The 72,089-nt window shown below is 40.8% G+C and overlaps 1 protein-coding gene and 1 pseudogene across 4 annotated transcripts; one reads left to right on the top strand and one right to left on the bottom strand.

Moving 5' to 3' along the window:
• The first annotated feature begins 14,168 nt into the window (after positions 1 to 14,168).
• On the top strand, positions 14,169 to 69,664 carry TAF1B (TATA-box binding protein associated factor, RNA polymerase I subunit B). Of its 4 annotated transcripts, none has more exons than XM_006073784.3 (15): positions 14,169 to 14,326; positions 16,022 to 16,120; positions 19,384 to 19,471; positions 21,554 to 21,651; positions 23,359 to 23,454; positions 25,575 to 25,728; positions 31,820 to 31,976; positions 36,856 to 36,955; positions 55,273 to 55,420; positions 58,977 to 59,154; positions 59,692 to 59,738; positions 60,505 to 60,595; positions 64,842 to 64,912; positions 65,434 to 65,656; positions 68,892 to 69,664. In XM_006073784.3, exons 1-15 carry the CDS (start codon positions 14,309 to 14,311, stop codon positions 69,094 to 69,096), a joined length of 1,773 nt encoding a protein of 590 aa, XP_006073846.3. In that variant the 5' UTR covers positions 14,169 to 14,308; the 3' UTR covers positions 69,097 to 69,664. The 4 variants fall into 4 exon arrangements, with proteins under 4 accessions (XP_006073846.3, XP_044782195.1, XP_044782194.1 ...); XM_044926260.1 differs by lacking the exon at positions 14,169 to 14,326 and adding an exon at positions 14,421 to 14,441; XM_044926259.1 differs by lacking the exon at positions 14,169 to 14,326 and adding an exon at positions 15,503 to 15,534.
• On the bottom strand, positions 50,304 to 50,644 carry LOC123328625 (annotated as a pseudogene).
• Positions 69,665 to 72,089: the final 2,425 nt, after the last annotated feature.

Raw genomic sequence — 72,089 nt, 5'->3', positions numbered from 1 at the left:
CTGATGCAAAGAGTCGACTCATTGGAAAAGATGCTGGGAAAGATTGAGGGCGGGAGAAGAAGAGGGAGACAGAGGATGAGATGGCATCACTGACTCAATGGACATGAGTTTGAGCAAACTCTGGGAGATAGTGAAGGACAGGGCAGCCTTGTTTGCTGCAGTCCATGAGGTCTCAAAGAGTTGGACGTGACTTAGCGACTCAACAACCTTTCCCCATGGTAACCATAAGTTTGTTTCCTATCATGACTCTATGTTTGGTAAATAAGTTTATTTGTACTTTTTTTTAGATTCCACGTTTATAACTGATATCATATGATGTTTGTCTTTACTAGATGAAATTTTAAAACTCTTTGTATTCTAAGATTGTTTGTTTCAGGAAACCAGATCTCCATGGCTACCTTATTGATTTGTCTTATTTTTGGTGCTCCTAAGATGTCCCACCAATCTGTTTTTAAGACCTTTAAAAAAAAAAAAATCTTTTCTTCCCTACTCTGGAATCAGCGGCCACAGGCAGGGCTGGCTTCGTGGGTGGGCAGTCTGTGCAGTCACAGGGGACCCCATACACAGAAGGGACCCAGGCTCAGTTTAGCACTCTGATGTCACCATCTTGAAATTCTTATTAGTTTTCAATCCACATTTCCAGTTTGTGCTGTGACCCATGAACTATGTAGCAATGCTGGCCACGGGAGGGTCACAAGCCAGGACTCATCCTTCAAGGACTTTAGGGCCCGTGGCCGGAGCTACGAACACCAGTGCTCTGTTAACTCTGCTTCCTGGAAGGGAGGGAGGAGCAAGACATATTTGCCTGAAGATTAGAAATAGAGAAACAAGCCCCCAGCAGGTTCTGCAACTTGGCTGAGATCTTATCACTCGAGAGCTTGAAAACTCCTGACTTATTTAAGCCACACTCTGAGCGCCTCACATAAATCTTACAAAGCTGTTTTGCTTCTGTTTAATTGCGGCCGTGCCTTCTGGCTGTTGATGTCCTCTGACAAGGCAGCTGTGAATCCAGAGGACTTTATTCAATCATCCACTTACTCATTCACTACGAAAACCTTTATGAAGCACCTACTCTGTCAGCAGAAAGAGTGGGCCCTTTGAAGAAGGGAGAAATGAATGACAAGGTACCCCCTCTGATTCTTGTTGGCCATGTGACCTGGTTTGACCTCCTGGGCCTCAATTTCCCTTCCCCTCTGATGAGAAGAGCTGATGACCTCCCAACCCAGTGATGCGATAACCTGAGTAATGGGCCTTTTACAGCACCAAACCCCCTGGGTCCTTCGAGTATTCATTTCTTTACCCTTCTCCCCAGCACTGTGAAAAACAAGGCGGTTTTAGCCTCAGTGATGGACAGACCAGGGTGAAGCGGGCCTTGGAGCCCTCGGTGGTCCACATTTGATTTCCTCTTCCTCCAGCAGAAATATCAATGGAGCCCAAGGGAGAGGGGAGGCTCATGCATATGATAGGTGTCAAGGATGGCGTTTGCTCTTTAGACTAGCCCGGTGCTTTGTTATTAGCCTTTAATAGGTCCCCAGAAAGCTTTGAAGATAATAATAGGTCTCCCCTCCCTTTCAACTGATGATCTTGACGTGATATACTTATGCCTGCAATAAAATTCAGAGGTTCTCACAAGGAGCCAAGACTTGCTCTTATCTTTAAAAAAAAAAAAAAAAACTTAAAAGTCTAGTTATGAAAATTAAACTACAGAGAGGAATGGCCCAGGAATGTGTGCAACAAAATGCCTCCTCTGTGAGTTGTGCCTGTTTTGTGAGATGAATGGGGGAATGACGCAGTGAATGAAGCCTCAGGACAGCTTATGGCATTTGTATCTCATGAACCAGTTTACAGAACATTTTTTAAAAATTATTTGTTTCATGTGTTTATTTGGCTGTGCTGGGTCTTAGTTGTGGCATACAGGATTTTTCAGTTGTGGCACGTGGGATCTAGTTCCCCGACCTGAGATGGAACCCTGGGCCCCCTGAATTGGGAGTCTTAACCGTTAAGCGAGACCACCAGGAAAGTCCCCAGCATCCTGTTTTCACCTTACAGTCTCAGTAGGTGTCTTGGTAAAGTCATCGTCTCCACATGCAGACGAGAGACCTGAGACTCAGAGAAGTGACTCGTGTAGGTCACACGGCTGGCAGGTAAGTTTCAGGGCCAAGATTCAGATCTGCACTCCTGATTGCAGAGTCTCTCTGCTCTGTTGCCTCCTAGAAACAGTACTTAGCTATTCCCACACTCAGCAGATCCTCTTAACTAAAATCTAGCTGAGCTGTCCTGGGCTCTAAGCCCTGGGACATTGAGAGCATCCGGGGGGGTCAGGAGGAGGTGGTGGAACCAGCTCAGATGCTCAGCTGTGGCCACACCCAGCAGATTGGGGGCCCCAGCCTGGCCAAGTGGTGGTCACATTCCAGAGATTTCCATGGCCTGGTCAGGTGGGAATAATGCAGCCCCTCAGGGTGGCCTCATGGGGGACCAGTCTGCCCCTCTCATCCACTCTTGGAATTCTCTGCAGCCCAGTCTCCTCCTAGTCAATACTTCATTTCCATTCACATGAAAACATGCTGCCATAGTTTACATTTTCACCCCTCTGCACCTTCCTACTCTTCCTTATGGGTCTTTACTGACTGTTAATCCTGTTCCTCCGGCTCAGCCTTGACCCCACTCCAACTCCACTGTCATCCTTAATGCATTACTGAAGTCTTGTCAACGCCGTTTTCATCTGGTGAAGTCCTATGCTAAGCTCAACTCTACACTGAACTCAATGTTGTTCAGTCACTCTTTTGTCCAACTCTTTGACTCCATGGACTGGAGCATGCCAGGCCTCCCTGTCCCTCACCAGCTCCTGGAGCTTTGCTCAAACTCATGTCCATCCAGTCGGTGATGCCATCCAACCATCTCCTTCTCTGTCATCCCTTTCTCCTCCCGCCTTCAATCTTTCCCAGCATTAGGGTCTTTTCAAATGAGTCAGCTCTTCACATCAGGTGGCCAAAATATTGGAGTTTCAGCTTCAGCATCAGTCCTTCCAGTGAATATTCAGGACTGATTTCCTTTAGGATGGACTGGTTGGATCTCTTTGCAGTCCAAGGACTCTCAAGAGTCTTCTCCAACACCACAGTTCAAAAGCATCAATTCTTCAGCGCTCATTACCTTCAGATTCTGGTTTTTCTTTAGTGGAAGTGTTGGTTGCTCAATCGTGTCCAATTCTGTGTGACTCCATGGATCACAGCACGCCAGCCTCCTCTGTCCATGGGATTCTCCAGGCAAGAATACTGGAGTGGGGAGCCAGCTTTGATGTCCTGACTACCTAGGATTTTTGTTTGTTTGTTTGTTTTTGCAAAAACTCCTGCATATCCTAGCTCCTCCCTTACCTCTTTGGAGAAGTCCCTCAGAGCTATGAGAGGCCATCTCCCAAGCTTATGTCTTCAGTATGTCTGCTGAATCAAGCATAGTTCTCAACTTGTAGGTTGTGCATTTTTTCAATTGACACTCCCCAGTAGCCATCTTCATAACACGCTTATGCTCTGTGGCAGTTCCCTATACAGAGACTTGAATAACAGCTGACAGCACAAATTAGACCATGTCACTCTTCTGTTCAAAATCCTTCAATGACTTCTCAGCACATTTAGAATTAAATTGAAATACCTTCCATGGCCTCAGAAGAAATATTCAAAATACCCATATTTAACAACTGGTAGGGAAATAAATATTCATATATATGTTTCTATGTAAATCACAATTTTAAAATACATTCTCTTTTATTTTCTAAATAAACCAAACCATATTTGTTTATATAATCAAACTGCCTACAGATGAGGTAAGTTGAAACACAGAGCATTTGTCAAATCAGTCTGACAATTTCCAAGTCATTTCTGGTTTTCATGTGATCTTTGGTTTAACACGTTCTCACTAATTAGATAATGCCCCTGTTGGAGCTATGATTTGACAGAGTGAGATGCCTCAAACTCTTCCAATAACTTCTCCATTAAATCAGTAGACAAGACACTATGTAACTTGTGGTCTCAAAATAGAGAATTTCTCTTAATAAGACGATATTGTTTGTGCTACTGAATTGTCCCTCAGCTTCTGTCAAACGCAGAGTAATTATATTCAGACATCTTCTGAGCCTTACAATACCATCTGAGGTTCTTACATAGTCAACATCTTATTCTTGGCTAAACCACTGGAATCTACACTACAATATTTTATTGTATTTCATGAGGCTGACCTTTCAGAGAGGGTATGTCATGGCGGCCAAAACTGGGTTCTCCACCAGGCTGATGGTTTTTGACTCCTGGCTTGGCTGCTTACAAAAATTTTTATTTTTTAAAATATTTATTTATCTGAACAGAACATTTTACACTTCATTGCATTTTAATTTACAAAGCCACTTGTGGCTGCTACCACACTGGCAACCCAGCATCAGACTCTGAGCCTCTGCTTGCCAATCTATAAAATGAGACCTTCAATCCTTACCTCTCAGGGGGTTTGAGGGCTGAAATGAGGTAGATGGAGAGGAAGGAACCGAATGAACTAAAAAACTGGTGAAGAGAAGCAAACGATCCCATTCAGCAGCTTTGGTTCATTTCTTTCTCGCTCACTGGTAAGTCCTGGCGATGAACTTACTGGGCTGAACCTTCAGTGTAGCACTGTGTACAGAAATTTCACATCTCTTTGTTTTCGTTTTCTTGTCTGTAAAATGGGGCTGATGGTGATGATAATGTTCAAACGAGTTAAAGTGTTTGGATTGGTTCCTGGCCAAGAAAATGCTAGCTATGCCCTGGCTGTCACTCTCTAAGGAAACCAGGGCTGTCGGTGCCCTTGACCAGAAGGCTCCTGTAAGGTTTTTAACAAATGCTTGCCCCCAAATGAAAGTCAAGTTCAGTAAGGATGGTGAGAAGAGGGTCTGCACCCTGGTGTCCTCAAGCCCCTCCTTCCTCCACAGCCCACCCACTCTCCTGTGCAGCCCCAATGTCCGGTTGGTGCCTGTGTGGGGCCCCATTTTTCTGCTCCCCCCCAGCTCTCCCTGCTCTCTTTAAGCCGAAGTCTCATGAAGACTGTATACCCTCCAGACAGGCCCAGGTTCAGTGGGCACTTGGGACCAGGGGTCACAGCTGGCCAGCCAGCCTGCAGCTGATCCACCCAGAGTCCCAATCCCCCTCCCTGGTGGGAGCCAAAGATGGTGGCCAAGATGTTGGAACCACCAGGGATGCCTGGTGTAACACATGGAAGGGGCTGCATGGGTGCCCTGGCTGTATGTTAGCCCTGTGAGTCCACGAGAGCTTTAGCAATTGGCAGTCTAGCCTTGCCCAGCTCCTGACCTCTGCCCAGCTCCTGACCCCGATGCAAATAACTCGACCTCTCACCTATTAACCTCCAGCCACACAGGCTTCCTTTTGTTCCTCAAATACACCAAGTTCAGTGGCTTCAGGCCTTGTCAGTCTCCCTAGGACACAAATTCCTGCAGGGGTGCTCGCTGTGTTCCCATCTTGGCTCGCCTGGCCCTTCTTCTGAGAGGTTTCCCTGGTGACCCCCAGCCGGGTCACCACAGACACCTACCTGGCTATATTTTCTAAAGCAGCCATCCTCTCCCTAAAGTTATATTTTGTATTTGTCAGCTTTCTATCACTCTGCTGTAATAAATATGGCTGAAACAATAGGCAACAAATAATCTTGTAAGATAGAGAGAATGCTGAAAATTTAGAAGAAACAAGAATGAGAACAAATCATACAGGCTTGCAATTTAGGCAGTTGAATAAAATATAGATGTTTCTAATAAGTCCCTGATTATGGCAGTCCCTAGACTGTTTCAAAAATGAAATGTGGGGGCTTCGCTGGTGGCTCAGTGGTAAAGAATTCACCTGCCAGAGCAGGAGACATGGGTTCAATCCCTGACCTGGGAAGATCTCACATGGGGTAGAGCACCTGAGCTCACACTTAACTATTGAGTCTGTAACTCACGAGCCTCAACTACTGAAGCCTGAGCACCTAGAGCCATGCTCTGCAATAATAGAAGCCACCACAATGAGAAGCCCTCGCACGGCACCTAGAGAGCAGCTCCTGCTCAAGGCAGATAAAGAAAAGCCCGTGCGACAATGAAGATTCAGCACAGTCAAAAATAAACAAATACATAAAATTATTTAAAAAAATAAAAGTCCCTTGGGCAGCAGGGAGAACAAACCAGTCCATCCTCAAGGAAATCAACCCTGAATATTCACTGGAAGGACTCATGCTGAAGCTGAAGCTCCAATACTTTGGCCACTTGAGGCAAAGAGATGACTCAATGAAAAAGACCCTGATGCTGGGAAAGATTGTGGGCAGGAGAAGAAGAGGGTGGTGAGGGATGAGATGGCTAGATAGCATCACTGACTCAATGCACGTAAATTTGAACAAAGGAGATAGTGAAGAACAGGGAAGCCTGGTGTGCTCCAGTCCATGGGATCACAAAGAGTTGGACATGAGTTAGTGACTGAACAACAAAATTTTTTAAAAATGAAGCGTGAAAAGAATTATTGAACTTCTGAGGAGCTGCAAATAGGAAAAGGAGTACGTCAAGGCTGTATATTGTCACCCTGCTTATTTAACTTTTATGCAGAGTACATAATGAGAAACACTGGGCTGGAAGAAGCACAAGCTGGAATCAAGATTGCCAGGAGAAATATCAATAACCTCAGATATCCAGATGACACCACCCTTATGGCAGAAAGTGAAGAGGAACTCAAAAGCCTCTTGATGAAAGTGAAAGTGGAGAGGGAAAAAGTTGGGTTAAAGCTCAACATTCAGAAAATGAAGTTCATGGCATCTGGTCCCATCACTTCATGGGAAATAGATGGGGAAACAGTGGGAACAGTGTCAGGCTTTATTTTTGGGGGCTCCAAAATCACTGCAGATGGTGACTGCAGCCATGAAATTAAAAGACGCTTGCTCCTTGGAAGGAAAGTTATGACCAACCTAGATAGCATATTCAAAAGCAGAGACATTACTTTGCCAACAAAGGTCTGTCTAGTCAAGGCTGTGATTCTTCCAGTAGTCATGTAGGGATGTCAGAGTTGGACTGTGAAGAAAGCTGAGTGCCAAAGAATTGATGCTTTTGAGCTGTGGTGTTGGAGAAGACTCTTGAGAGTCCCTCAGACTGCAAGGAGATCCAACCAGTCCATTCTAAAGGAGATCAGCCCTGAGATTTCTTTGGAAGGAATGATGCTAAAGCTGAAACTCCAGTACTTTGGCCACCTCATGCAAAGAGTTGACTCATTGGAAAAGACTCTGATGCTGGGAGGGATTGGGGGCAGGAGGAGAAGGGGGATGACAGAGGATGAGATGGCTGGATGGCATCACTGACTCAATGGATGTGAGTCTGAGTGAACTCTGGGAGTTGGTGATGGACAGGGAGGCCTGGCATGCTGTGATTCATGGGGTCCCAAAGAGTCAGACACGACTGAGTGACTGAACTGAACTGAGGAGCTGCTAACAAGAAGATGCACCAGGGAGCATATATTCTCAACAGTAAATAATTTTTGTTATGAAAGCAATATTTTTGGTAAAATTGTATCCATACAACCAGTGAAGGAGTGGCTGCTTTGACTAGAATGATAAAAAGACTGAGATTAGGTTGCCTTCAGTGCTGTGGGCATAACCCATCTGTGGCCTCATCCACCAGCAGGAAGTGGCAGCAAAGGCTGAAGGCAGGAGTGTGCCCATCACTGCAGGATGCCATGTGTGTGTTAAGTCACTCAGACATGTGCGACTCTTTGTGACCCCCATGGACTATAGCCCACCAGGCTCCTCTATCCATGGGATTCTCCAGGCAAGAATACTGGAGTGGGTTTTCATTTCCTTCTCCAGAGGGGATCTTCCTGACCCATGGATTGAACCCACTTCTCTTTTTTGTTCTGCATTGGGAGGTGGGTTCTTTACCGCTAGTGCCACCTGGGAAGCCCAAGGTAGGTTAATGGATCTGGTTAATTTTTTAAACACAAAACTGTTCAGCCGTCACAGGATCACTACTGTAACCTGTAATTGGCTGAATCTCCGTGGAAGGCCTTCATTCCACAGTGATGGTTGTGGATATCTTATGGCAAAATGCTTAAAAAACCTATCAGACTTACAGATAAGTTATCTTTTTTCCTTTTCACACCAAAATACAAGTGTCAGATTTGGACACGGGATGACAAATGGCTGTCAGTGGTATATTGCCCAGGAGACATTTTTGAAATTGTCAATACACCTAATGGAGTAAATGGGATGTTTTAACCAAATAAGTAGCTGAGTGACTGGGTGTGTTAAGTGGCCTTATCTTTATATTTAAGATCACAGACATCCAGGGGCCCCCTAATGCTGCCTGATAATTTATTAGATTTCTGGTTTAACTCTCCCATTTCCAAGAGATAGTACCTCTGATTCCTCCTCAGACCTTCCATACCTCCGCCCCCTAACCCCACACTCAGTTGATGATGTCCCCTCTTACCAGAAATGATCAGAAAAGCCTTTCTGGGTATTCCCATAGTGAGTGTCTGAGTTGGCTCACACACTCTCAGTTCACAGAAGAATTGTCAACGAGGCCAATCCTTTTGCTTGGCCATCTCTCAGCTCAGGGAGAGCCCCCTGAAATTGTGCCCTCTTTCTTCTGCATCAGCACTTTTCTCTCCCTGAGAGTTCATTTCCATGAGCTTATAAATGTCTTAAAAAAGTGGGCTTTTTGCAATCCCATGGACTGTAGCACACCAGGCTCCTCTGTCTTTCATTGTCTCCTGGAGTTCAAACTCATGTCCATTAAGTTGGTGATGCTATCTAACCATCTCATCCTCTACCACCCCCTTCTCCTTTTGCTTTCCATCTTTTCCAGCATCAGGGTCTTTTCCAGTGAGTTGGCTCTTCCCATCAGGTGGTATCGGAGTTTCAGCTTCAGCATCAGTCCTGGTTTGATCTCCTTGCAGTCCAAGGGGCTCTCAAGAGTCTTCTCCAGCACAGTTCAAAAACATCAATTCTTCCACACTCAGCTTTCTTATGGTCCAACTCTCACATCCATACATGACTACTGGGAAAACCATAGCTTTGACTATTCAGACCTTCGTTGGCAAAGTGGTGTCCCTGCTTTTTGATATGCTGTCTAGGTTTGTCATGGGGCTTCCCAGGTGGTGCTAGTGGTACAGAACCCATCTACCTAATGCAGGAGACACAGATTCAATCCCTGGGTCAGAAAGACCCTCTAGAGGAGGGCACTACAACCTACTCTAGTATTCTTGCCTGGAGAATCCCATGGACAGAGGATCTGGGCAGGCTTCAATTTATAGGGTCACAAAGAGTCAGATACAACTGAAGCAATTTAGCAGGCACACACTAACTTTGTCCTAGCTTTCCTTCCAAGGAACAAGTGTCTTTTAATTTCATGGCTACAGTCACCATCTGCAGTGATTTTGGAGCCCAAGAAAATAAAATCTGTCACTGTTTTCACTTTTTCCACTTCTATTGTCATAAAGTGATGAGACCGGATGCCACGATCTTAGTTTTTTTAAATGTTGAGTTTCAAGCCAGGCTGGGTCTTTAGCCATAAACAAAAAGACAAAAATCCCCAATGCCATGGTGCTCATAGTCTAGTTCAATTACTTAAGAGTTGCTCAGTCATGTCTGACTCTATGTGGACCCCATGAACTGTAGCCTACCAGGCTCCTCCATTCATGGGATTTTCCAGGCAAGAGTACTGGAGGGGGTTGCCATTTCCTCCTCCAGGGGATCTTCCTTACCCAGGGATTGAACCTGGGTCTCCCGCATTGCAGGCAGACGCTTTACCATCTGAGCCACCAGGGAAACCCCTGGTGAACTTTTAGTTCAATACACAACTGCTGTTTAGTTGGATATTCAATTCTGTCCCCTCCCCATTATAATATTTCAACATTTGAAATCAGGGCCAGTCTTGAAAATTAGAGGCTTATAATCAAGCTGTTCATATGACATGTCTTGGTGCTTTGAACATAGATAAGAGTCTGAAGTTTCAGAGCCAAGCCTGGGAAATGACAGCTGGAGAAGAGCATTTAACTAGCACCATGATAAAATAATAAGACTGAATACTCCACTGCACTGGGTGCCTCTTGAAGGCAGGAACTTGGTCCTGTTTATCTGTCCTTTCCCAATTCCTGGCACAGTGCCCTGACACACAGTGGTGTTTAATGATTTTGGGAAAGAAATGAATTGACAAGTGAAGAAGGAGTGAGCGAATACAGAACTACTCCCTTGGTGATCTTAACTACTCTCATGACTTTAAATACCATCTAGGCAGAGAGCACACCCAAGAATATATCTTCAGACCAGAACTTGCCTCTGAATGCTAGACTCCTACATCCAATTGCCTTCTCATCCGACCTGCACGTCTTATAAGCATCTCTAACTTCATATGCCAAAGATCAAATTCCTGATTCCTCCTCTACCTCCTCCCAAACTCTTCCAACCACAGCCTGCCCCTACCCTGTCAAATATATCTTCACTCTTCCAGGTGCTCAGGACAAAAATCTTGAAGTCATACTTGACTCCCTTCTTCCTCTATAGCTGCTTGATGGACTTTTTGTCCATCAAGTTATCCTTATGGTTCCACCTTCAAAATACACATTTCCATGTCTACTTCTCACTGTCTCCCCTGTTTTCACCTGGTTCAAGCGACCAGGATTATTTTAATAGTCTCCTGACTTGCCTCCCAGCTTCTGCCTTTACCCCTGGAAGTCCATTCTCCTCACAATAGCCAGTGTCGGTTACTTAGTTGTGTCTGACTCTTTGTGACCCCGTGGACTGGAGCCTGCCAGGCTCCTCTGTCCATGGAATTTTCCAGGCAAGAATACTGGAGTGGGTTTCCACTTCCTCCTCCAGGGGATCTTCCTGACCCAGGGATTGAATCCGTGTCTCCTGCATTGTAGGAAGATTCTTTACTGTCTGAGCCACTAGGGAAGCCCCACAATAGCCAGACTGATCTTTTAAACACGTCAGATTGTGTAAATCCTCCACCTGCTTATACAGTTTCTCTAAGCCCTTATAACTCGATTTTGCCCCCACCTCATTTTCTACTCTCCCTTTAGTTCACCATTCCAGCCACTGGCTGACCTCCTTGCTGATCCTGAAATGATACTCGGGACTAGGGCCCTGGTCCTCACTGTTCCCTCTGCTGGGAATGATATTCCCAGCATGGTTCTTACTCCCTTGCCTCATAGGTCACCTTCTCAGTGAGACCTTTCTTGACCACTTATTTTTTTTAATTAACTTTTACTGGTATGGTTGCTTTACAGTGTTGTGTTACTTTCTATTGCACAGTGAAGTGAATAAGCTATAGGTATACCACATACGTGTATCCCATCCCTCTTTTTTTGGATTTCCTTCCCATTCAGGTCACCACAGAGCACTGAGTAAGGTTCCCTGATCTATACAGTAGGTTCTCATTAGTTATCTATTTACACTTAGACTTAGTATAAATAGTGTATCAATACATCAACCCCAATCTCCCAATTTGTCCCATCCCTCTTTGTCCCACCCCTTGGTGTTCATACTGTTGACTACTCCATTCATACTGTTGACCACTCCATTTAAAATTGAAACCACATTATGGCCCCCATTCTCCTTTATTTGTTTTATTTTTCCCTCCTTGGCAATCATGCCCATTTAATATACCATATATTTTCCTTATTTATTTTTTCTCTACCCACTAGATTATAATCTCCATAAAAGAAGGAATTTTTCTTTACTGGGCTCACTACTGAATCCCCAAGACTTAAAACAGCACCTGTTTAATGAAATGAATGTGTTCAATGAAGGGAAAACAATGAAATTAAATTTAATAATTATTTACCATGCGAGGATCCCTTGAAAGGGACTCATGGGTAGTAGCTAATTTTTACAGAGGAGGCACAGAAAAGCTGTGATAAGAAACCCAGGTCTAATTCAACAATGTGTTCTTTCCTCCAGAACCTGGCACCTCTCCTGTGCTGTGAAAAGCCAGAAGTAGGTGGAGAGTCCAGAGGGGTCGGGGTCCAAACCATGGCACCCCTCCCAGCCCACATACTTAAGAGTGGCCAGGAGAGATCAGCTGTCAGTTCAGTTCAGTTCACTCAATCAGTCGTGTCCGACTCCTTGCTAACCCATGGACTGCAGCACACCAGGCTTCCCTGTCCATCACCAGTTCCCGGAGCTTACTCAAACTCATGTCCATCGAGTCGGTGATGCCATCCAACCATCTCATCCTCTGTCGTTCCCTTCTCCTCCTGCCTTCTATCTTTCCCAGCATCAGGGTCTTTTCCAATGAGTCAGCTCTTCACATCAGGTGGCCAAAGTATTGGAGTTTCAGCTTCAACATCAGTCTTTCCAATGAATATTCGGACTGATTTCCTTTAGGATTGATTGGTTGGATCTCCTTGCAGTCCAGGGGACTCTCACCACAGGGGGCTCTCACCAGGGAACTAACACCACAGTTCAAAAGCATCAATTCTTTAGTGCTTAGCTTTCTTTATAGTCCAACTCTCACATCCATACATGACTACTGGAAAAACCATAACTTTGACTAGATGGACCTTTGTTGGCAAAGTAATGTCTCTGCTTTTTAATATGCTGTCTAGAGTGGTCAAAACTTTTCTTCCAAGGAGCAAGTATCTTTTAATTTTAAGGTTGTAGTCACCATTTGCAGTGATTTTAGAGACCCCCCCAAAATAAAGTCTCTCACTGTTTCCATTGTTTCCCCATCTATTTGCCATGAAGTGATTGAATTGGATGCCATGATCCTAGTTTTCTGAATGCTAAGTTTTAAGTCAACTTTTTCACTCTCCTCTTCCACTTTCATCAAGAGGCACTTTAGTTCTTCTTCACTTTCTGCCATAAGGATGGTGTCATCTGCATATCTGAGTTTATTGATATTTCTCCCAGCAATCTTGATTCCAGCTTGTGCTTCTTCCAGCCCGGTATTTTGCATGATGTACTCTGAACATCGGTTAAATAAACAGGGTGACAATATACAGCCTTGATGTACTCCTTTCCCAATTTGGAACCAGTTTGTTGTTCCATGTCCAGTTCTAACTGTTGCTTCTTGACCTGTATACAAATTTCTTAAGAGGCAGGTCAGGTGGTCTGGTATTCCCATCTCTTTCAGAATTTTCCAGTTTGTTGTGATCCACACAGTCAAAGGCCTTAGCATAGTAAATAAAGCAGAAGCAGATGTTTTTCTGGAACTCTCTTGCTTTTTCGATGATCCAGATGATGTTGGCAATTTGATCTCTGGTTCCTTTACCTTCTCTAAAATCAGTTTGAACATCTGGAAATTGACGGTTCACGTATTGCTGAAGCTTGGCCTGGAGAATTTTGAGCATTACTTTGCTAGCGTGTGAGATGAGTGCAATTGTGCGGTAGTTTGAACATTCTTTGGCATTGCCTTTCTTTGGGATTGGAATGAAAACTGACCTTTTCCAGTCCTGTGGCCACTGCTTAGTTTTCCAAACTTGCTGGCATATTGAGTGCAGCACTTTCACAGTGTCATCATTTAGGATTTGAAATAGCTCAACTGGAATTCCATCACATCCACTAGCTTTGTTTGTAGTTATGCTTCCTAGGGCCCACTTGACTTCACATTCCAGGATGTCTGGCTCTAGGTGAGTGATCATACCATCGTGATTATCTGGGTCATGAAGATCTTTTTTGTATAGTTCTTCTGTGTATTATTGTCACCTCTTCTTAATATCTTCTGCTTCTGTTAGCTCCATACTATTTCTGTCCTTTATTGTGTCCATCTTTGCATGAAATTTTCCCTTGGTATCTCTAATTTTCTTGAAGAGATCGCTCTTTCCCATTCTATTGTTTTCCTGTATTTGCACTGACCACTGAGGAAGGCTTTCTTACGTCTCCTCGCTGTTCTTTGGAACTCTGCATTCAGATGGGTACAGCTTTCCTTTTCTCCTTTGCCTTTAATTTCTCTTCTTTTCTCAGCTATTTGTAAGGAAGGCCTCCTCAGACAACTGTTTCGCCTTTTTGCATTTCTTTTCATTTTTTGCATTTCCCACCGGCTGTCGGAAGAGATTGAATCCGCTCAGCAGTAGGCGCCGCCCACCTTTTATTTTTTTAACTGATTACCTTCGGTTCCTAGAGTAGGAACGGGATGCTTTCTGGGAGGGATGCCGGATTAGCGGAGCTTCCTTCCACCGCTCGCAGAGGCTTCCCTGCGGCTGTAGGAGACGGAAATCCAGAGTCAAGAGTTTGGGTTTCCGCCCGGAGGGCTCTTCCCGCCGCTCCCGGAAGCTGCGCTCGCTGCCCGGGTAACGGGTCCCGGGGCTGAAGCGGCTGAGGCGCCGTTATGGACCTGGAGGAGGCGGTAAGAAGTCCGGCTGCTGCGCGACCAGGCGACGGGGCGGGAGGGCCGTGAGGCTGAGGAGAAGGCGCCGGGACGCCAGCTGGCTTGGAGGCGCTCTGGTCTCGAAGTGGGGCGGGTCAGAAAGGGATGGAGCTGGCGGGCCGCGGGTACCGGCGTGGTGGGGGAGACAGGCTGGAGCTGCTGGCTGGCTGAGGTTGTGAGTGGAGACGGGGCGAAGTGTTGATCGAGGGGGGTGTGTTTTAGGGGTAGGATGAACTTGTGGGTTTTGTGAGGTGGCCGCCCTCGTGGCTCACCTCCTCTAGACTGGACAACCCTCAAGTTCCCTTTGATGCTGGAGGTAGGGCGAGGGAGGCCGGGGGCTGGAACCCGAATGCCCCCCAAGTAACCCCTGTAACCCCAAGTAAGGTCACATCTTCCAGCACCTAGTCTTTGGGAATCCTCGTCTCGGCCTTGCGTAGGGAGGGCCAAATTCGGGTGTGAGGGCACGGCCAAGATTTCACTAGTTACTAGTATAGGGTCCCTGAAAACTTGACCTGCTTTTGAAATCAATTGGCCGTGCGTTTTGCCAGTCTTTGATGAGAGTCCCTTGGACTGCACGGAGATCCAACCAGTCTATCCTAAACGAAATCAGTCCTGAATATTCATTCAAAGGACTGATGCTGAAGCTGAAACTCCAATACTTTGGCCACCTGATGCAAAGAACTGACTCATTGGTAAAGACCCTGATGCTGGGAAAGATCCAAGACGGGAGGAGAAGTGGAGGACAGAGGATGAGATGGTTGGATGGCATCACGGACTCAAGGGACATGAGTTTGAGTAAACTACAAGAGTTGGTGATGGACAGGGAGGCCTGGCTGCTGCAGTCCATGGGGTTGCAAAGTCAGACGCGACCGAGCAACTGAATTGAACTGAACTGAACTGAACTGATGGTGTTAGAGGAATATTGGGTAATTAGATCAATAATAATAAGATTTCACACACCAAAGAGCTGAGAATTGATTATTCAGTGCCAGTCTATGTATGTACAGAAGCATCATGGTGATAGAAGGCTTTTCTCATTGTAGGTGCTGATAAATGCCTCTTGAATGATGGTTAACGGTGTGTAGATGCTGGGTTAATGAAATGAACAACTAGAACTCACCGTGAGCGTGTAGAGTTATGAGTAGGGATCTTGTCTGTTTTGCTCAACGTCACATCTCCAGCACCTAGTTAAGTGTCTAGAGCATACATAGTAGGTACTCCTTGGATTGCTGAATGAACAAATGGAAACTTGAAATAACCCTAATAAAACTCTGGTTCCTTTGTGGTGGGTTATGTGTTCTTAGTGTCCTGGAGGAAGTTCCAAACGGTATGCTGTTTAAGCCTTCTCTGTACTTAAATCTCATCATCTTTTTTCCTCACAGCATTTTCAAGTTTTATTTACTCATCTTCCCCCACCCCCAACTTTACCCCTACCACCTTTTTTCTTCCCCTTCCCACACACTGCGTGTTTTAGAAACATTTAATAGTTTAATTCCATTTCAAACTGCTCAGATGGAACTGCTATTCTCCTTGTTTGTAGATAATAGTCTCTTTGGTATGTTTTCTATTTTCAGTGATTCTTTACCGATAGAGTAAAATTGCAGGGAAGCCTGTAGGTAGAACGGCAGAGTTTAGGTGCAGTGTGTTAAATGTGATGTTCCTTTTCTCCCACAGAGAGAGTTCAGAGAGCGCTGTTCTCAGTGTGCCGCTGTTTCTTGGGGTCTTACTGATGAAGGCAAATATTATTGCACTTCTTGCCACAATGTTACAGAAGTAAGTAACAGGTCTCATTTATGAATTTGCTTGTGCTTTAAAAATTGCAATTTCAGCCTAATATATGGCATAGTACCCCCTCACCCCGCACCGCCAAATTGATCTATTTTTATTACTAAGCAGTGCCCAAATACCAAGAATATAAGTCATCTTCAAATGCTGACACAAGGGTTAAAGACTTTGTGAATTAGATTTAGTATGAGCTTCTGAAACTATCTTGGGCCATAAATATAAGTGTTTTCCTGATTTAGACTGTATGGTATATTTATAAGGGGAAGTAATTAAACTTGCACTTGGAAGATGATAAATTTCTTTTCATTAGTTAGTACTTATTTAAGAGTTTTTAATGTGCCATGGTAGCATGGATGTTTGGAATATACAATGTTAGAGGACTATCCTGAGTACTGGAAATATACATTGTTATCATTATGTCTTTGCACAATGCCTTACACATCATGAGTGTTTTCTTATCCATTCATTCATTTTCTCCTCTTAACAATGTGTGAGATACACTATTATGCCTGTCTACAGGTGGGGCAAGTGGGCCTCATCAGGTGAGTGAGTTTGCCAAAGTCTCATGGCTAGAAAGTGTTAAGGCAGAATTTGAACCTGAGGCTTCTGACTCAAGCCAGTGTTCATTTTATTCCACCACACCTGCCTCATTGGTAAATGAGAATGCAGTCTCATTTACCCACAGGACAGGATGTCAGCCTCTGACAGGAATGAATGTCCTGTGGGTCCTTGGTAAATGAGACTGCATTCACACAGGGAGTGCTAGGTCCTCTTCTCGTCACCACAACCCTCAGGACAGAACAACATAACCAAAATAATCCAGAGTGTGGACAGCCTGCTGTTGGGTGGGCTAAACACACCAGGACTTTTCTCTCCGGAAGAGGATTTGCTCAAAGTCTACAGAGCCAGGAAGAGCAGATATATTTATTACCTTTGCCCTGTAGTCCTCTGGGATTTTTGAGAAAAGTGGTTAATGTAGCTTGCAACTATCATTGAGACAGTTATTGTTCTTCATTCTGCTTCCCATTTGGTCACCCACAGTATTCATAAAATATGAACTCACTCGATGAAATTGTTGGGGTGATAATATGTTCATCACTTCGTTTGTGGTGATGGTTTCATGGATACACATACACACACATCAGATCATACCCTTTGAACATGTGCAGTTCGGTCCTTTGCGTCGATGTTTGTTGAGGCATTTATCACAGGTTTTGGTTTTGTACCAGCAGTGCAAATGTAAACACGGTGAAGCAAGATGTGTATAATGGACTGTCATTAGCAGACGAAGACAGCATATACTTTTTTTGGAGAAATTAAACTATTAATGCATTAACTAATTGCTTTCTTTTATTTGTCTTTGATAGTATTTCTATTTATTTCTGTCTGATAAAATCTGCTGCAGTCAGTTTTTAACTTGAAAGATCCTAATACCAGTATTTCCACACTTGAAAGGTACCAGCTTTGTATGGAATAATCTGTCTAGAGTGGAGCATTCTGGATGGTGGGCCCCATCTTCCTATAGGCCCAGAACCTATCTCAGTGCCTCCCGTGTGATAGACAGAGCTGTGTGTTGGACAACCTCAGTGGTTCTCTTGGCTTTATGTCACGTTCTTCAGACAGAAAAGGACGTGACTGGTGTGGGCTTGGTGTGCCAATGTTTAAATCCACCTGGTGGGAAATGGCTGGTGAGCTGTGGTTAGACCTACGGAGAGTGGAGGTTGTGGTACAGCTTTCTGTGTTTTTCTGCTCCTTTCATTGCCCCTCAACTTACTCTTGTATGTAATTTTCATTTTCTAGATACCCATCATCTGAAGGAAGGCCTTCTGAATTCATAAAGGAATTAGAATGTTATCGTGATTGATTTTATACAGGAAAAATATTTTCAGATCTTAAATCCGGTCTATGTATAGACATTCTTGCAAGTATTTTATGGGTATTTAATAAAGGTATAAGCTAAGATCGTGTGAGTTTAACAGATTTATATGATCATAAGAGCAGATTTACTGTAGAAAATGTAGAAATGATGAAGATGAAAGCTGCAATCACCAGTGAGCTCAACATACATTTCAGTAGCTTCCATTTAGTCTTTTATATGAGAGACTGTCTGTATATGAGAGGGGCAAGGGGATATGGGTGAGTACACCCAATCTTGTGTGAATGTATTAATTAACTGTATAAATAGTCCACAGTATAACCATTCTGTAATTAGTTACAGCTTCAGTCTGGGTATTTAACTTTTTTTAGCTTTTAGTTATTTTACGTTTTGTCTAATTCTTATTTTAAGCCTTCCCCCGCCATCCTCCCCACGCCCCCACACCCCACCCCCACTCTTTATAGGTTTTACCTTTTTTTGTTGAGTAATTGCTCTGGTGTGTGTTGTGAAATGTCTTACGTTCTCAGTGTGGCCAACCCCATCCACCAGAACGGCTTTGAATGTGGTTTCTGTAGAATACAGAGAGAGAGAATGTATTCCAAAAATCCTGTTGTTAGAGGCATTTCTTTTATTCTTAATGAAAGTTGAAGATAAATTTCATTCCAAATCTCTAGATTTAGACAAATACATAGGTAGTGTTCGCTGCTGGTTAAAAATCTTCACCTTTCCCCCATCACGTAGGGCTGATGCTTTTATTAATATATTTTGGTTGTGAGAGAACCGGAATCTTAGGTCCCAGCCCTTGAGAGCACTTAGAATTGAAGACTTTGGGGTGAACTGTACTCAGCAATATGTCATTCTAAAATCCTATAGGTCTGATTAAGAATGAAAGTAGTACTTTTATAATTTTATAAAGCTGTTTTAGAGTATGATTCCAACACATAGAAAAGTAGGATGAAAGTAATCTGTGTGTAGCTTAGGCATTGCTGACTACAATAAATACAGAAATTATTTTAGTTTCAAAGTGGTTTGGGGTGGAGAAAAGGGTGAATAAATTTGACTTTAGGATTGGTGTCAAACAATTAAAAACTGATTGAAAATAAAAGGTTATTCATTTGACAGTAATTTATTTAGTATGTTTAAAACTGTTCTCCACACAGTTTTAGGTACTAAGAAGTTCTGAATCAGAAAATAACATAAAGGCTAACCAGAGTGTTCCACTTTATCTAATTTTCCCAAAATGCTATGGTCATTGGTCCCGGCATCCACAGTCTGGTTCATTACACACCCCAGAGCATGCTTGGAAACACAGTCAAGGAGAAGTGAAATTACCTGTGTATGGTCTGTTTTAACAGTCTGCTTCTGTTTCCTGCAGAGATCTAGGGAAGTTATAGACACTGGGGCTATTCCTAATACTAAAATACAAGCCATCAACCGGGGACTTAAAAGAAAACGAAAACTTGGTAAGTTCTTTCTTCATATGTGCTTGTATTTTTCAATCGTGTTTTCATTTTCATAATTTGGGTGTGTGCAATTGGAATTTTAAATAGATTCTAATGAAGTTGCCTCAATTTTAAGCCAAAATAGAATTAAAGTCAATAATTATTTTTGGTAGAATTGGAAGCAACTTCTTAAAGCATACCCATTTTTTATTCTGTTTATTATAGATGATTTGATTTTTCAGTGGTGCAACTACTATGCAAAAAATAATATTAGTCAAGGGAGCGTATTTCTTTGTATCTGTTGGCATATGTTTCTCTATTCTGTATCTGTAATCTCTCATGATTTTCTGTGCTTTTAAAAAAAATTGCTTCTTTTCTGACATGTTTCAGCTATGGAGTTGTCAGGTTAGGCAAGTTAAATATGATACTCAGCTTTCAGAAATCCGTTTCTCACAGTGATTTTGAACACACCCTTTTATAATAGGGAAAATTAATTTCCTTTAAAATAACCTCAGCATGGGTGTACTTTGAAAGGCAATCTGTTTCATTAATCCAGGGAGTACATATAATTAACCATTATTGAGAAGAATCTGAGGTGAAGTTCAGTTGATGTTTTTTATTTCTGTGACTGATTGCCTAGAGCCAGATGCTCAGGTTTGAAATTAGGCTAAGGATAATGGCGGACTCTTCTACCTGAGGTAGCTTTAAGGATACACACGTGAAATATATAATATATATAAATGTTGGTGAAATAACTGCATGAAATACATTGCTGTTCTTAGATGAATAACAGAGAATGCCTAGATGCCAGCTCACGTTCCTGTTTAAACTTTAGTAGTGACTGTTTTTATTAGGCTAAAACCTGATTAATCTTAGTTAAATTTAATTAGAATAAAACCTGATTAATTTGGACTTGGCATCTAGGTAGTAAAAATTGTATAGTTTAAGCTTAAATTGCTGAAAGAACATCAGGTGTTTCAAATTAAATGTTGAGAGTCTTATATTCAACCTCTTTGTCCTTACTTTCTTCATGTGTAAAGTAAGAGGGTAATACCATTTATTATAGAGAGTAGGAACCCAGACTCTGAATTTAAGATACAAATGTATTAGTTTGTCAGAACAGGGTGCAGGAAGGAGAGAGCACACGTGGCTGGCTATTGCTTAGGGAGTTTAAACTCCCTCACCTTTGCAGGCTTCTTATTTTACTCCTATGCAAACTGAGACCCTTTCCAGAAAGTGAGTTAGTCAGCAGAGGTGGGGAGGCCTTGTGACACTGAGGTTAGGGAGGGGCACAGGAGCCCTGTGACTTTCTGCAGGGGGGAGGGCATCTTGGAGTCATAGCAGCAGACTTCAGAAGCATATTTTTTCAAAGAGTTGCAGTATTTGTCGACCTGGGAGGGGTAAAACGTAAGAGTCTTAACAGATTTGAGCATTTTCTTTTAACTGGTAGTTTTATTTAAGCATGTAGCTTTGTCCATTCCTTCAGAATCTCTTAAGACTGTTTTGAGGTTGCAAGAAAATAACCTATTAATACTTAAAATACATGGTGACTGGACTGAGTTCAATAAATCTTAGTTTCCTTGCTTTCAGTTTCACACTCGTACCTAGAACCATCTTGATGAAAGGAGAAAGCTGTTGAGCAGTTCATTTGCTTTATGTGTTCTTGTTGTACGCCCTTTCCTGCGATCTTGGAGCTTCCCCTCTTCGCTTTAGTTCATTCATTCTCTAAATACTCATTGTTCCCTTTCTATGTGAGGTGAAACAGAGGAGTCGGAGGAGAAACAGTGGCTGAGTGTTGAGTATCCTTTCATTTAGGCTTCTGCTGGGCATTGTTCGGTACATTTATAAAACTTGTTTTCTTTTTTTAATGTGGTGACTAACCATTTTTCTGCCCTTATATTGATATTTCAGAAAAATTAAATTTACTTTGGCATTTGTGTATAGATGTGCCAGATTGGAAGTGAGAGTATAAGAATGGAACTCTACTCAGGGATATGAAAAAATTCCAGCTGAAGTGTGTGAAACACAATTGTAACTGTGCAGTAGCATTACATTTAGTAAGTAAGAAACTCAGATGTCTGAAGTCTGTCATTTGTCATTTAGAGAAAGGCTGGGATTGGTATGTGTGTGAAGGTTTTCAGCACATACTTTATCAACAAGCAGAAGCCTTACAGAGCCTTGGAGTAGGCCCAGAGTTAAAGGTAAGTCCATTTGAGTTCAGATGTTAACCTTTCATTTTGTTGTTTGAAGAACAGTAGGCTTATAGTGGAATTAATAGTAGGGTTATCAGTAATAGCACTTGGCCTATTAGAAACAATCATTTTTCTGATAATTTTTCTTTAATCTTTTTGCAAGACCAGCAATCCCCAAAATGTGTTCTCTAGGGTGTAAATAAGCAGTACATCCAAAAGAAAGTAAGAAAGGTTTTAGTCTTCAGATAATTAGGAAACATTAGGTTAAAATAAAACAAATAACTTTGTCCACTTTTTGGTGCCTTTTATGTGTTAATGTGCTGTTTCATTTCCTAGGGGATGCAATGTGCAGTATTCACAATTTGAGAGTAACATCCTCTGGTGTGTGTGAGGGGGTGGGATGGGGGGAGTAGCATCCATCAGGACTTCCAGAAAATGCACTTTGTGCAGTGATACATTAAATCAATGGTTTTCAAACTTGAGTGTGTATCAGAATCAACTTGGAAGACTTGTTAAAACACAGATTGCTTAACCCCATTCCAGAGTTTCTGATAAGCAGGTCTGGAGTAGGGCCCAAGAATCTGCATTCCTGACACGTTTCCAGGCGACACTGATGCCGCTGGAGTCAGCTTAGTTGGAGAGAAGTTTCCATGTGTATGTGGAATGAGTGAAAGGACATTATCTAGCACTATGCTCATAAATGAAAACAAGAGCAAAAAGCGAAGGAAGAAAGATCAACTACTGAAGTCACCAAGAAAAGATTGGTAAAGCAGCCTTTGCTATTCAAAGCAATGAATGTCTGCAGCAGGCAGGCAGAATGACCCATAGGCCAGTGCATAGCCGAAGCGTGAGCCTTAACCTTGACAGCCATTGCTTAGGTAAGATTCTTGGTAGCCTGCAGGTTTGTGAATCTGGTTTCTCCTGGCATAGGTATCCGATGTATGAGTGTTTTTTAATAAATGGTTTCAGGTAGTTCCACCAAATAGCTTCAGTAGGGTTTACACCTGTATAGCTTTCTATTGATACCTACTTCATCGAGATTAATCCTAAAAACAGTTTCTCTGAAATTAACCAATAAGTATGAGTGTTTAGACCTGACCAGCTAAATGGTGCAGGAATGGTGTCATGATAACCCAGGCTCCAGAGTCAGAACTGACTCTAGATCCTATTCATGGGTCATTTTGGCCATGTTACTCAGTGTCTTCAGTGGCAAAATATGAGCTAATAACTGTTTTGCAGGATTGTGTTAAAGCTTATGGATGCCTTGTGCCTAGTAGGTGATGAGTAAATGGAAAAGCTGCTTTGTTTTGTTTTCCTTTCACTTGGACAGAGGGTAGGAGGAGGAAGGGGTGTCAGTAGGTCACTGAATGTAATAGCAGCTTTGCTCCTAACTAGAAGTGTAGTCACACGTAAGTGACTTTCTTTCTCTGGATCTTAATTTACTTAACTTGTAAAAAGAAGGGATTCAACTAGGTGATTTTAAGGAACTAGTTCCTTCCTTTCCTAAAATCTAAGATTAGGAAGACTATATTCAGTGCTTCTCATATACCTGATACTAAAATGATAATTCTTTCAAGGAAATTTAAGTAAGAAAGGTAAGAATACATTTAGATGGAAGCAGTATGTAAAGTACAAGAGAATAGAGGTTCTGTGGTCTGGATGGGCCAGTATATTTTCATCAGAACCTGAAGCATTCTTGTTTCTCTTCCACATTAGAATGAAGTTTTGCATAATTTTTGGAAGCGCTACCTTCAGAAGAGCAAGCAGGCATATTGTAAAAACCCAGTTTATACCAGCAGAAGGAAAACTACGGTGAGTCACATGTCTGACAAGTGGGACCAAAAGACATATCTGGTGAGAGATAGAAATGAAGATGAGGTTCAGCCTTACCTGAATTATGGTTTTCAGAGGAGTTTCAGTGAAGAGGTTTCATTTATAGTCCAGAAGGACAGGGTCAGTGATGTAGGCACTGAAATTAATTTTGACTTCTTATTTGACCAGTTGAAACATAAAGAAATTTGTGGTTACATTTCTCAATAGAAGTTTAAAGGAGTTTCTACCACTGTACTATTAAAAACTGTTTTGCAAATGTTATTCTTTTTGCTTGGAACACCTGCTTGCTTTACCTGGCATTTCAAGATTCAGCTCAGTTGTCATCTGGATCCTTCACCACCCCACCCCCGTCCATCAAAGCAGTTATATTTTTAGCAGTTTGCTTTTCACTGCTTATTAAATGTGCCATGGATCATTTTGTTTGGAATAGGGAAGGATTCCACTGCTGGGAAATGCAGGTTTGATAAGCTTTGATGTGTTTTGTGTGGTTCTTACTCTCTAGGACTGTCAAGGGATTCTGACTCTGTTTGACACACATTTGTTAAGAGCTTGGAAACTTGGCCCAATGTTTCCTTGTTTGGTTAGGGTCTCATAGGTTCCACACGCAGAGTTTAGTGAAAGAAATGAGACGTTTAGAAATTGCAGGAATAAAAAGTTTAGAAATAGCAGATGGAGCAGGAATAACTATAGTTGAGTTTTAAGCAGTAAGTTTGAGACAGCTATTGGACATCCAGGAGGAAATGTGGAGTCCTCAGATACGCTTCAGTTCCGGGGGAGAGATCTGGACTGGAGATACAGATTTGGAAGTTGTCAGCTCACACTATAATCAAATCTAAAATACCACTGTTTGTAAGATGCACCATTATTTTTAAGTACCCCCAAGAAAAAAGAAAATGCTGCAAATTAAATTGTGCCATGACGCTGACTATAAGATATTCCTGATTTCAGGGATGTTAAAATATGGAGATGGGGGAGTGCACATTAGAATTGAAAACAGTATACGTAGTAGATGGTATTTAAAACTACAAGACCAGATAACATCCCTGAGGAGTAAAGACAGAGAAGAGGACCAAGACTGAGCTCTGAATATTCATTGGAAGGATCCTGATGCTGGGAAAGATTGAGGGCAAAAGGAGATGAGGTGGTTGGATGGCATCAGTGACTCAATGGACATGAGTCTGAGCAAACTCCAGGAAGGACCAGGAAGCTTGGCATGCTGCAGTCCATGGGGTTGCAAAGAGTTGGACACAACTTAGCAACTGAACAACAGTGAGAGGTGGAATCAAGTACACAGAGGGAGACGTTGCTGTAGATGGGAGCAGGGAAGGGCGCAGAGGCTGACAGAGGGCCAAGTGTGTGGTGTGGGAGTTTCCTTAGGATTGCTTCAGTTTTCTCAGTGATCTCCATGTATCAGCCAACTTTATGGTTGCCTGGCACCTCGTGGGCTCACCTACCAGAGGGGATGTGCTTGACAGAAGAAACAAGCATTATCCTGTCCCTGGGTTCTTTTTTCTGTCTCATTCTCTGTGAGTTCCTTTAATACGAGCTTTATCTCCTCACAGTGAGATCAAGTTTCTGGCCTACAGGACTGAGAGCATGGCTTTTTGACTGTGATCAGCTCCCCAAGGTCATGTCAGTTAATGAGGCCTTTAGGTAGCTGGCCAGCTAACCTTTCTAAGGGACACTCTGACTGCTATTTCAGTGATACACTTGTGAAAAATTAAATCATGGTAAGAGATAATGTATGATTGTCAAGCCTTAGTGTGTCTGGAGTCATTATTGACACTTGACGTTTTTATTGGTGTTGATGCTAGAGCTATAGGAGAGGTGTTTACAGAGAGAACTAGGCCTGTTGTGTCTGCCTGTTTCTGTGCTCATGCTTGTTTGGCGTCCTTATCTGAGAAACATGGCTGGGAGCTGCTGAGGAGCACGTGCAGAAGTCTGGCTCTCTTGGTCTCAGGGACCAGGCAGATGGCTGCAGGTCTCTAGAGTGGTTCCTTCTCTGGTGTTTGTGATGCTCAAGCATTGTTTACAGTTTGTGGAAATGAATTATGTTGTAATTCCAATATAATCATAATTTATATTCTTTTACAAAACAGGTATTAGAAGATAATTTGAGCCAATCAGATTGGGAGAGTGAGCCTGAGCTGCTGAGTGACGTGAGCTGTCTGTCTTTTGCTGAGAGTGGAGCAGAGTCTCAGCCTGATGTCCGCACCCCAAAGCCTTTCCCCATCATCAAAGCATCACACTCAGGTAAAGATGACAAACTAACGCTCTGGCCATGCATCTTAGAAATAATGAAGTCCTGTCCTTTCATATTCCAAGGAGGGGAACTTGGCCTAGCAAGGAAGAATGATTTGTTGAATCATATGGCAAGGAGAAAGGTGAACTGAGTGAAATGTTAGGGCAGTTTTTAAAAAGGTACATTGTTTCCGCATGAGCTTTTAGGTGTGATTTTTAAAGGGAGCTAAACAGTAAGGCTTCCCAGGTGGCTTAGATGGGAAAGAATCTACCTGCAGAAGACCAGGGTTCGATCTCTGCTGGGTCGGAAAGATCCCTTGGAGAAGGGAATTTCTCCCCACTCCAGGAGCTGTTCTTGAGAATCCCATGGGCGCAGGAGCCTGGCGGGCTACAGTCCATGAGGTGGAAAGAGTCAGACATGACTGAATGACTAACACTTTCACTTTTCAAGCAACAAGTAGATCCAAAAAGGAGGCTAGCTCAAGTAAGATAGCTGTGGGCTCAGAGAAAAGTTGTAGCAGAGAACTAATAGAACTTAGCCATGTGGTAAGATAGACAGGAGTCAAAGATAAGCTGCCCAGTTTCTCTGCGTAGACTAACGCAGGCTGAATCAGATCACCATATTGTGTGTGTGTGTGTGCGTGCATGTGCATGTATGTCTTACTTTCTGGTTTAATTCCATAATTTAAAATACATAAGGAGTGTCTTTAAGGTTACAGATACAGACCTTCTCCTCAGAGCATTTATTCATGATTTTAGTTGTTTCTACATTACTTTTAGAAACAAAAACAAAGAAATGTGGTGGAAAACAAAGATTTTATTATAGATTGTGAAGGTCTTGATGTGTGCTACTAGGGTTGTCTGGGAGATAGCCTGCAGACTTCATGGTGTTAGGAATTGTTGAAGTCTGCATTACGTGTGGTTATGTAAAATTTTCAACAAAACATTTCTAGTATGGACTGCTTCTTTGCAAGCCCCTCACCCTCCAGAGATTAAAAATTCCTTTTATCAGCATATCCACGTTTCTTTTTATTTTTTGTCATTTCCTTTTTTTTCCTTCAGCATATCTGCATTTCTTGATGGACTGCACAATGACACAGTTATCAAATAAGTTACATTTTGTGTCCAAAGAAGTTAGGTCATAGGATAATTGGGCAGCATGGCATGTGGGGTTTCCTTTTCCATGCCTCAGGCCACCTGACTCAAAAAATCTCAGAGAACTAGGACTCTGAAACCATCCAAGCCTTTTTAGTAAGACATCGTGATTGTTTAACCTATGTTAGGGATTTTTGTTTGCATGTTTGTTTCTTAGTAAATGATGATCCTTAGAGCTTTATTTTCATTTTTCTATTAAATGTAACTATTAAAACAACTCATTATTAATACAAAACTATAAAATTCAGATATTCATGGGAATTCCCTGGCAGTCCAGTGGTTAGAACTTGGCCCTTCCACTGCTGGGGCCCAGGTTTAATCCCTCTTTAGGGAATTAAGATCCTGTAAGCTGTGTGGCCTGGCAAAAAAAAAACACACAAAAAACAGATGTTCATAAAGAAAATAAACTCACGAGTTATTGTACCACCCCAAAATAACCACTATTACTGTATTCTTCTACATTCTAGAAGGTTTTTTATTCATATATATATAGAGAGAGAAAGCACGAGTTTTGTTTTCCAAAAATGTGAACTATTTCTTGATTCTTTGAATTTTTTTGATCAAAATTCTACATGCATGTTGATTCAAATAGATTTATAGGACTTGTTACACAAATAAAAATAAATTGCAGTCCACTATCTCCCTCAAATGTCCCGTTTCCCAGAGGCATTCATTTTCAACTTTTTTTTAAATGCTGTATCGCTGTATCACATGCTTCTGTTACTACATCTTGATTTCTCGTTTTGCACATGAGTGATTAAATTCCCACTGTGGATGACGAAGCCTTAGCTCTTTCACTCATCCCTCACTGTCCCTCCCCACCCCCTGCTACATAATTACCAGTACACAATTATGAATTTCTCCTTCTCTAGCTTTCCAATATAATTTTTTGCTTGGTCAATTTTTTGGTGCTTAAATTGTAAATGTATATAAATATTCATCAGAGCTGAGTCATATAGCTTACTATGATTACTTTTTCTGTATATGCTTTGGTTTTTCCAGAGTTGATAATTTGTTTGCTGCTGCTGCTGCTGCTAAGTCACTTCAGTTGTATCCGACTCTGTGTGACCCCATAGACGGCAGCCCACCAGGCTGCCCCATCACTGGGATTCTCCAGGCAAGAACACTGGAGTTGGTTGCCATTTCCTTTCCCAATGCATGAAAGTAAAAAGTGAAAGTGAAGTCGCTCAGTTATGTCCGACTCTTAGCGACTCCATGGACTGCATCCTACCAGGCTCCTCCGTCCATGGATTCTCCAGGCAAGCTTTCTATTTATTTATTACTAATCTGTAATCTGGGCTTCCCAGGTGGCTCAGTGGTAAGAATCTGCCCGCCAGTGCAGAAGACATGGATTTGATCTCTGGGTCGGGAAGATCCCCTCGGGAATGAAATGGCAATCCATTCCACTATTGTTGCCTGGAGAACCCCATGGACAGAGGAGCCTGGTGGGCTACAGGTCATGGGGTCACAAAAGAGTCAAATACAACTTAGTGAAACTATGAATCTATAATCCATGAATCTATAATCTGTTACTAATGTATCTCCACACTTCCCCTCAATTCTGACAATCTCTCAATTCCTTATTCTGTCAATTTCATCTTCCGTAATAGATCCTGGAACTTCTGAGCTGCTTTGATCTAGAATGATGTATCTCCAGACCTCTGTCTTGGGGATCTCTTTACCACCGTCCCGAGAAGTCTGTCACCTGTCTGTGGTTAAATTTCTGATTTCTTTATCTCACTTCATCTTCTTTCTTGGTACACACCCTCAATTTGTGGAGCATCTTTTCTTATTTTGCTAAGGACATTAATGTTACTTCCCACTGATTTGAAGATTTGACGGTAAATCGTCTTCCTACAATGTGGGAGACCTGGGTTCAATCCCTGGGTCAGGAAGATCTCCTGGAGAAGGAAATGTCAACCCATTCCAGTATTCTTTACTGGAAAATCCCATGGATGGAGGAGCCTAGTAGGCTACAGTCCATAAATTGGACACAACTGAGCGACTTCACTTTCTTTCTTTCTTTCTTTGCCTTTTTATACTAGAGGGTTTCTTCAAGTGCTTAGCAAGCCTAAGAAGGCTAGTCCTGTTTAAGAATGGCGATTGAAAAGTTGAGTGAAAGCTTTCTACCCACAGTAAGTCTTGTCACTTCTGCTCTGGTTTATTTTCTTGATGAACCTCCAGCATTGTCATCTTTAACTCTTTTACCCCTCAGCTGACCAGATTTTCCAGAAACATCTCTGAGGTGTTTTTTTTTTTTTTGGGAGGGTATAACCCCGACTGTCCTGGGAACTGGGTGGAAAGAAGGCCTCAGGGGAGGAGAGGGTCTCTGGAGGAGAAACTTCCCATTTTCGGGCAAGATTGGGGAGGAGCAGTCATTTGGCTGCATGGAGCTTGGTTAGGAGTCTGGGTGTATAACTTCTTAGTCAGGCTTCCAAGCAGTCTTCCTGGTGTTGGTCCTACTTCACGCACTTTTCAGGGCTACCTGGTTTAACCGACTCCTGAGCCGTCCTTAGAGGCCCCCAGGGAAAATTACATTGGCTTCCGTTTTCCCTACTGCTGGCTGTGAATCCGGCTTTCTCAGCACTGCTGAGGCAATACCCACCTGTCCATTTGCTTTTCAGCTTTTAACATTTTACTGCTGTTATCTCTTTTTCCACATTATTTGTTCTTGTATGTATATATTTTTAAAATTTCTTTAATTTATAATTAAAGTGGGACAAAACAGAAGCTAATGTGTTATTTTCAATCTGCCATCTTAACTGGAAGTTCCTACATGTTTTTATATATGTAATATATAGAGAAGTTTTAAAAATAATATTTTATAGAAATCTGTGTCCCTGTATATTCTTTTAAAACCATAGTCGTCAGCCTTTAGCATCCATCGGAGGATGGTAGGGATGGAGGGCTGGTGAGCTCAATAATTTGCATCTCTACCGTGTTCTCAGGTGATGCTAATATACCTGGTCCAACAGCTGTACCTGGAGAACAGTCCAATGCGTTTACACAAAGCATTGTGTACATTGTTATGCACTGTTTTCATTGCATGGAGTTAATTAAATTTCTATTCTAGTCACTTATGTTGTTTTAAATTGTTTTCTTATTATAAACAGTGTTGCCATAACATGCCTTGACCCTGAACCTTTGCATGTTTTAAAAATCATTTCACTAAGATGAAATCTTTGAAGTAGAGCTGCTAGACCATTGGTCACCAAATATTTATTGGCTTCCTTCTCCACCTGGAGCCTGTTCTGAGCTCTGTGGATGCCATGGTGAGCAATATTGTCTGTCTTCAAGCTCCATAGAGTGTCCTGGGAGGAGCTGGACAATAAATGCACACGTGAAAAAGAATAGGGCAGTTCCTGATAAATGCTATGAAGAAAGGATCTTCAGGATTTAGAAAAGGGGATTTTGAGGGATAAATTGGAGAGTTTTTGCTTAAGAAAACTTGGAGTCTCTCAGGGTTATTCCTAGTCCTGCTTTTCCATCTACCCTCACTCCTGGCTTTAAACACCAGCTATTCCAACAGCTCTAAAATTCCTATCCTCTCAACTCTAGAATTTTATATTCAGCTGCCTACTCAGCATTTCCATTTGCATGTTTAATAAAGTCTTACACTTAACATGTGCAGGTCTGATATCTTGATTTCTCTGGTCAAGCCTGATCTTCTGCCGCCTTCCTTGTCTTAGTAAGTGACATCTCCATTCTTCTTGTTGCTCAGGCCCCAAAACCTTAGACTTCTACTCGTCTCCCCTTGTTTTCTCATACTTCACATCCAGTCCATCAGCAAGTCTTTCTGACTGTGCCTTCAGAATATGTCCAGGGTCCAGCTGCCCCTCACCATGTACAGGATCTCCACTCCAGCACAAGGACCCATTGCTGCAGACCTGGCATCATGGTCTCCTGTGTGCCGTCCCCTAATTCTATTCTTCATAGCAGCCAGAGTAACCTTTTAAAAATCAGAAATGGGATTATGTTGCTCTTCTGTTTAAAAGTTTCCAGAAAACTCTTATTATACTTAGTTGAAAATCTGAAAGACAGATCATGGCCAACAAAGCCCTTTAACAGTTTGGTTTCTTATCATCTAACAATTCTCTGTGGTCATCTCCTGCCACTCTCCCCCTCACCCATGGTGCTCTAGCCACACTGGCTTCCTCGCTATTCCTTCAAGTTGACTCTGCTGATAGACTCGGTGTTCCTTCCCAGATCCTTCAGCCTTATTCTCTGATTTCAGCCAGGTCTCTGCTCAGGTGTCACCCTCCCCACAGGGCTTCTGGGACCACCCATGTGGAAAAGCACAGGTCTCTTCCCTTCCCATTACTCTGTATGCCCCTACATTGCTGTTTTTCCATGTTGCACTTAACCACTGTCTGTCAGGTTTTTTTTTTTTGGTCATTTACTGTCCCTCACTACTAGTTTGTGAGTTTAAGAAGAGATGAGATACTGTACACAGTCATTTCCCCAAACCTGGAAGAGAGGCACAGAGTAAGATGGACAAGTATTTGTGGAATGAATGCACCGAGGATGAAATAATGCCATGGGGGAAGACGCCCGGAGCATGGGAGTGGGAGAGGTGCTGCCTTAGCTATTTGGAGAGCCTGTCGGAGAAGGGGACAAAGGAATGACACATTTTTGCTTCGCTTAGTAATTGTTTGTCCTTTTATTTATTTGAAAACTTGCTCCCGTTCACTACAAAAAATCCAGAAAAAACAGATCGCTCCTTAGACTCTCCACACACCCCATTCCCACAGAGAACCAGCACTTAACATTTTGGCCAGTTTTCTTCCAAATCATTACTACCCTTTATTGCCAAGTTGCTCTGTGTAAAGATTCTATCAATAATTTTAAGATACTTAAAATACCTCTTTGGATTTTGCTGTTTTTCTTCTTTTCTTGTCCAAAATAGTTGCTTACACTTAAAAAAAAAAATCTCCATTTGTCCCTTAAGAAACGACCTCTGTCTGTTCTGGGTCTCTTGATGGAGTGGAATATTCGCTGCGGAAGGAGAAGGGGGTCATGAAGATGAGTGTACCACGGACGCTAGCCTTCTGCTATCTGTCATTACTTTGGCAGAGAGAGACAATTACTCTTTCAGATCTTTTGAGGTAAGCTGGGCCTCTTACAATGATGCTTTTGCTGATTATCTGTGTGACAGCCTGTGGATATTTTGGATTTTACCAGGAGGCTTCAATTAAGGAAGGGAAAGATTAGGCAGTCTGAATTCTGACTCTGAAATGTAATTCTCCCTGGGCTAAGAATTCATCTCCTGGGTTTCCTTATTTATATAGTGGAAATAATACTATTTATCTTACTTGGGGTATTAGAGAATTTATCATCCAATGTGAATAAAATGCTTTGAAGGTGGAAAGTGACGTTTAAGTACCTGCACAGTATTATTAAGTATTTTTCATTTTTAAGAGAGAAGATGAATAGATGACCTTCACATGACAAATATTAGTAGTAGTTATACAAAAGCATACCTTGGTGTTGTTAAGAGCTAAAAGATAGATTGTCTGTGTTTATAAGCTAAAATGGAAAACAAAGCTATTAGAAGAACCTGTTATGTGGATAGTCAGCATGTACAGTTTTCAAGATTATCTGCAGGGTTTTATAGGTAATGAATAAATTATGGTATGGTATGTAAGAATTTCTCATTAAATAGAAGATGTACCACAGTCATTAATGTGTTCATTTTTCCTTGCTCATTATGTGTTCTAAATAATAACATTTGAGTTTCTCAGTGTGTGGAGTGATTTTCAGAGCATAGATTTGGAACCAGAACCCTGGGTTCGAATCCTGGTTCTGTCACTTACGTACTATAGGACCTTGAGTAAGTTATTTAATTTCTTTCTGCCTCTGTTTCCTCATTGGTAAAATGAGGTTACTAATAATATCTACCTCAGAGAGTTGAAACTACTTTCAATACTTAGTACCACATGAAAAGCACATCGCACCTGGTGCATAACAAGAACTCAGTTCTAGTTATTGCTGTTTATGTTTTCTTTATCGTCATCATCATCATTGGCACTAGGCCCTTTGGTTAAATAAAGTGCCTCCAGTAAATGAGAATAGTGCCTTTGAATTTGGCCACATCAACCAAATAACAAGGCTTTTCTCAGATGTGATTAACTTGACATGCAGATAGTCCATGATTCAGTGAATTTTACTGTTACGTTACAACCTCATCTTGTTCTGTCCGCCCTCATTGGTGATCTCACCCTTCCCCAAGGCTCTAATTACCATCTGTACGATGACGACTCCCAGATCTGGATTTCCAGCCCAGACTTGTCTAGTGAGGGCCAGACCCATATATTCACATTATCGGCTGCCTGCTGGATACTCCTTCATCATCTTTCTCCTCAGTTCATCTCTTCCTCCACTGATTGCCTTCTTCATGAATACCCTGTTTCATCTCATACAGGCACCTGAGACCCATCCTTGACTCTTTCCTCTCTCTGCATGTAGTTTAATCAATATGTCCTCTCGATTATACTTCCAAAATAACTCTGAGAACCATGTTTCCCCATTCCCTCTGTCTCTGTCTTCACCTGGATTACTTAGCCACCTCCCAGGTGAATCTTGTGCCTCTCCTGTCCATTTCCTCCTGGTAACCTGAAGGATCTTACAGGAAGGATCACGTCACTGGAGCTGGATTAAAGGGTAGCTGTTCTACACAAGGCAATCTGTAAGGGGGTAACAAAACTCCCCGAGAAATCTAACCAGGAAGAAATAATAGTTGCCCAGAAATAATAGAGAAAATTATTTGCCCAAAAATTCTTCTCAGGGAGAATATTTTATGTGGTTGGAGGGATGGGATAAGATCCTACACGTTTGTCTGTCTCTCTTCCCCTCTTCTTCTGCCTCTCTCCTCACCCCTCTGTCTCCCTCCTTTCTCCCTTGCTTTTCCTTGCTTCCCCCTCCAAGGGGAATTGTAAACTGCCTTCAAGAAGATTAGATCTAGTTAGCCGGAGGGCTTTTATTTTGCTCTGTGGGACATATAAATTTGAGACCTGGTTTAATTGCTTGAAGGAGTAGAAGAAAGACTTTACCACTGGTCCTCTCTCTTGCTTTTCTTGGAAAAGAGCTCTAAGTCACAGGTTCTCAAAGTGTGGTCCTGACCAGCAGCATCAGCAGCTTCTGGGAATTTGTTAGAAAGGCAAATTCTTGGACCCATTCTAACCTTCTGAGTCAGAAACTCTGGGAACAGGGCCTGGTAATCAATCTCTGTTTTAATAAGCCGTCTGGGGATTCTAAGGGATGCCAAAGTTTGAGAACTATTATTGCTACACCCTGAATAAACTATTTAAAGAACATTGATTTGAAGGGCCTACATTATTAGCCTTTCCACAATACCCATGTATCTTATACTGATCCTGTATATCACTTCTCTGTTAAATCCTTTAGCAGCATCCTCCTTAGATTAATTCATAACCCTTGAGGAGCCTTTAAAGGACCCTGTACTTAACAATTATAATAAGTAAAAACAGCCAACATATATTCATTCCACAAATACTCGTTGAATATCTACTATTTGCAGGTGTTGTTCTAGAGTCCAGACCCTTGAAATACATTTGTGAACCATATAGATAAAGTCCCTGCTCTCCTGAAGTTTAAGACTAGAGGAGAGGACAGATAAGCAAATACATAAATAAGTAAATCAGACAAGGGAATGCTGTTCAGAAGATTTAAATAGGGTGATGTGATAGAGAATGACCAGATGACTACTTTAGTTGGGTTATTAGGGAAGGCCTCAGTGAGAAGGTGGAATTTAAACTGCACTCTGAATGAAAATAAAACCAGCTGTTGAGTATCAGAAGTACTAGCGTCCCAGGTAAAGAGAGTTTGCTAGTGCCAGGCCCTAAAGTGGTTGCAAGCTCTGTATGATCCAGGAGCAGAGGAGGCTGATGTGATGGGAATGCGAATTTGAAAGAGTAGGAGGAAGATGAGGGCAAGGAGATAATAAACAGGACCAGACATAGGTCTTTGTAAACCAAGTTAGGAGTTTGGATTTTTTTTAGTATAATTTATATACAATCCACCCTTTTGAAGTATACAAGTCAGTGGTTTTCAGTATAGTCACAGGGTGTGCAGCCAGCACCTCTCTTTCCTGGATGTACTCATCACTCCAAGAGGAAACCCCATACCCATCAGAAGTTTGCCTTTAAGTGTGATAGTAAGCCACCAAAGAGTTTAACAGGAGAGACATGATCTGATCTGGTTTATGTTTTCAAGAGTGTTCAGGCAACTATGAGGAAAGTGGATTCTAGGTAGACACAAGTGGGAGCAGAGAGACTGGGTGGTCTTTTCTATACTTAGAACAAGAGGTAGTGGCTTGGATTAGGGTGGTGGTGATAGAACTAGAATGAAGTGAAGGGGTTCAGGATATGTTTTCTCAGTGGACACAACTTAACTCTAATGCAGTGCTGCTTAAACTATCTGTAATGAATAACTAGTTTGTTAAATGTCAGTCTGTTACAGATTGAAGCTTTTGGAAAGTATGATAGTATTATAAGTAGAGACAGTATCTCCAGGGGTCATGACTGGAGTATTGGTTTCTTGGTTAGGAGGGGCGAATGAGATGCTGTCAGTCTTCCCCACTGCTCTTTTTTTATCCCTGTTTTTCTTTTTACCATTTCCTCCTACCTAACATACTGTACGGAGAAGGCAATGGCACCCCACTCCAGTACTCTTGCCTGGAAAATCCCATGGATGGAGGAGTCTGGTAGGCTGTGGTCCATGGGGTCGCTAAGAGTCGGACACGACTGAGCAACTTCACTTTCACTTTTCACTTTCATGCATTGGAGAAGGAAATGGCAACCCACTCCAGTGTTCTTGCCTGAAGAATCCCAGGGACGGGAGAGCCTGGGGGCTGACGTCTATGGGGTTGCACAGAGTCGGACATGACTGAAACGACTTAGCAGCAGCAGCAGCAAGCTGTTTATTGGAGAAGGCAGTGGCAACCCACTCCAGTGCTCTTGCCTGGAAAATCCCATGGATGGAGGAGCCTGGTAGGCTGCAGTCCATGGGGTCGCTAGAGTCGGACACGACTGAGAGACTTCACTTTCACTTTTCACTTTCCTGCATTGGAGAAGGAAATGGCAACCCACTCCAGTGTTCTTGCCTGGAGAATCCCAGGGATGGGGGAGCCTGGTGGGCTGCCGTCTATGGGGTTGCACAGAGTCGGACACGACTGAAGTGACTTAGCAGTAGCAGCAACATACTGTATGTTTCACTTATTGGTTTTGTCATCTTTATCTTCTCAGTGCAATGTAAACTCCATGGGAACAAGAATATGTTTTTATTTTGTTCACTGCTGTGTCTCGAATAGTGTTGGGTATATATTATTGGACTTGATAAATTTCTGTCCAATGAATGAATGACTTGTAGATAAGTATGTATGAATACTTATTTATATTTATGTGCTAACTTCTTCAAACTCAGTAATTTACTCAAAATAGTTGACCAGTTACTATGTACCAGACATTGAGACAGGGGTAAACAAGTGTTTCTTTAATTGTTCTTCCAGTGACAGGTACCTACTGTGTACTGTCACAGGTACTGGGGACCAAATGGTGGGCAAGGAGGTATTCTAACAAGGAAAACAGAGATCAAAAAGGTCTCCCTGAAGAAGTGATTTAAAAGATGAGTAGAAACTAATCACATCAGAGAAACTAGGGATAGACAGAAGGAATGCCATATCTACAAGCCTGGTAAATTGGCAAGTAAGATAAACACACCTTTTAGAAATATTTTATCTATTTGGGCAGAAACAGAAGAGATTATTAGATAATCAACTAAATCTTGTCTCTGCACAAGGGAACAGAAATACAGATATTTTCAGGTTAATTATTCTTAAATCTACTTGAGATATACAATATACTCAACTGCTTCTTACCTTGTCTTTGAAATATAACATTTTCCCCTCTTTTGTTTACTTTGCCAAATCAGTACATATCTTATATTGAAACTTTTTCAAAAATACAGATTTGTTGAAGAGGAACATATTCCTTACATACATGCTTTTCAGCATTTTCCAGAAGAGATGAAATTATATGGACGTGACAAAGGAATCTTTGCCATAGAGGTAAATTATTTTCTTTTTTACTTTGTAGTCACTTATGAGACATTAGAGTAATTGGTGATTTATATTCATCTCCTGATTTACTATTTCATGTTGAAGTTTAAAAAAGTCATCCACTTTTTGTTCTATTCAAATATGGAACAGTAATCATATCTTAATAAAGAGTAGAACTATTATTTGTATTTTCTTTTTGTGGTTTCTTCATTGTTTAGGCTGTTTTCAGAATACAGCTTTAGTGTGAGATGTGTGCACTGCAAACAAGTGTACTGTTGAGACTAAATTTCAGAAGTTTTATATAGAGAACTTGAACTAATTTAAAATTTAAAAAAACAGTGTATGTTGTTATTATTTGCTCACTATGTTGCTGTGGAGGAAAGAACTGAAAGTGACTATGTTAGGGCTTCCCTGGTGGCTCTGATGGTAAAGAATCTGCCTGCAGTGTGGAAGACCTGAGTTCAATCCCTGGGTCAGGAAGATCTCCTGGAGAAGAGAATGACAAACCACTCAAGTATTCTTGCCTGGAGAATCCCATGGACAGAGGAGCCTGGCGGGCTGTAGTCCATGTGATTGCAAAGAGTCAAATACGACTGAGCACAGGCACTTTTGTTTTGAGAGGCACTATTTTAAGTCCTTTGTTTACATTCGTCCTCCTCTAGCTCTCTTTTCATGTTTCCAGTGGAAGATCTTCTGTTCTTTTAATTATGAGTCTTTATCACTATAGTACTCAAAGGTTATATTCCCTTTGTTCTTCATCAGGTTTTCAGGGTACTAAATACTAATATTAAATATTATCCTGCATTTGCCCACTTAAGGAATTCTTTTCATAGGCTTTCTTAACCTTCACAGCCTTCACGTTGTTTTCAGTTTATTTAAGAGACATTTATGATCCTTACTAAACCTCTGCATGAGTATGGTTCACCATCTTCCCAATTACACATGTGAGTAAACACCTCAGAGTGAAGTGAAGTGTTAGTCGCTCAGTCGTGTCCAACTCCTTATGACCCCATGGACTGGGATTCGCCAGACTCTTCTGTCCATGGGATTCTCCAGGCAGTTGTCATTTCCTTCTCCAGGGGATCTTCCTGACCCAGGGATTGAACCCAGGTCTCCTGCATTGCAGGCAGACTCTTTACTATCTGAGCCACCAGGGAAGCTCAAACCCTTCAGAAGGTAGAATCGTTTGCCAAGGTCATTGTACATAGTAGTCTCAAACTCGAAGTACAGCCTTCTGTTCTTTTTTTTCCCCCCTCATTATGTTTTGTATTGTATAGTTTCTATGGTGATGTCTTCAAATTCACTGATGTTTACTTCTTGAATTTGTAATCTGCTGTTTTTTTCCACTATTTTTTTCATTTCAGATTCCATGATTTTCATTTCTAGAAATTCCATTTTAGTCTTAATTTTCATTTCTCTCGCTATGTTTATGCTTTCTTTTTCATCCTCCAGTTTATTGACAGTATTTACAGTAGATGTTTGAAGGTTCTCAGCTATGGATTCTGTTACCTCTGAGGCTGTTGACTGGTTTCTCTCCTGATTGTGTGGCGTGTTTTCCTGCTTTCCATGCCTGGTGGTTTTGATTGGATGCAGACAGTGTGAATTTTGTGTTGATGGATACTGGATTTTTGTTCTGGTATATGATTAGGTATCTTGGATATCAGTTTGATCATTTAAAAGCTTGTTTTCAAGCTTTTTTATGGCTGTTCCAGAGCCTTTATTCTTGGACTAACTAAGCTCCGCCTACTAAGTGATGTCCCTCTGAAAGACTTCATCTAGTGCCCCCACTATTATGAAGCCTCTCCACTCCAGCTGGTGCCTTTTCTGAGCTCTGAGAATTGTCTGGATTCGTTGGGAGAAAAGATCCAGTGATTTTTTTTTCTTCCCTGGCCTCAGGTTTTGTTTTTTTTTTTTTAAGCATGCACAGTTTGGTACTCAGCCAAAGACTTGAGAGGACCCCTTTGCAGACCTCCAGAGTTATCTGTGCATCTGCGTCCTCACTCTTACTCTGTCTGCAAATTACAGCCACCCCAGCTTCCAGGAACTCTAATCCCTCTCTAACTCAGCGAGAACACGGGGCTGTGTTTCACTCCCTGCTCCCTGCACTGCAGGTTGCAGACTGCCTCCAGGCAACATCCTGCAACCGTTTGTTTCTCTTCTTTCAGGGCATATCATCCTGTGCTTCCTGTTTTCTAATGCCTGAAATTGTTTCATATATTTTTTCTTAAAAAAAAAAATTTATTTATTTACCATATCGGGTCTTAGTTGCAGTAGGCAGGATCTTCGTTGCATCTTGTGGGGTCTTTTGTTGCAGTACATGGACTCTGGTTGGGACATATGGGCTCAGTGGTGCGTGCAGGCTCTCTAGTTCTGGGCCGAGGCCCCAGAGCGCACGGTCTCAGTCATTGCGGCACCTGGGCCTTTCAGTGGTGCCAGCTTCGGTAGTTGCAGCGCTCAGAGCATGTGAGATCTTAGTTCCCCAAATAGGAATCAAACCTGCATCCCTACATTGCAAGGCAGATTCTTAACCACTGGGCTACCAGGGGGAAGTCCCCTTATATAGTTTTTCCAATTTTCTGTTTATCATGGGAAGTCAATTCCCAAAGTAGTTAGTGCTTTAAGGGCAGAAATAGAAGTGTTCCAAATACTACTTTTTAGACATTTAGAAATAAAGTCAATATTCACATGCTTTTTAGTTGATTGTTACCTAAACAGTTCTTTCTTGAATGCCTGAAAGTATCCAATTGCTCATTTATTCCTGGACTTTTTTGAAAATTATAATCTCTATTCACAAATATTGTCTAATCTTTGCTTCTGAATTTTCTACCAGCTGGACCATGTTATTGGAGGATCATGGTTATAAACTTTTGTTTATACAAAATTCTCACCCTAATAACAATCTCTTTTGTTGACTAGTTTTAAATTAATCTTGAGTGAGGGGGCAGGAGTAAAAGAGGGTAATGATTTCTTATAGAGATTTTGATAGAAAGTATAAGCTTAAAATAATATGGGACTGTATCTGGATAACAATAACTATTGCACTTTGCCTTTTTCACTTGTATCTTAGAGAGCTTTTTTTTGGAGGAATTAGCCTCCCCCCCCCCCCATATATATATATTTTATTTTTAATTGGAGGATAATTGCTTTACAATGTTGTGTTGGTTTCTGCCATTCAACAGTGTGAATCAGCCGTAAGTATACATGTGTCCCTTCTCTCCTGAACCTCCTTCCCACTCCCATCCCACTCCTCTAGGTTGTTACAGAGCACTGGGTTGAGCTCCCTGTGTTACACAGCAACTTCCCACTAGCTATCTGTTTTACATACAGCAACATATATGTTTCAGTGTTACTGTCTCAATTTGTCCCCCCCTTTCCTTCCCCCACTGTGTCCACAAGTCTGTTCTCTGCCTCTGCGTCTCTATTCCTGCCCTGCAAAGAGGTTCATCAGTACCGTTTTTCTAGATTCCATATATATGCATTAATATACGATATTTTTTTTTCTCTTTCTGACTTACTTCACTCTGTTAAAAGGCTCTAGGTTCATTCACCTCACTAGAACTGACTCAAATGTGTTCGTTTTTCTGATTGAGTAATATTCCATTGTATATATGTACCACAACTTCTTTTTTTTTTTTTTGTACCACAACTTCTTTATCCATTCATCTTTTGATGGACATCTAGGTTGCTTCTGTGTCCTAGCTATTGTAAATAGTGCTGCAGTGAACATTGTGATACATGTTATCTTTTTTAATTATGGTTTTCTCAAAGTATATACTCAGTAGTGGAATTGCTGGGTCATATGGTAGTTTTATTCCTAGTTTTTGAAGGAATCTCCATATTGTTCTCCATAGTGGCTGTATCAATTTACATTCCTACCAACAGTGCAGGAGGGTTCCCTTTTCTGCACATACTCTCCAGCATTCATTGTTTGTAGATTTTTTGATTATGGCCATGACCAGTGTGAGGTGATACCTCATTGTAGTTTTGATTTGCATTTCTCTAATAATGAGAGATGTCGAGCACCTTTTCATGCATTTATTGGTCATCTAAATGTCTTCTTTGGAGAAATGTCTGTTTAGGTCTTCTGTCCATTTTTTGATTGGGTTGTTTGTTCTTCTGATATTGAGCTGCTTGTATATTTTGGAGATTAATCCTTTGTCCATTGCTTCATTTGCAGTTATTTTTCCCATTCTGAGGGCTGTCTTTTCATTTTGTTTATGGTTTCTTTTGCTGTGTGAAAGCTTTAGAGTTTAATTAGGTCCCATTTGTTTTTATTTCCATTACTCTAGGAGGTGGGTCATAGAAGATCTTTCTGGGATTTATATCAAAGAGTGTTCTGCCTGTATGTTCCTCTAAGAGTTTTATAGTCTCTGATGATTGCATTTAGGTCTTTAATCCATTTTTAGTTTATTTTTGTGTATTTAGTTTTATTTTGTATATAGCTTATTTTCCTAACAAGAAAGTATTCTAATTGGTTGATTCCTTCAGCTCCATTTTACTTTCTCAAGATTGCTTTGGTTGTTCAGAGTCTTTTTTGTTTCCATACAAATTATCAGATTTTTTTGTTCTAGGTTTGTGAAAAATGACATTGGTAATTTGATAGGGACTGCATTGAATCTGTAGATTGCTTTAGGTAGTATAGTCATTTTAACAATATTGATTCTTCCAATCCAAGAACATGGTATATCTTTAGAGAGCTTTTTTTTTTTTTTTAAATAAACTTTTATTTGGGAATAGTTTTAGATTTATAAAAAAGCTGCAAAAATAAAAATATATCCTTTACCCAGATTCAAGTGTTATTACTATTGTATCCTACAGTTTTATCCTTTGTGCTGTTCTATCACTGTATCTATCTCCGCAATTCTATTTCTGAATCATTGAGGGTAAGTTACATTTATATGGCACATCATCCCTAAATGTTTTAGTGTATATTTTCTAAGAATAGGGATAATCTCTTCAGTTCAGTTGAGTTCAGTCACTCAGTCATGTCCGACTCTTTGTGACCCTGTGGATTGCATCACGCCAGGCCTCCCTGTCTATCACCAGCTCCTGGAATTTACTCAAACTTATGTCCATTGAGTTGGTGATGCCATCCAACCATCTCATCCTCTATTGTTCCCTTCTCCTCCTGCCCTCCTCAATCTTTCCTAGCATCAGGGTTTTTTCAAATGAGTCAGTTCTTCACATCAGGTGGCCAGAGTATTGGAGCTTCAGCTTCTGCATCAGTCCTTCCAGTGAATATTCAGGACTGATTTCCTTTAGGATGGACTGGTTGGATCTCCTTGCAGTCCAAGGGACTCTCAAGAGTCTTCTCCAACACCACAGTTCAGAAGCATCAATTCTTCGGTGCTCAGCTTTCTTCACAGTCCAACTCTCACATCCATACATGACTACTGGAAAAACCATAGTTTTGACTAGACGGACCTTTGTTGGCAAAGTAATGTCTCTGCTTTTTAATATGCTGTCTAGGTTGATCATAACTTTCCTTCCAAGGAGCAAGTATCTTTTAGTTTCATGACTGCAGTCACCATCTGCAGTGATTTTGGAGCCCCAAAAAATAAAGTCTGACACTGTTTCCACTGTTTCCCCATCTATTTGCCATGAAGGATGGGACCAGATGCCATGATCTTAGTTTTCTTTTAATCTCTTGTATAACTGCAATTAACTTACTAACTTTAACTTTTTATTTTTCTGGAAGCTTCACAGAATAGATATGCCACAATTACCTCACTAGTTGTCTATTGATGGAGATTAGTGTTTTAGGGTACAAGGCTAACAGGCTAAAGAAGGCAGCTAGGTGATGAATAAAAAACAAACAAATAGAACTGGAAACAATATAAATGTCTGTCACCAGAAAAAGGGATAAAATGTGACATAGTCAGACATGGTGTATTAAATAACCTTAGATACAAGCAGCAGGAATGAACCTAACATTCTGTCGAGTGTGAGAGGCAAGTCTTAGGAAACTATGTACAGTATGATGCTATTTTTGTTAAGCTCAGAAAAGAAGTTAAACTAAATATGTAGGTATATTTATCTGTTTCCTGTGGGCATGTATGGATGTGAGAGTTGGACTGTGAAGAAGGCTGAGCACCGAAGAATTGATGCCTTTGAACTGTGGTGTTGGAGAAGACTCTTGAGAGTCCCTTGGACTGTAAGGAGATCCAACCAGTCCATTCTGAAGGAGATCAGCCCTGGGATTTCTTTGGAAGGAATGATGCTGAAGCTGAAACTCCAGTACTTTGGACACCTCATGCAAAGAGTTGACTCATTGGAAAAGACTCTGATGCTGGGAGGGATTGGGGGCAAGAGGAGAAGGGGACGACAGAGGATGAGATGGCTGGATGGCATCACTGACTCGATGGACATGAGTCTCAGTGAACTCCAGGAGTTGGTGATGGACAGGGAGGCCTGGCATGCTGCAATTCATGGGGTCGAAAAGAGTCGGACACGACTGAGCAACTGATCTGATCTGATATGTATGATAAAACTATTTTTTTTTAAAGTTCATGGTAAGCAAAATTTAGGATAATTAGTTGCCTCTGGAGGGAGAACCACAGAGGGAGTACTAAAGGAGGAGTCCATGGGCAGATGTAGCAGTTGGTTTGTTTGTATATTCTTTGCATCCCTAGCTACTCTTTTGACAGTAGGAATCATGTAGTACTTCTATTTGTCATCCTTAAGACTTCATGGGCTTCCATGATGGCTCAGTGGTAAAGAATCCACCTGGTAATGCAGGAGATGCAAGAGATGCAAGTTTGATCCCTGAGTCGGGAAGATCCCCTGGAGTAGGAAATGGCTATCCACTCCAGTATTCTTGCCTGGAGAATTCCATGGACAGAGGAGCCTGGCGAGCTTTAGTTCATGGGGTCGCAAAGTCAGACATGACTGAGCAGGCGTGCGCGCACACACACACACATAAGACCTCATATATAATACAATTATGTATACATAGAAAAGGACTCTGTGTTTGTTGATTAAATGATTTGAAATAGCTGAAAAACAGAATTAAATACTTTATTTAGAGAAGAGTTCAAATAGATTTGTTGGGGATTTTTTTCTACCTAAATAGTAAGCTTTCAGTCTGCTTCTTTTATATTTATTATGTATCAGGAGGCTATTAGTGGCATTTGGCTGAAAAAATAAAAAAGCATTCTACTGATATTTTAGTGGTAAATGCATAAGGGATGTAATTTCTGCTTATAAGTAAGGACATTTACAAACTCGATTTATGGGTGTGTCAGTATCACTCATGAAAACCAGCTTGTGAGATTAATAATCTTATCAGTTCTTCGTACTGCTCACCCATGTACCGAAACCAATAGTAAATTACCCTAGTCAGAAAATGTATGTTTGAGGCTACATGGATGACTTTTTTTTAGAAAAATAATACCTGATGTTTGCAGAGTGAAGCCAGTGATTTCATGGGAAGTGTCTGTGACTTAGTTTGATCCTGTGTCAGTACCCATCCCTGGTACCCAGGGTGCTCAGCCCAGGCCTCCCCCAAACTCTGCTTCCCAGGAGAAGGAATGAGAACCAAGTTTTGTACTTGCCTGAGGAAAACTGAGTAATGACAAAGATTGTGCTGTGCTTAGTCTCTCAGTCGTGCCTGACTCTTTGCGACCCTGTGGACTACAGCCCACCAGGCTCTTCTGTCCATGGAATTCTCCAGGCAAGAATACTAGAACGGGTTGCCATGCCCTTCTCCAGGAGATCTTCCCAACCCAGGGATCGAACCCAGGTCTCTTGCATTGCAGGTGGATTCTTTACCGACTGAGCCACCAGGGAAGCCCAGTGACAAAGGTTAGCCTGCTGCAAAAATAATTATGTAACCCTGCCAAGATCAAATGGAAATTATTTGGAGATTGTCTGCTCTTCTGGATACCAGCTTTTAATATGCTTCAGTACAGATAGGTGAATTTAAATGTAGCTATTCCACAATAAGCAGAATGTTTGGAGGACAGATGCATTTTAAGAAGGAGAACTTCGGTAGGTTTTTCCCAACTCTGATCCTGAGGCCAAACCAAATGACCCTCTCCTGTTCAGTTGGTCATCGGTTCATAAATTTGTATTTGTTCATAAGGTTTATCTTGGTTTGGGAAGTCGACAGCATGTTTCTAAAATGGTCTTGTTCCCATGACCAAGACTGTATTTCACGTAAAGTAATGTATTCACCTTAGGCTTTCAGAAGACTAGATTTTGAATATAAAAAAGTATATTTCCTGTTACTTCTAATAGATCTACAACAATTAAGTTAATTCTAGCAGACCAGAAATGCGAATTGAACTGTTTTCTGAATCATAATGCGTGTGGAATTCATTTTATCCTTCCTCCATAAGTAATATATTACAGTGCTTTGTCATCTCTTCTGACATAGTTTTATTCTTTATTAATTTCCCTTTGCCATAGAAAGCCTTATTTTAGGTTTGGGTTAACAGGTGCATGTAGCATTAGTTTTTTCTCCGCTGAATTTTTGCTTCGAAACAACAATAAGTAAGGGTGCGGCACTGTGCTTTTTTTTAATAGCAAAGCAGGAAGTTCACCTCTGACAGGGTATTGTAATCAGGTTTATCACAAGAGCCTGCTGTTGTGTAACAGAAACTCTAGCTTGTCCTTACCTGTCTTCAGGCATTGCTTCATGAAGGAAAATAAACTCAGTGGAATATTTGTGAAATTCAATAAAATGCTTTCCCAAGCACGCCATTTTTAATACATGCTAGAGCAATTGATTATAGCCTTGTGGTCTTTTAAAAAACATACTCACCTTGGGATTTCTTAATATTGTAATTAAATGGATCTATAGCCCTCTAGAAGCCCTTTGTGTCATATTTATTATACGTTTTAGACACATCCTCCGCCGTGGCTACTAATAGTACACACTCCCTCCCCCCTCTCCCCTACATTTTTCGAGAAAAGTGGAGAAGGTTTGGGATGCCTTCAGATGACTGTTTACTTAGTTGACAGGCAGCTTTTCTTCATTGTACGCTTTGCGTTTGCTCACAAAAGTGCATTCACTATTCCATAGTATGTTGAAACTTTTAAATGGAAACAGCTTTTCGTTAACAAAGGAAGCATTTTCTTCCCTCCCTTCATGTCTTAGCTTTCTCTACTAAGTCTTGGCTTCTTCAGCAGCTGTACCTCCACCAGAAATGACAAAAGGTGCGATTGTTCTAGGAGATGGTGATGATGATAATGCCAGTGGAGTTTTGTGTGTGTGGGTTGCTTGGGACTGTTTTTCTTCTGTGTTTGGTTTTGTTTTGTTTTTGTTATTCCAGAAAGTTGAGCACACCTTAAAAAAAAGAAACCAAAGGGAGGAGGGGAAAAAAGGCTTTAAAGACCCTTGAACCTTCATCCTGTGTGAACTATTTCTTTCCATTAAATTGTTCTGTTAATATTCAGGTGGCCCCAACAACAACAAATCTGACAAAACTCACTTTACCACATAGGGAAGTGGAATCCAGAGTAGAGAGTATTGATGTGGTTTGTTTCTTCTTCCAAGCGGGCCATGGGTTTGTCTTTCTGCCATTACTCTGACTTGAGTCGAGTTCAGAAGAGGAAAACAGATGTGAAAATTAAGTTTTAGAATTCCCAACCATCTCCTTTTTCTGAGTTGTGATTCCCAATTCCTAAGAGGTAAACTGTTTCATTCTCTTTATTTTTTAATTTGAAGATAACCTCCTCCTCTTTCTTTCTGCCTCTGTCTCTTCTACTGCTTTATTTTTGAGTCAAATTTCTGACGTGTGGTGCTGATCTGAAGCTTCATTTATTTCTAGCAAAAATCTTTCAGTTCATCTGGTAGAATAAACTAAAAATCTATTCTTTTTCAGAGACACCATCTTTGTATAGAGTACCAGATAAGCACGTTGCTGCTTAAGCCAAAGTTGGGCCTAAACAGACTTTTCTCTTACAGGTGGGATTTATTCTGCCAGTGACTAGCACACAGTGGAGCTACTTGTGTATTTTCAGCCTTGTTTTTTTTTTTTTTTTAAATCTTTATGTGTTTTAAACCCACAGACCAATTTCTAAACAGTTAGTATGTAACATACTTATTATTCTACCATGGTCCTCGACAGTGATTCTAAGGCCTCTCAAGAATTAGTCATTTCGTCATCCCTCACTAGACTCAGCAAGAAGCAATAAAGAGGAACCTGGAAATCCATTCTGAAGTACATCTCCAGCTTTGTGAATGTTGATGAACAACATTCTGATCTCCTCTCTGAATGAGTGAAAAGAAAAGATGCAATGCTGGTTCAGCCAAACCCACTGAGTGGCACTTTGCCATGATGATTCATTTTGCCTCGGAGCAATCTTACGCCCTTTGTGAAACTAGGTCCCTGATGGTTTAAGGAAGAAAAAGACTCCTTCGGAGCTATCAGTCATTCTCTGAGCCCCTCCAGAAGACTGTCTCGATGGATCAAGCTTTAATACACTCTGAGTCTTCAAACTTTACTCCATATTTTTTCACCATCTTCCTCTGTAGGCCGATTGTCGCTTTTGGGATTGTTTGTGCAACCTCTGTTAGAGTAATCATCTAGCAGGTTTGAAATCTACCTGAGGGAAACTGAGACGAACGTAATGATAACAGGTGTTCTCAGGTTCCCTCACTCCCACTCCTTTCCAGGATTACTATTGCTAGGCAGTGTGAATAGAAACCAGCTGACGTGCTCTTTTGTTCCTGGCTTTCTGCAGCATCTTAGCCATCGCTGGAATGTGTGGGTATACTTCTCGCATCAGGCTTGTGAACTAAAACCATCTGAGGGTCCCTTCCAGGCTCCAGGAAGAAGGAGAGGAGAGCCACTTCATTTTATTTTATTATTATTTTGCACAAGAATATTGTGGAGAGTTTGTTTAAACTACAGGTTCTTTTAGACCTAGTGTTAGGGATGGATTTATGAAGTCTGGTGTGGGATTGAGGACTTTTAAATCAGCGTCTTGCAAGTGGTTCTGATAGAAATGTGCTCTGAGCAATACGGACTAGTCTTTTCATCTCTGCCTCTGTCTATCTTATGTTATTGCATCATGTTCCACAAAAAAAAAATTAGAGGTAAAAGTAGACTAATTAGGGGATAACCAAAGACCAATATAAAACAAAAGTACTGTTATACCTAAACTCCTTTGTTTTTCTGGGCTCCAGAATCACTGCAGATGGTGATTGCAGCCATGAAATGAAAAGACGCTTACTCCTTGGAAGGAGGGTTATGACCAACCTAGATAGCACATTCAAAAGCAGAGATATTGCTTTGCGAACAAAGGTCTGTCTAGTCAAGGCTATGGTTTTTCCAATGGTCATGTATGGATGTGAGAGTTGGACTATAAAGAAAGCCGAACACAGAAGAATTGATGCATTTGAACTGTGGTGTTGGAGAAGACTCTTTCAAGTCCCTTTGACTGCAAGGAGATCCAACCAGTCCATTCTGAAGGAGACCAGTCCTGGGTGTTCATTGGAAGGACTGATGCTAAAGCTGAAACTCCAATACTTTGGCCACGTGATGCAAAGAACTGACTCATTGGAAAAGACCCTGATGCTGGGAGGGATTGGGGGCAGGAGGAGAAGGGGACAACAGCGGATGAGATGGCTGGATGGCATCACCGACTCAATGCACATGAGTCTGGGTGAATTCCGGAGTTGGTGATGGACAGGGAGGCCTGGCGTGCTGCAATTCATGGGGTCGCAAAGAGTTGGACACGACTGAGCGACTGAACTGAACTAAACTGAACTGAAACATGCCAAGTTTTAAACAGTATTCTAGTAGTCCCCTTATTCTTCTTAACACATCACAGATTCCAAATGAAATATAGCACAAATGCCCAGCAACTTTTATGACATCTTTCCTTTAGGTGTGTTCTATACATGGCATACATTTTTCTGAAAGTCAAAATAAGACTATTCTAATACAGTCATTAAATGTTTACTGTAATTATTTTATATCCATGTTTTGGAATCTTGTCAAAATTACAGCCTGCTTCCGCTTTCTGGGCTAAGGACAATGGCACGAAAACAAAAATGTGATCCTGTGATGACATTCTCTACAACGGTGCCATGTCATAGTCCTGCCGGTCTCCTGCCCCAGGTTGGATGCTTTGCTGAGCTGGTGGTGCAGGCCTCTAGAGTCGCCTGGCTTGGTTGGAATAGGACCAGATGTGTGGGGAGGTTAGTCTGTAGCCAAGCCCTGTAGAGCCAGTTGGGCCACCATTTCACATGATGTTGGAGGCAGAAGGTAGCGGATGTCAGTGTGGATATTTTGTGTTTGTGTTCAGTTGCTAAGTCATGTCCAACTCTTTGCGACCCCATAGACTGCAGCACACCAGGCTCCTCTGTCCTTCACTATTTCCCGGAGTTCACTCAAATTCATTTCCATTGAGTCAGTGATGCCATCTAACCATCTCATCCTCTGCTGCCCTCTTCTCCTTTTGCCTTCAGTCTTTTCCAACATCAGGGTCTTTTCCAATGAGTCAGCTTTTTGCATCAGGTGGCTAAAGTATTGGAGCTTCAGCATCAACATCAGTCCTTCCAATGAATACTCAGGACTGATTTCCTTTAGGATGGACTGGTTTGATCTCCTTGCAGTCCAAGGGACTCTCAAGAGTCTTCTCCAACACCACAGTTCGAAAGCATCAATTCTTTTTTGTTTACTAGATTCCTTTTCATTAATGATCTTACAATTACTTGTCATGAATTTGTTATCCATTAAGTTGGTTTTCTGAGATGATTATTTTTCAAAGAGGAACATTCACTGCTCTAGTGTTTGTTTGTTTGCAGGTAAAAGTACTTAATTTCATCTCCTACCTGCATTATTTAAAAGGATTGTCGCTTTAGTCATGTCTGACTCTTTGCAGCTCCATGACTAGAATTCCTGTGTCCATGAAATTGTCCAGGCAAGAATACTGGAGTGGGTTGCCATTTCCTTCTCCAGGGGATCTTGCTGATGCAAGGATTGAACCCCAGTCTCCTGCATTGCAGGCAGAGTCTTTACCACTTAAGCCACCAGGGAAGCAGGATTAGGGTTACCATAAATCTTGTCAGTAACGTTAATTGTTAATTTGAGAAGATACTTCAAATTCTGGGCAAAATGAAGCAGATGTCTAAATGAGTTGATTTTATAAAGATAAAAAGACAGCTTTTCCAAAAGGTCACTGAGAGTATATGTTTTCATTTTTAACTTATATTTTTTTGGCGGGGGGGCTCTTTTCAGTTTATTGCATGTAGGAGTTACACTAGTCCCAAGTTAAAAGCAAACCCCAAATTATGGTTACATTATACAGGCTGTGAGATTTTTAAACTTGTGACTAGGGACAGAAGGGAAATTCTACTCATTGCAAGGAAATTCTCACTTAAGCTTCAGTAAGCCGAAAGCACTTAAAACCTGTGAACCTTCAGCTGGTCGTCCTTAGCCAGTCCAGTCTCCACCAGGAACTGGCATATGTTCTTGTGCTGGTTACCCTGTAGCTTAATTCCTTCTCCATATTCTGGATGCTCAATTATAGTACCATTGCAGGCAAATTTCTTCTTAAACGTCTTCACTAGTTTCTTTTTATCGTAATCATCAGTGATCTCTTGGACAGTAGTAAGGGTCTTCCTGCTGTTTCTCTGTTGAATTCTTATATGGATATAATCCTCAGTGCCAGCAGAAAGCAGATCATCACCCTCACTTGCATCAGCAAAGGGTCGAAAGAGTGGATGTTCTGGATAGGGGACATGCAATATGATTCCTTTTCCTCGGTGGAAATGGCCTGAGGAAGGTGGTGGCGGGAAAAAGCGGGCGGGGGGACAGAGCCTCCACTGGGAGGCAAGGGGAGGCCGCTGAGTCCCTGGCGGCAGCTCAGTGACTGGGTCATTTTTTCCTTTTTAAATTTACAGATTAAAATACAGTTGTTAATAGTATTTTCATATACAAATAGAATTACTGTACCTGAGCATTTAGAAACAGACTTAAAAGGCCACATTGTTATTTGGTTAGACAGAAATTTACTTTGTATTCTTCAGCTACAGGTTGATCATATGTTAATAATATAGCATAAACTGAAAGCCTTTTTTACCTAATAAAACTCAAATTTTTCAGTAGAGTTCAGTTGCTCAGTCGTGTCCGACTCTTCGCGACCCCCTGAATTGCAGCACGCCAGGCCTCCCTGTCCATCACCAACTCCTGGAGTTCACCCAGACTCATGTCCATCTAGTCGGTGATGCCATCCAGCCATCTCATCCTCCGTTGTTCCCTTCTCCTTCTGCCCCCAATCCCTCCCAGCATCAGGGTCTTTTCCAATGAGTCAACTCTTCGCATGTGGTGGCCAAAGTACTGGAGTTTCAGCTTTAGCATCAGTCCTTCCAAAGAACACCCAGGACTGATCTCCTTTAGGATGGACTGGTTGGATCTCCTTGCAGTCCAAGGGACTCTCAAGAGTCTTCTCCAACACCACAGTTCAAAAGCATCAATTCTTCGGCACTCAGCTTTCTTCACAGTCCAACTTTCACATCCACACATGACCACTGGAAAAACCAAAGCCTTGACTAGACAGACCTTTGTTGGCAAAGTAATGTCTTTGCTTTTGAATATGCTATCTAGGTTGGTCATAACCCTCCTTCCAAGGAGTAAGCATCTTTTCATTTCATGGCTGCAATCACCATCTGCAGTGATTTTGGAGCCCAGAAAAATAAAGTCTGACACTGTTTCCACTGTTTCCCCATCTATTTCCCATGAAGTGATGGAACCAGATGCCATGATCTTAGCTTTCTGAATGTTGAGCTTTAAGCCAACTTTTTCACTCTCCTCTTTCACTTTCATCAAGAGGCTTTTTAGTTCCTCTTCACTTTCTGCCACAAGGGTGGTGTCATCTGCATATCTGAGGTTATTGATATTTCTCCTGGCAATCTTGATTCCAGCTTGTGCTTCTTCCAGCCCAGCGTTTCTCATGATGTACTCTGCATATAAGTTAAATAAGCAGCGTGACAATATACACCCTTGACGTACTCCTTTTCCTATTTGGAACCAGTCTGTTGTTCCAAGTCCAGTTCTAACTGTTGCTTCCTGACCTGCATATAGGTTTCTCAAGAGGCAGGTCAAGGGGTCTGGTATTCCCGTCTCTTTCAGAATTTTCCACTGTTTATTGTGATCCACACAGTCAAAGGCTTTGGCATAGTCAATAAAGCAGAAATAGATGTTTTTCTGGAACTCTCTTGCTTTTTCCATAATCCAGCGGATGTTGGCAATTTGATCTCTGGTTCCTCTGCCTTTTCTAAAACCAGCTTGAACATCTGGAATTTCACGGTTCACATATTGCTGAAGCCTGGCTTGGAGAATTTTGAGCATTACCTTACTAGAGTGTGAGATGAGTGCAGTTGTGCGGTGGTTTGAGCATTCTTTGGCATTGCCTTTCTTTGGGATTGAATGAAAACTGACCTTTTCCAGTCCTGTGGCCACTGCTGAGTTTTCCAAATTTGCTGGCATATTGAGTGCAGCACTTTCACAGCATCATCTTCCAGGATTTGAAATAGCTCAACTGGAATTACATCACCTGCACTAGCTTTGTTCATAGTGATGCTTCCTAAGGCCCACTTGACTTCACATTCCAGGATGTCTAGCTCTAGGTGAGTGATCACACTATCGTGATTATCTTGGTCATGAATATCTTTTTTGTACAGTTCCTCTGTATATTCTTGCCACCTCTTCTTAATATCTTCTGCTTCTGTTAGGTCCGTACCATTTCTGTCCTTTATTGAGCCCATCTTTGCATGAAATGTTCCCTTGGTATCTCTAATTTTCTTGAAGAGATCTCTAGTCTTTCCCATTCTTTTGTTTTCCTCTATGTCTTTGCATTGATCGCTGAGGAAGGCTTTCTTATCTCTCCTTGCTATTCTTTGGAACTCTGCATTCAGATGGGTATATCTTTCCTTTTCTCCTTTGCTTTTTGCTTCTCTTCTTTTCACAGCTATTTGTAAGGCCTCCCCAGACAGCCATTTTGCTTTTTTGCATTTCTTTTCCACGGGGATGGTCTTGATCCCTGTCTCCTGTACAGTGTTATGGACCTCTGTCCATAGTTCATCAGCACTCTATCAGATCTAGTCCCTTAAATCTATTTCTCACTTCCACTGTATAGTCATAAGGAATTAAAAGTTTAGATACTGAAATACTGGTATCAAAATAAGTACAGTACAAAGAAGGTTGTAACCTCAGGCAAAGTAAAATTGGACATAGTTATAAATTCTGGAAATTTACAGTTTGTTTTCTGTAAGTAAGTCAAGTCACTCAGTCATGTCTGACTCTGCGACCCCATGGACTATGGCCCACCAGGCTCTTCTGTTCATGGGATTTTCCAGGTAAGAGTACTGGAGTGGGTTGCCATTTCTTTCTCCAGGGGATCTTCCCAACCCAGGGTTCGCACCCGGGTCTCCAGCATTGCAGGCAGATGCTGTACCATCTGAGCCAGTACCATTATAATGTATTCCCTTGTGCTTTATAATTGCATGTAAGCTGAACGTACCAAAGTAACATTGAACAGAGAAGTATTCCTCCCTTCACTTGGTTCCCAAACATCTTCACACATTTAGAAAATGGGCAAGACATGACAGAGCAATATTATTGGTACAAATTGTTGGGAAACAGATTTTCACTTAGAATAAGGAAGAACTTTGTAATGATTAAATGCATTACAAATTGAATAGACTACCTTCAGGAAAGGTATTGCGTTCCCATCACTGGAGATTTAAAAGAAGAGCTAGATATACAGCTGCTAGGGGTTTTGTAAATTTAGACCAGATACCTTTAAAGGCCTTGCCAACTCTGAATTTGCTGTTTGGATGATTTCTCCTATAGGGTGATGTATGAAGTGATTGTTGCACAAAATAGTTTACTGAAGTTTCTCTCTTACCATGTTTTTTTAAGCTAGACATACATACAGAAAAGTGAACATATCACAAATGTACCCAACCTGATGAACTTTCATTACCTGAACCAGCCCCCTAGATCAAGAAACAACGATCTATGCACCCCAGAAGCTCCATCCAATCCCTACTTCCAGTCGTGATCACCTGCACCCTGAGAGTAATCTCACTCTTGACTTCCAGTCAACTTTAATAAATATTGCCAAACAGGTTTCCAGAATGTTTGTATTCCGGCCTAATTTTAACGAGGTCCAACCATGTCAGAAGGAGAAGGCAATGGCACCCCACTCCAGTATTCTTGCCTGGAAAATCCCATGGATGGAGGAGCCTGGTAGGCTGCAATCCATGGGGTCGCTAAGAGTTGGACACGACTGAGCGACTTCACTTTCACTTTTCACTTTCATACATTGGAGAAGGAAATGGCAACCCACTCCAGTGCTCTTGCCTGGAGGATCCCAGGGACGGGAGAGCCAGTTGGGCTGCCGTCTATGGGGTCACACAGAGTCGGCCACGACTGAAGCGACTTGGCAGCAGCAACCATGTCAGAAATGTTAGTTTTTCTGAAATCCCATAGATCTTAAAAAAAAATCTTGGTTGTAGCACTCAACAGCTATCTTATCCTATAGTTATTTTTGAACACTGACCTCCTTTTCTAGAGTATATATTCCTTGAAGAGATCACTTTATTCATCTTTATATTTCCCCAAGTATCTTACATAGAATAGACTCTAAATTTAATATTTTTATGTGAATGGATAAGTAAATGAGGAAAAATTATATGTAGTATCAATGAGAAGAATGTTTAGAAATTGCAGAAATATAAATAGCATACCAAATTAACTACAAGGGTGCTCTTAAAATGAACAGAATTATTTTATTAATATTGGCTCATACATTTCCCCAAATTCTGTAAGATACTCTTTCTTACAGGCTAACATGTGAGAAAATAGAGAGCTGAATCACACGTTTCTAACTAATAGACTTAAGCCCTGGTGTCATCTCCAACATAGAAGCATGTGAATGTTATGTGACACTGAACTGAATCTGTTAGCTGTGAATTTGAAGGTTGGCGAGAGGGTGCTGGTTAGGGAAGGCGAGAGGGAAGTCCTGCTTTGCCGGGATTATGACGACATCATAATTCCAGTAGGATTGCAGCTTTATCTCAGATTTTCCATGATTGGCAAGAAGTAATGGTTTCACTATATCATGGGCAAGGCCAGTAAGAATTGTTTGAGCCAGATAGAATTTTAGCGGCTTTTTAATTTATCACTATTACTGTTTAAAACAGCTCAGTGAGGATATTTGGGGTTTATGGGTGTTTCTCTTTAATGTTTTTAATCTATACTCCAAGTTTTATTCAGTGAATACATGTTATTTTTAAAATCAGAAAGTAGTTTTAAAAATAATTTATGTTGCAAAAATTGCTACTTTGACTATCTCTTTCATTCCAGTCTTGGCCTAACTATGAAGTTATCTTTAAAAAAATAATTGAAGTTGCCACATTTTTAGATTTGCCGCGTTTTCCAGACATAACTGAAAACTGCTATCTTCATCCAAACGTCTTGTGTATGAAATACTTGATGGAGGTCAATCTCCCTGGTAAGTATGAGGTATATATTGTGAGTAAGCCTTGACTTATTGAATTATTATGAAAAATGTATTGAATCCTCTCAATCAGAGACTATTAAAGTCACCTGACAGGGTCCACAGTAACATGAAGCTTAATTTCAAAATTCTTTCTTAAAATGTTTTGGACCATTTAAAATGGTTAAAAGGACACTATTCAGAAGTAATGAGTTCTATTTTGAATGAAAGGGATAAGCTTGAGAGATAATGTTTGGTTTTTACAGTAAGTTTTTGCTGAATACAAGTAACACATGATTTAGTATGTATTATTAATTACTTAGGAACCTCCACCAAAAAAGGGCAGCACTCCTCCATTTGCATGAAGCATAATTATTAAAGAATTCTAATTTTTAAAATCCCAGAAGTTAATCTACAGTGATATTTTTATTGTTTAGTAACATATTGCTATTTCCAGTCCCTGAAGCAAACGGAGTTGAAGGTCTGGTAGGATGCAAAGGCAGCCTCACTAGCCCTTCTTCATAATACACCAAGACACAGGTCACCCCAGCGGAATTTGCCGATGGAATCTATTCCTGAATTTCTTGCTAAACTAGAAATGTGAGAAATGCAGGGCTTCTATTCTTAACAGAAAATACAAACATGGTGTGACTATATTATTGCTTATGCAATATAAAAAAATGTGATTGAATATGTTTTTAATAGGAAAGGAAAAGACATGTTGTATAAAAAAAACAATATACAAAACTGCACGTATAATATAATTTTAGCTATAAAAATAAACATAAATTGGAGTAACATATATACACAAATGTAAATATCAAGTCTTATAAAATTTTTTAAAGAGGAAAAAATAAGCTTCTCAAATGTATCATTTATTAAGCTAAGGAATGTATGTCTCTTACTGTAACTTTAGAAGTCACTGGCTCTTTGATTAAGATTCCAGAATTTGGGAAGTCTGATTTCTGCACTTTGGCATGTTACATATATTGGTTTATTGTTTTGGATTTTGGTTTTTTGATTTACTTTTGGAGTGGTTTTTTCAAAATATGGCAAGTTCCTATGTTCTGTTATATACTCCAAAATCCTAAGCTTATAATGGAAACACTAAGATATGGAAAGAATGTAAGGAATTTGCAAAATATAACTGGCTCGGGCTGGGTTATGGCAAGTGTTTAGCTCACATAGTTGCTATTGGACAGAAACGATGGTGGCAGTGTTTTCTGACCAGTGTGTGTAACTTAATAGTATTTCTCACCTAACTCTTCCTGAAAGTAACAAGTAGAATTAAAACCATTATAATATACAGAGAGGGACTGCTATCATCTGATGTTTTAAAGTGCTGTTTTAGAGACCATATTAAAAATAGCCAGGATAGAGAAATTTTACTTCTCACAAAGCATTCAATAGAAATAATTTGGAATATAGATAAAAAAACTACACAAATGTTATTGACCTTATTTTTAATACTGAGAAATCAGAAATAAATATCCAATGGAAAGGTAATGTTTAAGTAAATATTTTGTATATTCAGTGGAACTGTGTGCATCTTTTAAAATCATGTTTGTGAAGAGTATATAAAAGCATGGGAAATGTTTATGTCATGATAGAAAAGGAAATAGGCCAAATTATAAATTATGTATAATATAATCATAGCTATATAAAATTAAAATATTCATGAAAATATTGGAAATAAATTTACCCAAATATTGAAGTGCTATGTCTAAGTTATAGTAATGCATTTTTTCCATCTTTGCACTTTATGTATCTTATAAATGTCCTATACTGAGTTTGTATTATGTAATAGTGGGAGGAAACAGTAAACAAAATATATCTACAAACTAAGATGTGGTGGTCCCTTCACCTTAGAAATTACATTCTAAAATGTGACATTGATTGGCCTCCTACCCATGAGATTATAAGAAGACTTCTAGAATATTGCCATTTTCAAAGCTGAAAGTTTGCACTCTACAGTTCTCTTGGGCTGTTGATAAAAAAGAAGAGATCTGTGTACTTGGCCCTTTTTCAAAGAGAGGTTTTCGGGTTCCCAGAAAACTAAAGGTGGTTTTAAGCATGCTGGGGCAACGAATGCCCCTCCTCACTGCCTTTATGTATGACAATGTCGTCTCTGGAACTGAGCAGAAAGCAGCTTCCAGCAAGCATGTCACACACACACACCCTTGCTGAGTAAGCACGGCCTCTTTTGTGGCTCTGACTGAACTCCAAATACATCCCTTAGTTTTGTCCCTCATCCTGGGACTGAGAAGCCGGCCAGAGAGAATTCCTGGCAGCTTTCATAATCATGTCTGTTTAATTTGTGGGGAACCCTGTAGAGTTTCCAAAGTGCCTTCATCTGTATTACCTCATCTGTGAAGGTGGAAAGGGAGGACGGGCGGGTGTGCTCATCTCAGATGAAACGTAGGCAAGCTGAGTGACGCCTGGCTGCTCAACGGCTGAGGCATCATATAGTTCTCCAGGTCCCATAATACTCCAGGTCAGAATCTTTGTTTTTCTCTCCTGTCCTGGCTCCCTTCCTCATAATTTCTTTCATTTGCTTTTTATTACTATGTACTTTTAGTATAAGAGAAGCAATTCAAGATATTAATTTTAAATAAATAGGGGAGACATTTTTCAAGAAATACCATTTTTATAGTAATACATTCTATATATAATACTATATAGAGAGACATGTATGTACTGTATATAATATTATTTGTACTGTTATAAAAGTATTGTTATTACATTAAGAGAATAGAATCAATAGAACATAATGACTGACAGTATATAGGAAATGCAATACAACTTATTATGCTCTTGTAAAGAACAACTGTTCTACTTGAATTTAATCAAAATATAGGTACTTCAGTTAGTAAGTAAAGAAATTTGCTTAGTAATTCAGAGTTTTCAAAGTATAATTCACTTCTCCTGTCTTTTATGTCCTATGTTTATCCTCACCATAACCCACTTTTACAAATGAAGAAACTGAGGTTGAGTGGCTGTAGTCCGGAGTCACAAAGCTCATGATCAGAAAGCCTAAATATATAGGCTGTAGGTGTTCTGGCTCCAAGTCCCAGGTTACTCAGCCTTGAATAATAAATGAGTCTGTGCTGAGCGTGTAATTTCTTTGGGAAAGCAGTGCAGCGGGCGAGATGCACACTGGAAGGCCAGGCTCCCTAGCTTCCCGAGTGAGTGCATATTAGAGAAGCCCTTGGTCTTACAGGAAAGTTAGTTTCAGGTAAATGCAAATTGCTGTAGAAACACAGACAAGGAGCGTGGATGAAGCAATAGAAGATGGATGTGTGCCTGTATATTTGGTGCCATGATATGTGCCATAGATAGCAGGCATTTTGGGAAGTCAGAATAGGAGAAGATAGACCTTGCCAGGATTCGACCATTTGTTTTTCTATACACATTTCATTTTTTGGTTTATTTATACACAAAATGGTATACCTCAGAGTTCTGGCATAGTATCATATTTTAAGATAAAGCTTATCTCATGGATGTATACATTAGTATGGTCTCATTAACCAAAGAATTTAATTTCACATTTTTCTGTTTTATTCTTCAACAGATGAAATGCATAATTTAACCTGCCTAGTGGTAAAAGCGACTGGAATAGGAGAAGTGGATTTTCTAAGATTTGATCCTATAGCTAAAAAGGCAAAAACTGTTAAATATGATGTGCAAGCTGTAGCTGTCATTGTAGTGGCGTTGAAACTGCTCTTTTTATTGGATGACAATGTAGAATGGTAAGTGCGTGTACTCTTAGGAGGAAAAATTGTATTGTTTTCCCCTACTAATTCAGAGTAAAGGACTCCATATCCTTTACTCAGTAGAAAGTAGAGACTCAGTTGTTACAGAACACTGACTGGTAGCAGCAGTTACTCCTTACCTAATGTTTTGGCTCAGGCATTTGTCAGAGATTTCATTCTCCTTTAGAAAGTTGTTTGGATCATGTTTTCTTCCATTTTTAGGAAGATACACATGTGTCTCATTCTCCTGAGTTTTAAAGCATCATACACAAATTCTAAAGAGTCACTTAGCACTTCATCTTGTGCCTTTTGGCACTATGTATCCTCAAAGATTATTTTGGAAAGTGAAAGAATCTTAAAATGCCAACAAAGAGCGGCAGTGTCTTCTTCTCTATTTCAGTGCTTGCTTCTGCATTAAAAGTTGGCATCAGTTTCAAGTACTGTTCTATACTTTTCTTTCGGAAGAATTCAAAATTTAACTGTCTTCAAATGAATGATTTCCAAATAAATTGATTTGTTTATTTGTGTCTCCAGGTCTTTGTCTAATATTGCTGAGAAATATAATGAAAAGAACAAAGAAGGTACTTTTTTTTTTTTAGTCAATCAAGTGATTGTAAAAGGTGAATTAAAAGATACAATAAATATAGAGAAGAAGAAACTTGTACCTTGTATCAGACTGTTTATATGTGTAATTATCTAATATATCTTCTATTCTTAAGGAGGTAATAGTCAAATCTAGGATAAACAGACATGTAAAAAGATGGTTGCAATATATGGAATCTAGAAAAATAGTAAAGATCTTATTTGCAAAGCAAAAATAGAAACACAGCTGTAGAGAAGAAACATATGATTACCAAAGGGGAAAAGCCAGGGGGATGGGGTGAATTGGGAGATTGGTATTGACATATCTACACTACTATGTATAAAATAGATCACTAATGAGAACCTACTGTAGAGCTGCAGGACCTCTGCTCAGTGCTATGTGGTGACTTTAATTGGAAGAAAGTCCAAAAAAGGGGGATATATGTGTATGTATGGCTGATTCAGTTTGCTGTACAGCAGAAACTGACACCACAGTGTAAAGCAGCTATATTCCAATTTTTTTTTTTAAAGGTAGTTTTGGTGTAATACAGGGCCACAGTATAGGTGAGAGCTCAGAACAGAAGGGAGTGACAGCAGATTGCTCAGGAGTCATATTAGAGCGTGGAGATAGTCAGTCCCTCCATAACTTCCAAGGGCTGGCATATAAATGTTTAGTCAGATCAGTGAGTAAAGACTCAAATGAGCAACATGTGTTATAATAATGTGACATATTTGGTTAATAATCATGGATTTCATTTCTTTCAGATAAACCATGGTTTGATTTCAGAAAATGGTACCAAGTTATGAAGAAAGCTATTGATGAGAAAAAACAAAAGTGGGAGGAAGCCAGGGCAAAGTATGTTACCTCTTCTAGCTTTAGATTCACCGACTTTATTTTTCAAGTCTATTGCTTTACATCTGAAAGCTCAAGTTTCATCAGTTCAGATTCACCAGCATTATGACCCTTTTTTCTAGAATTAACCCCTCTGTCTAAACTTTTTAAAATATTTCTATTAACTATTAATGAGTGAGTGAAAGTCGCTCAGTCATGTCCAACTCTTTGCAACCCCATGGGCCATATAGTCCCTGGAATTCTCCAGGCCAGAATACTGGAGTGGGTAACCTTTCCCTTCTCCAGGGGATCTTCCCAAACCAGGAATCAAACCGGGGTCTCCTGCATTGCAGGCAGATTCTTTACCAACTGAGCTATCAGGGAAGCCCTATAATGTCCTTTTAGGGGCGTCCCTGGTGATCCAGTGGTTAAGACTCCACACTGCCAATGCAGGGGAGGCAGAGTCCATCCATGGTCAGGGAACTAAGATACCACATGCCACACGGTGTGGCCAGAAGATTTAAAAAACAGTAATATTAGTGTCCTCCTCCTGATCCAGAATCCAGTCCAGGGAGCTGTTATTGTACCCAGTACTCGTCTTTTCGTAATCTGCATGACTCTTCTCTGCATTTCTGGTATTCCTCCCTCTTTTGTTTCCCACAGTGGCTCAGTTCCCATCTGCGCTTCCCACTATTACAGAAGACTGCAGACGTCAGCCTGTGTCTTCTATAACTGGACTGTTCCTCCAAAATAAAGTTCCCTGTAAAAATCCAAACAAAGCAAAGCAGAAAGAGAGTAGCATATTTCAGTCAGTCTCACTGTTTGACCTTGAGCTCTCCTCCTCATGTAGGTCCATTGTTGTTGTTTAGTCGCTAAGTTGTGTCCAACTCTTCGTGACCCCCATGGACTGCAGCACGCCAGATTCCTCTGTCCATGGGGTTTCCCAGGCAAGAATACTGGAGTGGGTTGCTGTTTCCTTCTCCAGGGGATCTTCCCGACCCAGGGATCAAATCCTCATCTCCTGAATTGGCAGGCGGTTCTTTACCACTGAGCAACAGGGAAGCCCACCCAGGTCCACCGTGGCAGAGTGGAAAGAGCATAGCATTAGAGACAGTGCAGAGGTGAATCCTGATTGTTTAAAACCAGCTGTTTAACTGCGGCCTCAGTGCACGGAAATGTAGTCAGCTCATAAATTTTCAGAGATACTGTGTTATGTGGTAGAGGGTACATTGCTATAGGTTTCTGATTTGAATGGATTTTATATCTGTTCTTGGAACTTTGAGTCTCTATGAAACTTTGAAGAAAAGGTTAACATTTCTGTAGTTTATGTAATTTTGCAACAGTACTCATTTGCTCAAGTCATTTTATATCCCCTGAGAAAAATCAAGATTCCTCAAATTAGTTAAAATGATAACTCCAGTTTCTTCATCAGTAAAGTAAGGCTAATAATGCCTCCTTGATATTCTTAATCAAGAACTAAATTTCAGTGTTTGCAGATAGAATTAGATTATTTCTCCCCTGAATTTAAGAGAGCTTTTAAATCGAGAAACAGACTTCCGGGGATGAATAAAGCGCTGTGGGAGAGAGGATCCTTGCTGAAGAGGGGAGGAGATGGGCAGTTTCTTCCTGTTCAGGTTGGACAGATAGTGAGGGTGAGCTTCTGGCAGCTGTGGGCACCTGGGGAACGGAGGCCTTCCTCTTTTCTGTTGGAGAAGGAATGTCTTTAGTCATTGGCTCTCAGCAGGCACAAGAGTAGCAGCGAGAACATATGCTGTCCTGAGTTCTTAGGTAATCTTGGAGAACCAGCCATCGGACCTTTCTTTTCTGGTGTTGCTGGGGTGGTCCTGGCCAGTACTGAAAGGCTAGGTATTCAGAGGCCATGCCACTTGGGCATCTCAGGGTTGAACAGGTGCCCATTCATGAACCCAAACCAGGCACCAACTTACACTTCAGACATACCTGTTAGAGCCCAGATTCTTCCTGCAGTACCTCAGTCAGCTGTGCTTCAAAAGGCTCACTGACTTTTAGCTACTTTAAGGGAGAATTTAGTGACCAAAGAACGTATGTCTAGTTTCAAAGTGGCATTTTCCAGATGGACACCAGGCCTCTGGGAAGAGCTTGTCCAGGGAATCTGTTACCAAGATCCTTCGTAGAGTCTGTGCTTTGGGATGACTGAGATGACTTCTAAGTCACTACTGACTGCTCTGTGGGCACAGGGCTCCCATGTATGCCCATCACCTGTTCTGCCCTTCCCCATCTCTGTTGTTGACATAAATTTCTAATTTTTCTCTCTATTCTTCTAGACATCATCTTCCATATTGTCAGGTAAAAGTTGTTAAAGTATTTTCTACAGCGCAGCATAGGTCTCTGTGCATGGGATTGTGAGAAACACTAGTAAACCAGTTGAAAACCTAAAAATAGCTTTAGAGAGTGCTTTGCCTGCCAGTTTTCATGGAGGAAAATTTAAAAGCGTGTGCAGATCTTTGCAGCCTTTTAGGTTAGGCAAAAATTTTCTCAGATATGATACCAAAGCCATGATCCATAAAAGAAAAAAAAAAGACAAGTTAGACTTCATCAAAAGAAAGAACTTCTCTTCTAAAAACACTGTTAAGAAAAGCTACAGGCTAGGAGAAAATATGTTCAAATCACATATCTGATAGAAGGTTTGTATCCAGAATATATGATTTGTATCCAATATATGGTTTGTATCCAGAATTATTTTCGTATAATAAGAAAACAACTCAGTTTTTTAAATGGGCCAAAAGTAAGTTCACACAGAAACCTATATATGAATATATAGAGATCTGTATACTTCATTCACAAGAAAACGAATGAAACCTTGTGGCCCAAAACTGGCAACAACCCAGATGCCCTTCAGGTGGTAATGGATAAACCGTAGCATATCTGTAAAATGAAATACTCTTCAGTACTAGAAAGGAACAAACTTCTGATACATCCAAAAATATGAATGAATCATAAATACATTATGCTAATGAAAGACTCAAAAGGTTACATACGGTCTAATTTCATTTATATGATTTTCTGGAAAAGGTTAAGCTGTAAGAATAGAGAAACAGATTGGTGATTGAGACCAAGTTTAACTGAGGGTCGGGAGGAGTTGACCTTCAAGAGGCATGGGAGATTTGAGAGTGTGGAACCGTTCATGGTGGTGATTATACAACTGTATGTGTTTATCTAAACTAGTGCAGCTATACACTGAACAGGGTTGGTTTTACTACATGTAAATTATACCTTAATATACAGCAGTGGGTAACCACATCTCGAGGGAAGACTGGACAGACAGAGCATATAGGACCTTGTGGCTTCCTGGAGAAAAGCCACCTTGTGGCTTCCTGGCTTCGTGCTGGGCCTCTATTTTTTGTAGTTTTGAAAAGAGGTAAACAAAGTAAAGTAAATGCTTAAAGAAGGACCGTCTGACGAGTGTTAATCATTTTTGATGGCCCACCTTTCCCATCTTCTGGGCATATAACCTCAAGGAAGTAATAACACCTCCTTGACTGCAGCATAATTGTAACCTGTATGGGCATTTACTATAAATGCATAAGAAAATCTATCTAGATGAGGTAGTCACAAGGTGTTTTTAATAGTGGGTTTATCTAGGGAGTGGGATTAAACTGTTTAGGGAACTTCTTTATTATTAAGAGATTTTTTACCTTGAATATATTGTCACTTTTATTATTTGATAAATAAATAACAAAAAGATATTTGAAAGAATCACAAATGGTAAGCTCTCTGAATATTTAAATGTGGTATGATTTAGTTCACATATAATTTTCAGGAAGACCATAACCTATTCACAGTGATTACACCTCTGCATTAGAAGGCAGGCACTTACTGTTCACTTTGCGCAAGTTATCAGAGTCAGAAGTACCACTACCTTATCTGCAGCAGAAGGGTGTTTGGCCAAAGACAAGGAGTAACAGTTGTTTCTTAGGTGGCCTCACTTTATGAGAACAAGCGGCATGGGAATTTTATGATGATGGTATAGTCAGTCATTTCTTTGTGGTCTTATAGCATCTGGGAGGTTTTGTGTGGCACTTATCCTTCATTGACTTCCTGCCTCCTGCAGTGCCACTAGCTTACGTCTGAGTCATGAGTGCTGTAGAGACGCATGTCAGCAGGTCATTCTAAGCCAGAACTATTATATGAGTATCAGGAATTTCAGATACTGCCATTGAGAAACTTCTCTGAAGTGTGCTGAGGCCCATTTCATCTCCATCCTGCTCTAAATGCGTCTTTATCTTGGCAGGTTTCTGTGGAAGGGTGAAAAGCCACTCTACTACTCAGCCATTGACAGGCCGGTAGTGTATAAAAGAAGAGGTGAGTGGGGTTTCGTCTCGTTAACACCAAGTAACAGCCCAGCTGTAGAAAAGCTAAGTGTTTTAAATTGAAAAGTGAATGCATAAGTCCTTTTCTCAGTTGTTTAACAAGTGTCCCATTGCACATCCAGAGAAACGTCCTTCTCTGTAGGAAATGTCCATAGAAATCTATTTCAGGAACATTGCAATATTCAAACAGAACTTAAGTTCTCGCCAAAATCTTAAATGCTATATATATCTATACTCTCAGAACTCTTTATTTGGAGAACTGCTTTTTTTGGTTTTTGGTGTTTTTTTGTGTGTGGTAAAATATACATAACATAAAATTTACCTTTTTAGCCTTTTCAAGTTGTTCTTCGCCATCCCTCTTCCAGTGTCAGTTTCCCCTGGTTATGCTCTTATATCATCATGGAGCATTTGTCAAAACTACAAAACCAGCATTGGTGCATTACTATCAAGTAAACTACAGACTTTGTCATTTAACGTGAGTTTTTATTTCATTTCTTTTCCCTTCATTTCCAGAAATGGTGGTGAGTCTTCAGAAACAGTTTAGCACACTGGTGGATTCAGCACCAAACATTGAAAAAAAAAAACCTTCAAGTTTTCAGTTCAACTGGACTGAAGAGGACAGCGAGAGGCCTTGTTTCCATGGGCATAGCCTCCAGGGAGTCCTGCAGCAGAAAGGCCAGTCCCTGACAACCAAGAATTCCCTCTACTGGCTGAGTACACAGAAGTTCTGTAAAAGGTATGCGATGCTCTTAGAAATAATGGGATAAAAACCACCCTGAAACCTCTAGTCTGGCCTGAAGCAGTAGTCTTTTCTCATTAAAAAAAAAAAAAGGCCACCTATGATTTAAAGGAGTTGGTCATAATGAGAGACAGATGGGTTATTGGTTGGACTTTAGAAGATGGTGAGCCACCCAGACCCACACATGGGACAGGAAGTTAGGACCTGATGCGTTAGTACCATCTGCCTTGTCTGCCTGCAGTCGGTCCTCGGGGGTTAGTGGGGAACCTACACCTTTGTGCTCTTCACATGGCACGATCAGTGCATTTTTGGATGTTTTTAATGGATGTAATCCTGTAACATAAGACAATTAGTTACAAATAGACCTTGGTATAATCAGAGATGAAACAACCAAGATTTTTTTCTCTGCATGAGTTATAAGGCTAAGCAATACACTCTATGCATCAAGCATGGTTATCACCATGGTTTTATGTACCAAAATCGTCTGTCAAATTACCTTGCCTATTTAGTCCATAGCCTAAAACCACATAGTGAGCAAAAAAGGGTCCAGCTAACCAATAAAATGGCCACTGAGTCCATAACTAACGTATATACACTCTTCTCAGGAGGCCCTTTAGTCCCTCACTCTGCTGGGAGGTGTGTGTCCATCAGGCTGAGTTGTCTGATTTCCAGATTCCTCGCCATCAGAAGATGCAGAGTAGGCGGGAGACTGAGAGGTATCTGCTGCTGAATGTCTTGACAGCAAATATAAGTGGTACTCATTTGACAAACAAGAGAGGAACCAGCCACAGAAGCAGACAAAAGAACTCAAATTACAGTGGTCTGAAGTTCATTCATGACACACAGTAGCTCCACAGGACTAAATAAACTTGACCATGTATCTGCTTTAGCATGTCCCCAAATTATGTGCATTCTCTTTGGGTTTGTTTTTCTTACCTGTATTTTCTAATATTTCCACAATAAAAGTGGACAACTTGTCACCATATAATTGTAAAGGCTTTTGAAAATAGGTTGAATGTTCTCTGATTAATAATAACCAAATAATATATAACGCAATTTTAAAAGATCTCTATCCAAAATGGTTAAAATGAAATCTTTTCATGCTTAACAGAGCAGATCTTCAGCTATATGGAGAATTTTGTTATGCAGGAGGACTCAGTTTTGAGGGTTCAGAAGAGACAAGCATTGTACTGGGAAATAATTTTGAGAACACTCAGGCCTTGAGAACTAAGCAGAGAAAGGCTGTGAGAGCCCTTCAGATCATGAGGGTATTTATCCTTCTTGTCTGAATTTAAATGATTGTATGTTATATTTGGTTTTATCACTTAAAACTTTAGGAAAATTTAAATTTTCCGAGTTTATGATAAGGGAAGTGAGTGAAGTGAAGTAGCTCAGTCATGTCCGACTCTTTGCGACCCCGTGGACTATAGCCTGCCAGGCTCTTCCCTCCATGGGTTTCTCTAGGCAAGAGTACTGGAGTGGGTTGCCATTTCCTCCTTAAAAGATACTGTTGTTGATTCAACTTAGAAATAAAAAGTCCTACTGTACACCTTTTCTTATCTTTTTGTTGTAAAAATAGAACTTTCTTTATGGTCCCTAGGCAAGGGAAACAATATTTTTACCCTTTTTGTGATAATATTTTGTCCGAAAGAATCTTTCTTCATAGAGCTAAAATTAAAAATTAGAAAAGAAGAAAAGAGGGCACCTAATTTGTGAGAATTCATATAAATGGCTTACATTCTATTTCCATTAAACTAATCAATGCACAAACATTTGAGGCTTTTAAATTTCCTACTAGTGAACATAGTAGGGTATTGGCTTTTTTGTATATTATTAAAATAGGCTTAAGATTTTAAGTGAAAATTTAAAAATCAGTTTTAAAGGAGTATAGGGAAAGTGAACATTTTTGAGCCCTTACTTTGTGCCAGCTATTGGATAAGTGCTTAATATATAGTCTCATTCAATCCTCTTTTCCATCTTATGAGGTAGTTATTTTTTTCTGTTTTGCAGATGAAAGAACCAAGAGTAGTTATCCATAGTCACATCTCATGGGTGTCTGAGCTCTATGGTGCAAATGCAAACATTCTTTCAGGAATTTAGGGCCATATTTGTTAACATAAATCGTTGTCTAAATGCTTATACCATCTATATATTGTTCACTTGTTTAAAACTATTTATTATGGAAAATTTCAAGTATATTCAAAGGTAGAGAGCACAGTATAATTAACGTCCCCTACCCATAGTCACCCTCACATTAACAACTTTCCACATGGCTAGACTTGTTTTCCCCATACCCTAGCCAGCTCATTGCTTTACCCCTCTACTCCCAGATTATTTGGAAGCAAGTCCCAAACTTCATAATTTTCTTAAAGCCAGAATACTATTAATCTGACATTAAAAACTAGTAGTAATTCCTTAATCTCATCAAACATGCAGTCAATGTCTAGATTTTCCTGATTGTCAGCAGTAAGTTTTTAAATAACTCAGAATCCACATAAAGTCCTTACATTGCCGCTGGTAGAGATAGCCCTTAAATGCTTTAGTTCATAAATTCCCCCTTTATCTCTTTTATTTCCCCCTTGCAGTTTACTTTTTGAGTAATCCAGGTCATGTGTCCTGTACAATTTCCTGTAGTCTAGATTTTGCTGATTACGGCCCATGACACCTTTTAACGTGTTCCCCTTTCCCCCTGCTTCCACGGTGGTGTAGGCAGAGATTGGCAGAGTTACTTAGCAGTTTTCATTAGTGTTTTAGAGATTTGATCAGATTCAGGTTCTACTTATTACTTTAAAATAAGCAAAATTGCTTCATTAACTCTTCCTTCTATAATACAGAATTGCAACATACATTATTAAGCCTGGTATCCTATTTTGGTTGGGAGCTGGGGATTATTTTGCTGGTATGTTTTCAGTATGTCCAGAATCTCTCCCTGTGTGCTTTTGTTTGCCTTGACAGTGGTAAGAGGAGGGGCCCCCCTGGAGTGGAGGAGGAGCTGTGAGAACTGGCTATGGACCACCTGTGTCCCACGCCTGATGGCCACAGACAGTGCTAACATTTTTTTCCTTTATAAAATGTAGGATTCCTTCCAGGTTGTTTGTTTCCTTCTAGCTCACAGTACTATCTTAAGTCTAACCATATACAGTTTTTAGCTTGTTGGGGGATATTCAAGGGACCAGTGCATACCTTTCTAAATAGCCCTTTAAACATGGTGTCTTTTTTCTTCCCCTTCTAGCCATTGTAAGCATGTGACAACCTACGAAGAATCCAATTTTTCTCTGAGTTACCAGTTTATACTAAATCTCTTCTCCTTCTTGCTAAGAATAAAGACTTCCTTTCTCCATGAAGAAGTGAGCTTAATAGAAAAGAGACTTTTTAAAGCAAAATATAATAAAACAAACAAGAAATCTTCAAGATCCAGGAAAACAAGAAAATACTGAAAGAAATGAAGTGGAAACTTGCCAGGGAAAATATTTTAATAATGAAAGTAATTTCATTGTAATATAAAATTCTAGAGAATGGTGAAAAATAGAGCTTTATTGCATACATGTACATACATACAAATACCTATATCAAACAAAAAAATGTATGTTGGAAAACAGGTGAAATTTATTTGAATTTATTTTTAAATTATGAATGTTCTCGTTAAAATGTTAAGTAAATGGTATCCAGGAATTTGTATTCTTTGTATTTTAAAAAATATTTATTTATTTGGCTGTACCGGGTCTCAGTTGCAGCATGTGGGATCTTTAGTCGTGGCATGCGAACTCTTAGTTGTGGCATGTGGGATCTAGGTCCCCAGCCAGGGATGGAACCTGGGCCCCTGAATTGGAAGCTCAGAGTCTTAACCATTGGACCAGCAGGGAAGTTGCTTCATTGTATTTTAAAGCTAAATTTTCTTTTTAAACTAGATCACTTCCTTACTCTTTACACCCCAAAGTAAATCCCAGGTGGATCAAAGATCTAAACATTATAATCTTTTGTATATACATGTATAAAGTCTTAGAAGAAAACAACTGTGAATGCTGTGATGATCTTGGAATGGGGAAGGACTTTCTAAGATGTCTCAAAACCAGAAAGCAAAAGGAAAAGATTAATAATATGACTACAAAGTCAAAGGCAACTGAAAAGCTGGGAAAATACCATTATAGTGTACAATGAACAAAGGGATAAGTCCTTTAATATATCAATAGTGCTTGCAAAGCAATAGGAAAAAGATAGCTGAACAAGGGATATGAAAAGCTAGCTTTCTGAAAAAACAAGACAAAGGCCAAGCTAAAAACAGGGTAGTCAGTGTCACTCATATTAAATGCAAGTTACAGAGATGTTGTTTCCCACATATTAGGTAGGCAAAGATTATACAGGTGTCTAATACCTGGTGTGGATATTGGAAAAAGGCATTCTGATTTCATCATTCGTTTATTTGTGCAATCAATACTTACTGAGCAACTTCTGTGTTCCAGACACACGCTAGACTCTGGAGGTACAGTACTGAACAAGGCAGGGACAGATAGTATACAAATAAATAATATTGGGCGCAATGAAGTGCAGTGAGGAAAAAGTAGGGTAAGGGATGTGTGATCAGGTGGGCCCTTTAGTACAAAGTAGATGAGAAGGATGGTCTGGGAAGTGGCATTTGAGCTGAAACCAACCTGCGTGAAATCCTGTCGAGGGGGCAGGCCGTGTGGCCATCCAGGGGGAGATCATTTCAGGCACAGGACACGGTACTTGGTGTCTACCTGGGAAAAATCAAAGCATCTTTCCACACAAAGACTTACACACAAATATTCACAGCAACTTTATCTGAGATTGCTAACAGATAAACAGCCCAAATGGCCATCAACAGGTGAATGGATGTGATATATCCATACAAGGGAATACCACTTAGCTGTAAAAAGAAACTGTTGAAATAAGTCACAACACCAGCTAGCGAGTGGGGCAAGAGATTGAGGGGGCTATAGAAGAAACACATCTTTCTAAGACTTAAAAAATTGCCTTCCAAAGACCTGAACCGGAAAATTATTTGTATATGAGCTTTATGGAATCAACACCATGATCTGAAGTGCTATGGTACTTGAGCGGAGTAAAGAGCTCAATTTGCTAACAAGCCCTCCAGGGTGATTCTGATACACAATAGAGCGACAACCACTGCCCTCAGGGCCATCCACACAGCGCTCAGCTCCACCTGCGCCCTCCATATCCTCTCTGGGAGCAGGGGGTACTTCTGGAGTCCTTCAACCCTCGGGGGACCCTCGGGGCTGGGCAGCCATTTCTTCTGTGCTGGTATCACCCCACCCGTGTTGACACGGGGCACCCTGTAGGTGGTCTCCTCAGGCCTTCTCTGCCTAAACACTTGCCTCAGCTATTTCTAAACGACAAAGAGATATGATTAGGAAATAAGGCAGAAGCGGGCACACTGCCACAATGGATGTACGAGCAGCACCCAATAGGAGCGTAGGAGGGGAAGAGACCCACACCGCTGGGTGGAGGAGGACCTTTGTTCCCCAGCAGGCTGCCCCTCAGGAATCAAATTTTTTCAAACTGATTGCCCGTTCAGGGGAAGTGATAAATTATTTTGCCACTAGAGTAACTTATAGTTGTTGACTTGGATGGACTCTCTATTATGAACAAATCTTACTTAGTTTTTAAATTAAATCAGCACTGCAGTGAAACAATTTTATAGTTTAGGTCACCATGGTAGCTCAGTTGTAGCTCATGGTAGCTCACTCGTGGCTCAGTTGGTAAAGAGTCTGCTTGCAATGCAGGAGACCTGGGTTTGTTTCTTGGTTTGGGAAGATCTCCTGGAGAAGTGGCAACCCACTCCAGTATTCTTGCCTGCAGAATCTCACGGACAGAGGAGCCTGCCAGGCTCCTGAGCGACTGACCACATACACCTCAAAGGAAGTATGGGAGAATCAAGTGGGATTTCACATGGTCTCAGATCTGGAAAACATTGTAATAGTGTGAAATCATAGACTTCTAGGAGATGAAAATAGAATACACCAGATATTTCTGGGAAAAAGAGTCCTGAAATCATTTTCTGTCTTTGAATGATCAGTCTAAGCTGATGGTCATGTAAATAGAGCACACATGTGCTGAAAATGCTAAAATTTCATGTTTTTAGTTGCAGATCATCAAAACGTGAAAAGCACAGCTATGTAACGTATTAAATGTGCATCTGCCTATCTACTTACTCAACACTTTAATATTTCTCATTTAATATATTTAGATAAGTCTATCTGCTATAACTATAGCAACAAAGTTTTGCTCATTGTAGACTAAAGTAAGAAATCTGTATGCAGGTCAGGAAGCAACAGTTAGAACTGAACAAGGAACAACAGACTGGTTCCAAATCGGGAAAGGAATACGTCAAGGCTGTATATTGTCACCTGCTTATTTAACTTATATGCAGAGTACATCATGAGAAACACTG

Source organism: Bubalus bubalis, chromosome 12 (genome assembly GCF_019923935.1).
Source record: "Bubalus bubalis isolate 160015118507 breed Murrah chromosome 12, NDDB_SH_1, whole genome shotgun sequence".
Taxonomy (NCBI): Eukaryota; Metazoa; Chordata; class Mammalia; order Artiodactyla; family Bovidae; genus Bubalus; species Bubalus bubalis.
The sequence above is the reverse complement of the archived record's forward strand: the minus strand, read 5'-3'. Positions and strand labels throughout refer to the sequence as shown.

What these genes read in the sequence shown, in the direction of transcription:
- TAF1B (XM_006073784.3), top strand. An exon ending in TAAAAGAAAACGAAAACTTG is followed by an intron (nt 19,472 to 21,553) that starts GTAAGTTCTTTC and finishes TTTGTCATTTAG; the next exon opens with AGAAAGGCTGGGATTGGTAT. An exon ending in GATGGAGGTCAATCTCCCTG is followed by an intron (nt 55,421 to 58,976) that starts GTAAGTATGAGG and finishes ATTCTTCAACAG; the next exon opens with ATGAAATGCATAATTTAACC.